The 72,089-nt window shown below is 41.3% G+C and overlaps 1 protein-coding gene and 2 pseudogenes across 1 annotated transcript; 1 reads left to right on the top strand and 2 right to left on the bottom strand.

The window, feature by feature from the left end:
- Nucleotides 1–18,271: 18,271 nt before the first annotated feature.
- Nucleotides 18,272–18,747, bottom strand: LOC147458823 (uncharacterized). Its single transcript, XM_086510254.1, has one exon. It carries the CDS (start codon nucleotides 18,745–18,747, stop codon nucleotides 18,379–18,381), a length of 369 nt encoding a protein of 122 aa, XP_086366380.1. The 3' UTR covers nucleotides 18,272–18,378.
- A 217-nt stretch (nucleotides 18,748–18,964) lies between these two features.
- LOC147458822 (leucine-rich repeat extensin-like protein 2 pseudogene) lies at nucleotides 18,965–20,664 on the top strand (annotated as a pseudogene).
- Nucleotides 20,665–71,218: 50,554 nt separating this feature from the next.
- On the bottom strand, nucleotides 71,219–71,820 carry LOC147458821 (uncharacterized; annotated as a pseudogene).
- Nucleotides 71,821–72,089: the final 269 nt, after the last annotated feature.

Here is a 72,089-nt window from a genome sequence, read left to right as displayed (position 1 = left end):
GGCCGAAAGAGAAATTTAATCTACTTCTTAGATTCCAAAAGAGACCCTTCTAGAAATTATTGGTCATTCTAGGATCTTTGTCCGACACTATAGATGTTGGAAATCCTTGATTCTTGAAAATTTGAGATCTGAAGAGGGTTGCCATTTGATGTGCCTTAGTAGTCTTTTTGACAAGCATAGAGTGTGTTTTCTTGTTAAGCCTGTCAACTGAAACAATCCAAGTTGCTTCCCTCGATCAATTTTTAACCTTTGGTATACCACGCATTTTGAAACATACTCTTGTATGTTTACTTTTCATGGTAGACCAACAAAAATTCATTTCTACTCCTTGAAGAGTAGACTATGGAATCCCTCTTTGCCTCGCATAAGGAGAAGTATGGGATTCATACATGGCTTTCATATTGTATGGGTGAGTAAAACATAGCCTATTTCCGTTTGGAAGACAACCATCCTTCAAGGTGAATGGTTCTTGTTTCTTTCCTATTGCAAAGGTTGTAATTACATACTTAAAGTCTTGGTCAGTAGCATACTCATCTATCATAAAAGATAGATCATTGTGAGCTGCTATAGACACCACATTTACCCTTAGTCGTTGTGAAAGTGCATTGACCACTTGATTGTGCTTGCCAACAATGTGAGCAATATGAAATTTAAATTACAAAAGAAAATTTTCCCACCTCATTTGTTTTTCGGAGAGCTTGGTTTGCGTCATGAAGTTCTTGAGGTTTTGTGATCCATTCGTAGGATGAATGGAGTCCCCAAGAGATAGTGTTTCCTCGTGTTTAGGACATATAGAATAGCTAATAGCTTTTTTTTGTATTTGCCCAATACTCACTTATTGAAGTTGAGTCTTTGACTCTCATATGCTATGGCATGCCCTTTTTAAATCAAAATAGCTCCAAGGCAATCACCACAAGCATCAGATTGGACCTCAAATGGCTTTGAGAGATCTAGTAGTGTGAACACACGTTGAGAGATAAAGTTCTCAAAAGCTTCTTGCACTTTTGCAGTCCATGAATACTTAACGTTATTTTTTTGTTAAGTCATGTAATGGGCACACATACCTACAAAGCTTCGTACCTCTTGTAGATTCCTTGGATTAGGCCATCATTTTATTACCTCTAACTTTGTTGCATCCATAGGGGTGCCATCTTTAGAGATAATGTGACCTAAGTATTGAATCTCTTGTAGAAAAAATCACTTTTCTTTTAGATAATGAAAAGCTTATTCTCTCTCACAACTTGAAAGGTACCTGGAGGTGTTGTTTGTACTCTACAAGAGAATTTGGATGGCCTGAAGATTTTTATCCATCATGAGTTTGAATGCGTCTGGAGAATTTGTCAAGCAAAAACTTGTAAATTATGAAATAGATTTTCTACCCGTGGCACAAGAAATCTATTTTTGATAGTGATCTTATTTAGTGCTCTATAGTCGACACACATGTGATATGTGTTGTCTTTCTTTTGCACTAAAAGCAATGGTGAACGAAATGGAGAGGAGCTAGACCTCACCATTCTCCTTTTTTTTTTTTAAACGAATTCATGCACTTGCCTCATAATCTCCTCTTGTTGAGCTTGTGAAACTCGATAAGGAGGCTTGTTAGGCGGTGAGCTTCTTGATAGGAGCTCAATTGCATGGTCATCTTCCCTCATTCTAGAGATAGCTCACTAGGGATGCCATCAATGAAAACATCTTGGAATCCTTTTAGAAAATTAGACAACTCTAATTCCTCTTGATTCCCTTTATTGCAGGGATATGGTGTTCCCCAACTCATTAGCATCTATGTACATCCTATTTTCCCTGTAGTGAAGTAGATTCTCCTTTCAAGGAACTTCATGTTGGAAGCCATGTGCTTAAACCATGGTGCCCCAACGATAACATTCTCATGTTTGAGAGGGAAGATGAAGAAATCCTCTTTGTCCAAATAGCTTTGGACATGAAGCCTTAATTTTCCAATGAAAGAAGTAACTGAGACGTCTTGCCCCTTGATAGCCCATTGGCTTTCAATGCATCTCCCATCTTGTGGGCTTGTATGCTTAGCTTAGCGGTCAACTCCGTGGATATAAAGTTGTGAGTTGAACTAGGGTCAAACAAAATAAAGGCATCATGCTCTTGCATCTTTCTCCAAGCATAGGAAAGGAGAAATCATTGGCAATGAGCATCCTCTTTTGGAGCTTCAAACATAGAGACTCTAGGAGTCTCATTGCGGGCAATTCTCTTGGGGCAAGGATGATAACCATGGCTTTGCTCCCCACACTTAAGACATTTGTGGTCCTTACTAAAAGATTCTAGCTCTTTAGGAGAGAGTTTATATTTACCTTTGTAAACTCCCTTCTCCTTGGACCAATTGTTGTTGTTATTGGAATAGCCTTGTAAGAATTTTGGGCATTGGTTTTACCCTTGGCATCATTTTTGTCTTTATTTTCCATGGGCCTGACATTCTGTCTAGCCCCTTGTTGGAAATTGATGCGCGAAGCAACCATGGTGTGGTGGATTACTTTGGTGATAGAACTAGGCCGTTGAGAGTTGACATACTCGGCCATCTCTTTGGGTAATCTTGCACAAAATTGTTTCTTTTGCACAGCAAAGTATATCTTTTGAAAGATAGTAGTCTTGAGATGTAAATCCCAAACTTGTCCACATATTTGTGGATAGACGCATGAGAGAGAAGCTTTAAACTTCACCATTTGGTAAGCACTTTGTCCTTTGCATCACTTGCAAGGAATTGCTTAATGATGGAAACTCGTAGAGTTTTCCATGTCTTTGGGGCTTTGTCGTTGCCACAAAGGCTAGCCCACCATTGATGAGCCGATTTTTGGAAGTGCATACCTACATGGTGTAGCTTGGAGGACTCCATGAAGCCCTCGTCTCCAAAGGCCACATCAAATTGTTGGATGAAGGCCAATACTTTGTCAGTAGCACCGAAGGTGCCATCATAGGTGAGAAAAGAGATACTCTTTCCTCCCTCTTTGAACTTCTTTAACTTTTGTGACCTTCGCCATGCAGGGTAACATTTGCGATGTCCTCCCCTCTTGCATTCTCTAAGAGAATAGCCATAGCTTTCATCGGTAGAGGAGGAAGATGAAGAAGAAGGAGAAGAGGGTGACCTCTTTCTTACCCTTTTCTTCCTTTCTTTCCTCTCTTCCCTTTTAGAGTGACAAGGAGAAGGACTATGGGTTAACCATTTCCTCTTGGGAGGAGTTGGTGATCATCTAGACCGCTATCTTCATGGAGCCACATCTTTTGAGGAACCTAGGGAGTCATTACTTTCTCGTTCTTTGGATTTCTCCTCTCGTATGGGAGAGAGTCTTCTTTTGGGGGTCTCACCAAGAGGCCTCCTAAGCTCTCTCTCCTCTTTGAGAGGAAAGAAAATCCCATAAGCACGAAGTTGTTGAGTAACTTCGGCTTGCAAACAGGGGTTTCCCATAGCTTGTTGCAACCTAATAACAAGATAATTAACAACCATGGGGGCATCATCATTAGCACCTTCATGTGCAAAATCAAAGTTATCAATGTTCATTCTACTCTCTTGGTTATTGTCAGCCATGTTAATTGATCTTATGTGTTTACTTAGTGTATGCTTTGGCAATTCAAGACCTTAGTTGCTACTCCTCTTAGCCTTTGAAAATAGGCACTTAAGTATATACACCCACGGCTCGAATTGGTTAATTATAGTGAGTAGTGGAGTGAGTCTAACATAGCGGAGTTGCAGAGGGATAGCTCCTTTCAGACTTCTTATGGCTCAATAATGGTAAAGCCGTAGGCAAGTCTAAAAAGACTCCATTATTAAGACCAAAGCTCCCGAGGTGTGCACCATATCCCACATAGTGGGCTCAACAAAACGGATAATAGATCCCAGTCCCACTTACCCTAATATAATTAACAAAATCAACCATTAATAGGCTACTTAAGGACCTCTCTTCTTAAGCAAGAAAAGAGAAACCTAAAACTATGATACCAATGTAATGGAAATGGCCTATGAACTTTGAGGATAGCGGAATTAGGAAATTAGGTGAAGCACTTTTGAGAGGTTACTTTGTGAGCATAGCGGGTGAACTTAATTGATGGTAGCAACATAAACATGGTACCTAGTTAACTTGGCATGAACAATACTTTTGCAAGAGAGAGAGTTTAGAGAACATGACAATAGTTGAGGACCGGATTCATATGGAGCCGGTCCCTCCTCCAATAGGCATTTGTATTATAGTTTCTCCCATCAAGAGAGACTTGGTACAATACAATCTTTGTGTTCCTTGTAACCTAGGTGATGCAATGAAGATGGAAAGCTTCATGCATCACAAGCATAACATAAACTTGAAGAGAGCATTAACTATCCCAAGCCTCAGTCCCAAGGCCTCAAACACCTTCGAAGGTGGAGAGAGCTAGCGGGGAATGAGGATAGGGAAGAGGAAGAAGAAACATTCCATAGGAGAAAGAAATAGTTCCTCACTTTTCATTACTCTTCTTGCTAGTATATGTAATAACATAGTAATGAAGATGGAGAAGATGGAAAGCTTAAGCATTGGCATAGCTCTTGGTTGGATTTGCATTCCATAGCCAAGAGTGTTGGTGTAGGCTTTCACTCTCACAAGCTTGGAGACGGAGGTGGCGTTCCTCAACTTTCACCAAGTGAGAATAGCCTTGCAAATGAGTGTGTGTGTGGAGTATATCCCCCTAGAACCCCCCTTTCTTGCTTTGGGCGAAAATTCTACTTGCTACAAGCTCATTGGACCCCTCTCCCCTTAGCCAATCACATCCAGCATGCATTCAAGCATATAGGAGTAGTCTTTTGACAAGTGTCCTCCTTAACCCTTAGAGAGAGAGAGCTTGAAAATATCTAGATATTTGTTAGATGAAAGTAGAATCTCATTGGACCCCTCTTTAGCCCAACCAATAGCATTCAAGCACACCATGTGGTTAAGCTTAGTGAGAGTCTGACATTGTCCCATGTGCTCTTTTAGAATTCCCCTAACTTTGAGATTTTTATGCATAGGAAGTTTCTCAAGCAACTTCCTCATTAAGTGAGTAGGTTCTCTTTTTGACTCAAGCATCTTACCCCCCATGCATAGGAAGCTTCTCAAGCAACTTCCTCATTAAATGTGACAAGTACCTCAAGTACCTCAGTCATCAAGCATGACAAGCACCTTAGGTGGGGTTCCCACCTCAAGCACATCCTTAGCTTGCTTAAGTTTAGGTCGGGTTCCCACATCAAGCACAACCCTAGCTTGCTTAAGTTTAGGTCGAGTTCCCACCTCAAACACAACCCTAGCTTGCTTAAGGTTCCCACCTCAAGCACAACCCTAGCTTGCTTAAGGTCAAAGGACTTTTAACACTAACCATTGGAGGTCTTTAATGAAGCTAACCCTAAGGTCTTTTAAGCTTCATTAGTTGCACATTGCTCTTTGATAGAGTACCTCCTTTTGGACCCCTATTGAGATGTAACCATCTCTCCTTTTGGTCCCGTGTTGAGACAGGTCTAGAAGCACATGTCTCTATTCTAACTCTTGTTTCCGTTTATTCTCCCACATTAAATGATCATTTTAATATGAGAAAATCATTTGGTAAAGTTAGATATTATATTTTATGACATAATACCATTGCGGGACATTTCCACCCAACTAAAGCTAATGTACCACTTTTCTACAAGCCCTTTGAACAGATCAATGTGCCTTATGATGCTCTCAATACTTTGTTGATTGATGACACACCACATAAGGGTTTACTTAATCCACCCGGCACTACTATTTTCCCACCTTCATTTGAAGGGCATCTTTAAGATTTTTACCTAGAGGACATTTTGGTCACATACCTGCAAGCAATGTACTTAAGCCCATTGAGCACATCGGAATTTGTACTTACAAATGTACTTAGTAATTCATTGTTTATACCTTAAATTGATACTGTCTACCTGTCTATGTGTTTTGAATACTGAGAGAGAGAGAGAGAGAGAGAGAGAGAGAGAGAGAGAGAGAGAGCCTTGAGCAAACACTTGATATTAAGATTAAACTAGTCAAAAAAGTTACATTTCGTTGAGGCCATTCATGGCTGATTACATGGGCACAATTTGAATACGGCCAGAAAGATCTCCACAAAAAAAATGCTTTTCCCTTCGTTGCATTACTCTTTGTCCGCCTAGCAAGAAATAAAAGTTTACGGAGTCAATGTCAGCAGTCTCCTCCACTATGTCATGTCGAAGTTGCAAAAGATTGCATTGCCGCCTTATTGTAATTACTGTCATAAGATTTAGGACTTTGTCCACCACTTCCATGTCTATGACAGCATTGTTTGCCAAACTTGCTGCCTCTTGATCCATAGGCACATAGCAACCTTCAACAATGTGAAAACGCTTGTACCAAAAGGAGATTATTAATGTCTGTGTCACAAGCATATACTTGACAATGAAAGTGTCACATGCGGAAAAGTAAATAGACCTCCTAGCGATGGAGAACATGCAGCTGAAGAAACTAAATGAAGCATGTACTCAGAAGATTTCATCAAACAGAGAGACAATCCAAAGCCTTGAGAAGAAGATCACAAGTTTACATATGAAAGACACCGTGCTTGGGAGTCGAAAAAGAAAACGAGATCTATGCAACATAGAGAATATAAAGATTGGTAGTGGTGGCCTAGAAAAACGAATACAAGCTTTAAGGTAACTCAAAGTTTGTTTCTTTTTTTGTATCATATATATGATTTACACTTTCTTATTACTGATCATGATGCACGGTGCTTTATTTGTAGGTCTCTACATCCAAATTCTAATGGAGTAGGCTCTAATGCCGGAGTAGGTTCCAATGTTGGAGTGCGGTACAATCGTCTAGTTCCAAAACAAGTAGTTGAAGAGATGAACCTCAAAACAAATTGATAAATTGATAGGGAGGATCCTTTACCTCCTTCATGAAGGAGAATCAGCTAGAGCCAATGAAAGTGCAAGTAATACTTGATGAGAGTGGCATTTCGCAGATGGGATATAGGACACTCCTCAAAGCATTAGCTTAAAAGTCTCAAAATAAATCACATGTAAAGAATGCATGTCGGCACATAAATAATGAGGTGTTTGAGAAACTTGGATCACCATTCCATATTGAAGCAACATTCATAGGCAAGGGGGGAAAAGAGGTACAATATAATGAGCATGACAACCTCTTTGTTGGTCTTGATGCATTGCAAAGGTATGCAATTCACTTCTTTGATATGAGTTGAGAGGAGTGCAATGGGGTTCTCTAGTTTGCTTTGAAACTCGTCGAGTGCGAAGTCCTGAAGGACATGAAGCTAGAGAGAGTCACCATTACCCTCATGAACAGAGTTTTGGATCCATCAATAACCAAAGACAACCCACGATACTTCAACGTGCAATCCAAAAATAACATTCTGACGCTAGGATCGTTTGAGGTATACTTGGTCCAATCTATAATAGCAAAAAGATTGCATGTATGGTTCTTGGCTTTATGTTCCCTTTTTTACATACAGGTTGATAAGGAAGATTTTGAAATCCTCCATTGAGTTTTTAGTCCAACCTAGATTCCTTTTATCATCAGCGACCAAAGAAACGAAGGTGTGCTTTTAGTGAAAGGATTTGGTGACTACAAAGTCGAATGGTACATGGAAAGTGACTTAAAGACTCTTAAGTGCATGTACAACACAACACATGGTGTATTTGTGGCAAATCCATGTTTATACTGCATGGCCGATGCACAATCTCTTGAGAGTGTGCAATGGAGTAGAGCTCCCAAAAGACATCTTCAAGATAAATCTTTTTAGCCAGTGCTTGATATGTTGGAATCAGGGTTGCAGAGAAACGCACACAGCTTGGAGAAGACGAAGGAAGCTCAAGGCACACAATAGAGAGTGTGTTACTGAGTGTTTAATGGAAAGATTGATAGCCCTAGAGTGATGGGCGTATATACAATGCTCGAGGGAAAAAATGCCCCGGCGGTCCTAGAGTGTTCACATACATCACTACCACATGTATATGGTAACAAATCCCCCCTGGAGTGATTTGGTGAATGAGAGCTGGCACATGAGTAAAGGGAAGTGCCATGCCCTAAGGACATGATCAATCCACAAAGGGGAGTAAGCCCAAAGCTTTGCGAAAAGCTTCAAGATTAGCACGAGACAATGCCTTTGTGAAAAGATCTACAAGGTTGTCCTGTGTTGGCACATAAGCCAAGCTGATCTACCCTGCTGAGAGCATATCCCTGACATAGTGGTAATGCACCTCAATGTGCTTTGTGCGAGCATGAAAAATTGGGTTCCTCGCAACTGCCAATGCGCTTTGATAACAATTGTTGGAATTAGGGTTGCAAAGAAACGCACACAGCTTGGAGAAGACGAAGGAAGCTCAAGGCACACAATAGAGAGTGTGTTACTTAGTGTGTAATGGAAAGATTGATAGCCCTAGAGTGATGGGCGTATAAACAATGCTCGAGGGGAAAACCTCCTAAAGAGGGAAAAAATGCCCCGACGGTCCTAGTGTGTTCACACACATCACTACCACATGTATATGGTAACATGATATTCCTTTCTGTAGAGTTCATGTTTGTACACTCCATGCACTCTACAAATAATTGAAAAGGTGGTTATTTGTACATATGTTTTGCATGGACCTTAAAGCCAGTGAGTGAGTAAAAAAGATTCATCAAAACATTAGAGGAAGTACTCTCAGACATTGGTTTGCATGGAGGCAATGTCAAAATCAAAGAGGACCCTAATGTTACAAGGTACCAAGGAAAGCATCGATAGGCAACGTGAAGGCCAAAATGTTTCTTGGGTTTAGCCTTAAAGAGCCTAATAGAGAGGAGAAGAGGAACCTGTTCAACAAATGAAAATAGTTAGATAGAGTGGTTAAAGACAATGTTGGTGGTGGGGCAATCCAAATTCACAAGGCAAACGTGTGGAAATCACTTGATAAAATCTTTCACTACGTTGAACAACATACGTGGGACAAAAGTAAGCTAACATCATTTCAAGCAGCCTTGCTGGATTGGAAGAAGGCATACTTGGCAGGGTAGGATAGGCGGGCAACATATCACTCATTACATGGTGAGTTAGCATGTTCCTTATAGAAACAACATATGCTCCATAAATCCTACTCTACTCACCATTTTGATTTATTCCAGTGCATCACATATTGTTCAACCATGGTCCATATTTTGCCAAGACATACGGCTCATTGTCAATATGGTCCATACAAGGCATGGAAAAGACCCACTACATGACAAGAACATGTTACTTTAAGCACACCAAACACGGGGGAGGCAAAGATATAGCCAATAGCCTATTAGAGTTACACCAATGGATTTATAAACGACTTACACATAGAGCAAGGTAGAAGGAGTTTCTTAAGAGCTCAAAAATTACACGTTCTTTATAACTCATCCACAAAGAGAAGAAGCAAAGGGCTTGGGGAAACTCAAATCCGGGGGAGCACCATGCGAGGTGACGACAGTCATGAGTCTGGAGAGGGAGAAGATGGGCCTAATCCCGTCATTTTTATTCTCTTAGCTACACCCCCTTCTTCCTCATTGTGTACCTCTTTGACGTGCACGCCCCTTAGCCAAACTCTGTCCTCTGTTAATGGCAACATCCGTGCAGGCATCAAGCATCTTTTGTCCCTTAAAAATAGCCTGCTGTATGGATTCGGGCTCTCCGGGTCTTTGACTCCTGCTACCAGGGCATGAGCTATGTAAGACGTGAAATAGGGGACACTGAGTGCTTGGCACCCATACCCAATGCCAAAACACACCTAGAACAAACTGTTTTTCTATTAGGATTATCCTTTCTATGTTTCATGGCATGCGGTACCCACCAGACAATCTTATAATAAATTTCACTACAAACAAAGGGAAATTTGCATTGTCCTTTGGAGTATTCCTTGTAGTATATTATGATCTACAAAACAATATTAAAACATTCATGGGTTATTATTGAGATGCGTACAATAGAGTCAAGTACTTGAATTGTTTCTACAACCTTTTTGTAGTTAAAATGCCTGATGTAGTGAGACAATGCCACATCCTTGCCTTGCACTCCAATGAAAAGTCCTTGCCTTGAGCCTCTTGCTCTTCTAGGAAAACTATCATCATACCCAAGCACATGTCAACAATCAAATTGATCTCAATATTGCATCATTGAGACATGGGCAAAACCATCTGCATGCCTAAAAGAAATTACCATTTGATTCTTGTCCATTTCCAGCATGAACCTTCCCCACAAGTGAATTGAGTGGCTATTCGCCAGTTGGGCTAGGGGTGCCACAAGGATACCCGTGTTTTCCAAGCCAAGTTGTCTTGTGGTTGATTGGAACTACTCCTCTATTGGCAATTCGGCTTCTCCTGACTTTGCTTTGTTAAATATATATTTGCTCAGTTGACCCCCTGAATTGAACTATGTGTCATGGACAAATGTGTCAGCAAGGAGATGTTTGTCCACTCCATCCTCCACAAATCCTATGTATGTCTCACAAAAATTCGCAATTGCAGTTAGGCAGTAATCCTCCAATATATTTATCTCATGCATAATATCTGTGAGGAGAATGTAGTAAATGTTGTCGGCCATAGCAAAACTGGGAGTGCAATTCAGAGGCAAAGAACCTTTCTCATTTGGGCTTTCTTACTTGCTTCCAAGTGCTGTATTTGCAAGAGAAGCAAGAGTTAAGCATGCACTCCTTCAATACTACCAAAATTTGACGATTGGGAAGTCTCTGACTCACCATCCATCAACAAGTACAAGTAACACTCAAACCCATGGTTGAATTCCACTAAGCAACACTTTTTAGAGTGCCAAAGACATCTATCTTTAACAAGTAGTGCATTGGAGGAACACTTTTCTAGACAGTGGTTCAACCTTCTTGCAACACGCTTCTCAGGGTCAATATTGGTTGGGTGCACAAATCACATGCATCAATTGTCAGAAAACAATCACAAATGACTGCTTCATACTTTGCAAATGCATTTGTAGTACTCAATTGAGCAATCAACAATCTACAGGATACAAAACTCTGCATTAACATTTCTGGTAGCTCTGGTGCATGGTGATGAGCACAGGTGTTGTATAGGAACGTGTCCGTCTCTAGGACTATGTTTTGCATGTCTGAAAGAAACAGTAAGACAAAGCTACTATTACATATTGAACTGTATTTGGGGCCAGAACCAAGAGAATAGGGAGCCTGGGTATTCCGTAAAGGTCTTTATTTGCTTGGTTTTGACACGCTTGTTTAGGACAACTGATGACGTGATAAGAGTTAGAACTAAGTGAGTAAGGGCCTAAAGAATCCCCCAGGGCCCATATTCTCTTCATTTTGACCAACGAGATCATCTCGGTACAATCCACGTTGTACCCACGCCCATTTGGGATCAAAACCAAGCAAACAAAGGCCTTGAAGGATTCTTTAGGCCCTTCTACGGTTTTGACCAAAGTATTGATGTCAGATCAGGTAATGTGATTAGGGTCAGAACCTGGCAAATAATGGGTCTAAAGAATCCCCAGGCCTCTGTGCGCTTGGTTCTAACCCAAGAGATTATGCCAATACCATTCACGGTATACCCACGTCCATTCAGCACAGAGGGTCAGAGCCAAGCGAAGGGGGCCCTCGAGAAATTATTCAGGCCCCTATTCACCTGGTTCTGACCCATGTGTTGAGAGACCTTGCGTGACCATGCAAGAGGCTTAGTTATTTATGTAATACTCTGTCTCGGCATAGTTGTCTTAGTTATCAATAACTAATAGTGAAGCCTTGAGTGACCATAGCCTATCTAAGCCTACTCAATCATGATGCCCAAACAAAGCATTAAATTAACAACCATAGCCTTGCACGATCAAACAAGGGGTCATTATTCCACTATGCTTTAACCTCACAACTATGCATGGATAATCTCAACCCATTGTTACAATTTGTAACTATGCAGATTTTGGCATCGCGTGACTATAAACAACATTACCATGCTCCAACCCTAACAATTATTCTGCCCTTGTGCCCTAACCCCATGACGCACGTGTGCACAAATGTGAAACACACAAGCAGAGAGAGAGAGAGAGAGAGAGAGAGAGAGAGAGAGAGAGAGAGAGAGAGAGAGAGAGAGAGAGAGAGAGAGAGAGAGAGAATCTATCTCTGCAATATCCAATGGCACCGAGGTGGATGGGGATGCGGCAGGTAACATACGAAAGATTTGGAGGTCGTTGATCGCAAGAGGTGGATGAGAGCAAGATCGCCAAAAGTCTGAGAGAGAGAGAGAGAGAGAGAGAGAGAGAGAGAGAGAGAGAGAGAGAGAGAGAGAGAGAGAGAGAGAGAGAGAGAGAGAGAGAGAGAATCTATCTCTGCAATATCCAATGGCACCGAGGTGGATGGGGATGCGGCAGGTAACAGACGAAAGATTTGGAGGTCGTTGATCGCAAGAGGTGGATGAGAGCAAGATCGCCAAAAGTCTGTGTGAGAGAGAGAGAGAGAGAGAGAGAGAGAGAGAGAGAGAGAGAGAGAGAATCTGTCTCTGCAATATCCAATGGCACCGAGGTGGATGGGGATGCGGCAGGTAACAGACGAAAGCTTTGGAGGTCGTTGATCGCAAGAGGTGGATGAGAGCAAGATCGCCAAAAGTCCAAGACAAGGGTGATGGCGATGTGGCAGTAAAACAGACTCAAAGATTTGGAGGTTGCTGAGAGCAAGATCGCGAGGATCATGAGAGGTGGCTCAGAGCAAGATCGCAAAAAAAGGCAAAGGCAAGGCCGATCTGTTTCTCCTATATGGAGATGCCGACTGCAATGGTGATCGGTGTCTGACACCATACACTAACTCCAAAAGGACACATGGGTTGTCCTTACACAAGGATAACTAGTGTAAACGCAACAAACAAACTCAAATTCTCATGCAGTACGATTGATCAACCGCCATGACACTAGAAATGATGCTCATTAAAGAGGTGCATTGTCCAAATTTTAGAGGTAGCTAACCCTGCCTTCGAGCTTCAGCCTGCCCCCGACTTGCATTTGAACTCTTATCCCTCCCCAGCTGAGCGTTCATGCAGTGTGCAAACTGGAAAAAGAACAAGGACTCCCGCCCACTTGTCGCGTCCTCTTCTGCCTCACTTGTCGACGCATATCTCTACATAGTGCAAAGGTATTATTTTTTGCAGTTCAAATTTGCAAGGCCAGTACCAAGCAAATAGGGACCGCAGAACTGTGTTTGGAGATCTTATTCACTTGGTACTGACCATATTCCTTGCAGTTGTGTTTGCCGCTTGGAGCCCCTTATGTAAAAGGGGCATTCGCTCACAAAATGTGGTTAGTTTTTTGTTATGTTGTTTGTAGATCTAATATTCTTTTGTGCAGTTCAAATTTGCAAGGTCAGTACCAAGCAAATAGGGGCAGTAGGACATTGTTTGGTGCTCTGATTCACTTGGTAGTGACCATATTACTTGTAGTTGTGTTTGCCGCACGGAGCCCCTTATGTGAAAGTAACAATTTCTCACATAATGTGGTTGGTTTTTTGTTATGTTGTTTGTAGAGATTGCTCGTGGAAAGGCCACGTCTAGAAGAGCGATAGGTGAGTCCTTGCATGCTCAAGTAAGAAGACACCGATACAAGGTGCATAGTTGCGTCCTACAAGAGCTACGTAGGATTGCAAGGCACATGCAACAGGCCATTCCGAGGCTTCCCTTTCAATGAGTAGTGGAAGAGATGTGCGAGCATTGGAGAGTGGGCATGTGATGGGCTAGCAGTGCTCTTCTCTGCATGCAAGAGATTGCAAAGGACTACCTCATTGAATTCTTTAGTGATGGCTAAATCTTGGCGGCCCATGCGCATCCTGTCACGATAATGCATAGGGATTTTGACACCCTCCGCAGGTTACGTTTCTACTACGATGGGCTGCTTCAACCAGTGCCAATCCGGGACAACTGGACAATGGATATTCTGCACATCCCCCCCCCAATCCTTGACCGCGATAGATAGAGCCTTCCAAGGGTTGAGAGCAACACACGCACACAATCATAGGTCGAGAGGGAGGAGCTTGAGCCCATCAGGGATGAGCCCGCAAAGGTAGAGACAGAGCCCACCAGGGAGGAGCCCATCATTTTAGAGCTTGAGCCAACCAGAGAGGAGCCCATAGAGGTAGACCCAGAGCCCATCAGGGAGGAGCCAACCAGAGAGGAGCTCGCAGAGGTAAAACTGGAACCCACAAGGGAGAAGCCAGTCAGAGAGGAGCTCGCAGAGGTAGACCCGGAGCCAACCAAGGAGGAGCCAGTCACAAAGAGGATCCCACACACGTAGAGCCAAAGTCCACCAAGGAGGAGCCCGCCAATTCAAAATCAGAGCCTGAGCCAGTTAGTGCAGAGTCCGCACAAGTAGAGCTAGAGACAACTCAAAAAAGAAAGAGACAACATTTTCTACGTAAGGGCCAGCCAATGTAGAGTAGCGGCAAGCTAGCAAAGAGCAAGCACGTGTGCCACAAGACTAGAATCTTGTAGAGAAAATCAATAAAGAAAACAAAGAGGAACTACAAGTGCTTGTCAACTCAGCTCCTCTTTCAAGTACAAATTCATCTTCCCAAAAGTTCAGAGGCAGATTTCGTTTTCAACCTTGATCGACAAGATTTTCTCTGCATGCGCGATTTCTCCAATGCCAACGGAACGGATGTAGTCATCCACGTTGCTATGTGGTAAGGATTAAGTTCATTACGTGATGTTTTTGGGATCAGTACCAAGCCAATAGGGACCCTTGGATATTTTCAAGGTCTCTATTTTCATCATTGACAATTTTGATGTTTTTTTTTGTGCATTGAACATTGGAGTTTGGTGTTATTTGACATTGAAGCGAAGGTCGTCTACTATGCAAACTCCGGGCAAAGCATGGGATTCCATGGGTGTGTAAAGATGTAAGGCTAATCTTTATGCTTTTTCTTGTAGTGTCTGTTTCTAATTCCCTACTGAAGCAAGTGCTTATGTATGTAGCTCCATGAGAAAATTTGTTTTCTGTGTAGAGCACATTTTGTTAGAACATGGTCTAGGTGCTGCCACTGAGCATCAACAGGTCAGCGTGCCCACCTAGGCTGATGGTGTCAGATGTGTCTGGAGGACGTGTATGAATGCTATGCTCCTTCTGAGCCAAATTCTAGATGTACCAAGCGTAAGTACACGTGTTGTTTCAATGCTTGTATCGTTGCAATGTTTTTATGAAAAGAAGTTACTTCTTTACTTACTTCTTACTATCACGCTTCTACAAGACCTTGAATTACATAACTATAGCCCCTATGATGTACACAAAATTTTTGTAATGGCCATTCAACATATTATAAGTTCGGTGCATAGTCGATCAAGAGAGGAAAGCGCTTGAGCTGAGAAGTTCAAACATGCCCACATTAAAGAAATGACGCATCAATACGAGCAGATTCAAAACAAGATTCAAAACATGCAAGAAGCAATCAATCAATATTATGCGGATGTCGTAGAAGTAGAGGATTGGGTTACACATCAGCGACAAAGAGCGAGAACAGAGTGAAGCTTCACAAGTTCAAGATGCATGGAAAGCCACGGACGAGGGCCAAGCATTTGAGCGACATGAAAGGGCACCCGAGGCCACTGTCTCTTGAGGGAGAAGGAACAACAACCGAGGGAAAGGACACGGGAGTAGTGGTAGCAACAGGGGGACACGCAAGCAATGATAGCAACTGAGGCACGGGACAGGGGCAGGGGCAGGGCAGCAATGGTGGCAATCGGGGCAGAGGCAGGGGAGAAGTGGTAGCAACATGGTAGAGGGCAATAATTATCGCCCCTTTGTATACATTTTGAATGAAAAAATACAATGTATAAAGTCTTGAAACAATACAAAGTTTACGATTTTGAGACAATGTTTGAGCGGCACAAAATGTCTTTGTATTAATCATTTTAGGGTGTACATCTTGGATGGCATGGCAGTAAAACTCATTGCATGCACGTTGTATGTGACCTAGCTTCCGATCGAAGCAATCAAGTGAAGTGTATTTGAAAGGTACTCCTTGCACAATGTTGTTTTCTCCTCGAGTCTTGGAACTTGAGAAAACAAAGTGTTAGTATCTATCTCTTTAAGGAATTAAAGACCATTGAAATTTATCCATTTAACTAGTATGTTTCTATTGTTGAGACTGAATGCATACAATTCTGGCAACAGTGGTAGGTCTTCATATGAAAGATCTACCCTGAGTTGTGCAAGAGTTGTACTTGACATTGTGTCCATCATAGTAAGTAGTCTCTCTCTAAAGTAGATATCCATTGCTAAAGGTTTGTTATCAGAGTTAGACTCCATATCTTGGTCGAGTCGAATAAGTTGTCCACTAAAAAGATGATATCTAAAATAGAAAATGACACTATGGAATTTTAAGATCTTATAATGTACTTACAAGTATGAAGTTATGGACCCTACAGTTGGGTCGATACCACTAAAAACTAGGAGGAGATGTTTGCAACCTTAAGCATGCATGTTGGATGTAATGCTTGCTCAACATCATCCTTGCCCACTAGACGCTCTTCGATACACTCCTAATTGTGACCAACACTTTGGCCCTTGTGTTGTAAACCGGGGCACTGATGCTACCCATTATGAAAACCTAAACCTTCGGTTTTTACCCCTTTGTCCAAAGGTGGCACCACAACACATGGACATACTTCAAAAGGCTCATTGGCAAAAGGGAGGACGTCCTAATGTTGGTACACCACTATGATGCAATCATGGACTAGGTTGCATGCAAATCAAGGTGTGAACCTGAGTGGCACGCTAAAACAATGCTTTCCCAATCCTCAATGCTCTTGCCATGGCTATTTGCTAGATATGTGAAGCCATCCTTGTCGATTATGGTGTGCAAGGAAGCTTGGATCCTTCCCCATCTCCTCAAGTCCGATAGAGCTCGCTTGTCCATGGCTCCGAGGATCTCTATGGTCATTGCTTTCCCATTTTGTAAGCAAGAAATTATAAGGTTGTATGCTAGCTTGCCAAACACAAAGTACCTATTAGACGTAAATGCAAAGTCATCTATGCATGGATGTTGAGCAACTTCAAACAAGAGTTCCATTTCTTGGTTGTCGCTAGAGGCACTGCCATCCTAGGACCCATCATCATTCTCACAATCGAAGACACCAATGTAAGCATTGCTTATATATCCCAAACCATTTAGCCCAAGCATCTCCGTCCCTGGGTCCATAAGGTCCAATGGTGGGTCTTGACAGGGGTGGTGATTGAGATCCAAATGGAAGGAAGTGGATGCCATAGCCCCTGTGATGCCTGGGTTTATCTGCACATGGCTAGGGATCGAGGGAGGAATGCAGAGCAAGGAAGTGTAGGGAGGGAAGTGGTTATGGCTAGGGAGGGAGGGTGGGAGGGGAGGAGAGAGGGAGGGAGAGCCAAAACTATGAACCATAGACCTGGTATTTTCCATGATTCCCTAAACTTGTCCCACAACCTCAACCATGGCGCATGCACCCCCGTAGAGCAAAGTGGAGACCCTGCTTCCGTTTTTGATTGGAACCTGCATGTATGAGTGCCACCCTTCGTGTTCAATTGCGATGCACTTGCCCATAGTCGATTACCATGCATGCCCCAATGATGGGTTTTTCAAATTCCCTTTTCCACGCGTGCATGCCCCACCGAAGGGCTCCCAACAGTCGCTTTGACGTGGCATGCCACCTTATTGCCCGACACTCGCCCCAGGGTGCACGAATGGCCCACGTTGCTTGGATTTACGTTTGTCACCCGATGAACCCTCGTACCCCCTTGCCAACCAACCTGCCATATGGACCGTCTCGATGCCCTTTCCATCCACCACCCACTTCCTTGCCATCGATGCCACACTTAGTCACATCGGTAGTCCTGTTGTCCCGAGGAGTGGCTTTGGTGGGAAGCGGCTCTTAGTAAGGGCGTTGAGTGTAGAGAAGGGTGCATGCAGGGTCTTAAAGACCCTGTACTATTTTCGGTCTACAAAACCCAAGGGGTAGCTTGCCTTGTCAGGCTCCAAACTTGAATTTTGCAATTTCAAAATCCACATATTTTAATTTGGCGAGGTGTTTTATTTTATTTCAATTTGAACTCGCGGCGTTGAGATAAAATAAGATTGCAAATGCAAACTGTCAAGAAAGTGGACGGATGAATTAAAGGAGGCTCTGCTCATTCTCCGCGTTCGACGTACTATTGCCGGGGTTTCTCTCTCTAGGTTCTCTCTCTCTCTACGTCACTCTCCGAGCGTGAGTTCGCGCACTTCGCTCTTTCTCTCTCATGAGTCGTCTGTCGAGTCCCAAATTCCCAATCCTCACCACGTAGGGACTACATGCTGTAGTCCCTCTCTCTCTCGCTCTCTCTATACGCAGTGTGCATTCATCTCTACATTGTACAAGCTCACGTAGAGTAGTTGTGCTTCTCTCTCTACGACTCCTCTCTCCTCTTTCTCTCTGGGGTGCCTGCGTTACTACAAACCTCGCTGCTTGGCAAATTGGCAGTTGTAGGCTGCTCTCTTTTCTCTCTCTGCCGCACCTCTGTTTTCCTTCCGCTTTTTGACAAAAAGAAAGATAGCAGCGGAGGCTCGCAAGCAGGTGTAGAAGAAGCAGGGCAGGCGGCCCTGCGAACTCTTTGCCAGCCCTTGGCAGGGCTTCGCCCGCGCTCAGCTCTCAGAAGCAGCCGTTGAGCCGTCCTTTTACTAGGAATCCATGCACACGCTCTGGAGGCGACCGACACGTCAGTCTTCAACCTGCATTGTCCTCCAGGTGCAAGAGTAGCTCTTTGGCTTATGTACATGCGTGCGTGCGTGCGTGTGTGTGTGTTCCTTGAGAAGGACTGGCTTTTGAGCTTCCTTTGAGCGCCAAGAATGGAGCCAAGTAGAAACCGGGGAGGAGGAAGGCCAAGATTGTAACAAGCAGAGCTCTTTTCAGATTCCTTATCAAGAAAAGAAAGGCTCGCAGCCCCCCTATACTACCATAAAAGCAGAGGAAGCTTAGTATCCTTGCCCTCCTTTGTTTGATGAAGGAATGATGAGGTGCAAGAACAGGCTAGTGGTGGCTTGGCTCTTTGTTTTCACCATACTATTGTCTGGGGTCACCAATACCCTTTCTATTGATGAAGACGGCACCCTGGACGATTCCTCTTCGGCGGGAGCTCTACCCCGTCGCTCTTTGCAGCAATTCTCTTTCCCTAAGATCCCCTTCCTGGGCCTCCTAAACCCCAGCTTGCGTGCTGCCTATGCCGCTCTGCAAGCTTGGAAGGCTGCTATTACATCAGATCCAAATGGCATAACTGCAACATGGGTAGGCTATGATGTCTGCAATTACAAGGGGGTCTTCTGTGCCCCCCCTCCAGATTTTTCTTGTGAGAAGGTTGTGGCCGGTATTGATCTTAACCATGCCAACATTGCCGGAACTCTTCCAGAGAAAATTGGTCTCCTAACATACCTTGCTCTCTTCCACATAAACACAAACCGCTTCTCTGGTACCCTGCCAAAGTCAATTGTTGCCTGGCATCTTCTTTATGAGCTGGATGTCAGCAATAATCTCTTTTCTGGAACATTCCCCACGGCAACGCTCTTCTTACCCAACCTTGCATATCTGGATGTCAGGTTCAATAACTTCAATGGGGGACTACCAAAGGACCTCTTCATCAAGCCTTTCGATGCAATATTTGTAAATGATAACAAATTTTCAGGCAGTATACCCCAAACCCTGGGGCATTCACCAGCATCGGTGATTGTATTTGCTCGCAACGGGTTTACAGGTACAATTCCGTCCAGCATAGGCCAGATGGGGCTTACTCTCAATGAGATTATATTTCTGGAAAATAAGCTGGAGGGGTGCATTCCTCCGCAGGTTGGTGAGCTTATTAAGCTAACAGTGTTTGATGTGGGTGTGAACATGCTAAGTGGGGAATTGCCCACTTCGATCGGCAACATGCTGAGCCTAGAGCAGCTCAATGTAGCGTACAATCTCTTATCTGGTACTATTCCGTCGCAGATATGTGCATTACCACATCTTGAGAATTTTACCGCATCCTTCAATTTCTTTACCGGTGAAGGGGAGAACTGTCCAGCACTGCCAGCAAGGGGGGTCGTCTTCGATGACAGGGTTGATTGTATTCCAGGGAGACCAGATCAGCGATCGGCTTCAGAATGTAGTGCCTTTTTCGAGAAAGAGCAGTTGTGCCCAGCACCAAAGCTGCCGTCACCGCCCGTGGACCCTTCATACACATATATATCTCCTCCGCCACCATATGTCTATCCATCGCCACCGCCTCCGTCGCACCCCCCTCCGCCTCCCCCTGTCAAGAAGTCGTCCTCTCCATCTACGAATCACGGGTATCCTCCATATTATGATAACCCTCCCCACTCTCCATCTTATCCCTAGGCTCTTATTTTGTCACTCTATCGTTGTCTAAAGTATTCCATTTATGTTGTATGCACTTTGGATATCCTTGCTCCCCTAACACGATCTACCCTTCCGTTTTTTTTACTACATTTGAAGGGCTCACAGCCTCTCGCCACAGGCGTAGCAAATCTCACAGTTTGTGAAGGTGGTGGAGGTTGAAATAAACCCTGTGAAAAGGTGATTTTGTCTATCCCCATTGCATGTAGAACTCATGTTTGTAACATTATTGGAGCAATTGTTGGGTGAAGAATACGCACACCTGTTGTGATGCTGGTTCTAATGAGATGTTTACATGCCGGCAGCTCGTCACTTGTTTTGGGTGAATGATTTCATGATTAGCATTATAGCATCTCTGCAAGAGAGATGCCCACCAATGTATTGGCTACACTCTTATTTCATGTGTTGTTTTTATCATTGTCAATTGGTTGAGAATTTCTGCTTGATTCTTATTAGGATTGCCAAGATGTCAATGGGAATGTGTGCTCAAGTGAATGTTATTCTGTTGGGAATGTTGCAAGTAAGAAATGCTCCATTTGGGTACATTCAATTTTCTGTTGCAAGGACAGATTGTGTATATCATCTAGAAAAGATAACTGTGGAGAAGATTGGCTGGCTGTCAAGCATGACGTTGGTATATGGGTGGAGTTATTGCCCTGAAGCTGCGAATTTGTTGTGAGTGCGAAGCTCTTCAATGTTTGGTGATGCGCGGGTGGGGGTGGTTGAGTTGAAGATAGTGCGTGTGGGGGAGTGCATAAACAAGGACCCGACTTTGATGCGGCCGCCCATCGTTCCCAATGGCTCCCCATAACTGCGTGCCATGTTTGCCGAGACTAGTAGACTCTGGAGTCTAGAGCCTAGTCTCTAGACCAGACAAGGGGGGGCTCATCGCGGGCGGGAGGAGGGAGGGAGTAAATACGGATCAGAAAGGGGGGTGGCGCCCGCGCCCATGCAGGTCATGTGCGCTCTTTAAATCTGCCCGCCCCTTTACTTTCAAAACCAAGTCGATGCGCGATTGTGGTACGTCCTCCTCTCATTCAATATCCATCCCCAATTTCCCCGGGACCCCGCCTTGAAAAGTTTGTCAATTTTCAATTATGCTACTTTGAGAAAAAGAGAAAAAGGAAAATAAGTAATAAAAGGTGTCTATTTGTATCAAGGCTTTCATTGGAGATGCAGGAACCGCTGTCCACCTCTTTAGTTGTCAAGAGGAGAAGGCTCTCGGCAGCTAACAGAGTCCTAACTAGTCACCCAAGCAGCAGAGCCATGAGCGCTTATTGGCCCTCGCCTACCTTCCGTCTCCGTGCTAATGTAAATTCCCAGAGAGCAATGGCCTTGATGTATTCATTTTTTTCTCCTCTCTCTCTCTAGGTGGCAGAGAGAAAGAGAGAGAGCGCATCTACCTGGCGACTGAGGTGGCTGAGAGAGCGCAGCTACCTGAGCGACTGAGCCTCAGTTCGAGGTGGAGAGAGAGAGAGAGAGAGAGAGAGAGAGAGAAAGCAGCAGCTAGAGGCAAAAGCCCTCCACAATTTTTGTCAGGGCCACCGTGAACTCCACCTCAAAGGCCTCTCTAGCTTCAGCTGCGTTGGAAGTGGGCTTGTGAACTTGTAGTAGTAGGGAGGATTCGACCCCGCTACCAGAATTCTGGCATTAAGAAGCAAATTCACAGTGGAGTGATACATCCGCAGCCATGCAAAGGGCATCTCCTCCATTGCCCACTCAGCTGCATCGTCGGTGGTGATAATCCGACTGCAGTCGCCCCCTGCCGGTCGATCGACGTCCGATTTCAGAAACACCCCAAACTGCACCCCTCCACAGACCACCACCTCTGCATCAGCAAACTCGTTGGCCGCATCTGATGCTAGCATTGCCAATGATCCCGCGGATCGATAGTTTTGCGGATTGCCTTCCAAGTGAGGATATCTCATCACGATGCTTTCAGACATGGAGAGAGAGAGAGAGAGAGAGAGAGAGAGAGAGAGAGAGAGCAATTACCATGCGCAGCCCTCACTCTTGCAAGGGAGCACGGGCGGCTTCAAATGGGATCAACGGTTTAGGTGATTCGGACCGCTACATGCACATTTGAAATTCGGGACATTTGGTAAATTCGGGGCGGTCCGCACCCTCGTCTGGAAACTACGACTTCCTCATTGCGAGCCATGAGCACTAACCACTACGCCCACATGCGTTCGTTGAAATATAGGTGATTCAAATGTGTCATTGTAAATGTGGGCCGAGTAGTAAATTCGGGGAAAATGTCGAATTTGACGGTCCATGAGTGGTGCCCCTCGCATTTTCCTCCTCCACCTGTCAGGACAATGGTTGAACGATGCAAGGCCCAACCTAGGGGGTTAGGGACCTAGGCCAAGGGCTTGGATTGGACCAGTGTGGATAGGGGATCCGCTTAAGGCAAGAGCTAGGAGCTAGCCCTATATAAAGGGCGGTAGGGAGGAGGATCCTACGTCTTAAGTCTCCTAGGTCTTACATTGGTATCAGAGCTCAGGGGGAGGGAGAAGCTATGGAGGAGGAAGCCTTGCACGGATGATTGCATGATTTCTCTCATCGAGATCTCTCTCTCTCTCTCTCTCTCTCTAGTGATGGGACTGCGTTCCTACAGAGCCGATGTTGGAAAAGACGGTTGTGGGAAGGCGGGCCTAGCGGGGTAGAAGAACGAAGTCGACTTGCATGCGATCGCTTGGGGGTAGGCTCGTTGAGTTCGCGATGCCAAGCTGAGCAAAATTCGTCACAGCAACCGGGGTTGGAAATCACCACAGCGCTTGTACTTGAAAAGCTTCTCCCTACGCAATCGCTTGCAACGGCCGCCATGTTTTTTTTCTTGAGTTTGAACCTAAGGTTTGGGCACCCTTCCTTGCTAAGAACCGACTCCCACAAAGGGTGTCTCCCAAAGGGGTCCTCCCCTCGCAGCGCCGCTTTGATGGCAGCATGCACGACATGCAAGAATGAGAACAGAGGTTTGATGAGCGTCTCTCACGTTGAGGACAAGGTCAAGGACAGTTGGCCAAGGGCCGTTTCAAGCTCACCGTTGCGAATCTATATTAGCTTACGCATGCTCAGGCTACAAGCCTTTTGTTTTTCCGCTTGATCGCACAGGTATATTGTTGATTCGACGTGAGGAGTGTGGTCAATTATCAGTATCACGTTAACATGTACAAGCCTACAATCGACATGTATCGATGAACGCTCTGTCTAAGTAGACATGACTCGATGATTGTATCCGACACAATTGGTTGTCCAGGGGATAAAGCATTCAAGGATTCAAGCGGTGTTGGTATCTGAAAATCCTTCGGCATATTGCGAGGCATATTGGAAACTCTGACACAATTCCAAGTACTCATGTTTCAATTTTCCCTTTACTTTTGAATTGGTTATGTCATCATCTGCATTTTGTTGGGTTTGTGAATACCAATTTATGCCATGATGGTCGCCCAAGGGGTAGGTTGGACTTTATCAAGCAAGGCTTGATTGTCAGTCCAACATGGCTAGTATTAACTTTAGTCACTTCCATTTCTTGGCATGGAAGATTAGCTAATATGCCTGATCATTCATGTACAAAATTGCATGCATACGCCTTCTGCATATGGGACATATTTATCATTGGAAAAATTGTCTTATGTATGCCATGTTGCATCCATTATTGGCATAAGACCCATGCTTCCCTTGCCAACTTGAATCAAGCATGGCTCGAGTATGACATGGTTATGATGTTTCTAACAGCAAGGTAAGAGTTTAGCAAACTTTGATTGCCTAGAGACCACTGATTGTGTTGATGCCCAGCATCAAGCATGGCTTGAGTATGACATGGTTATGATGTTTGTAAGTGGTTAATGTTCGTTGCAGCATTTTTCCTTACGTAAGTACAACTTGATTCTGTAACAGCAAGGCTGTGTATTGCTTAGGAAGCGTATTCTTCAGATAGAGGAAGTATCACCTCTATTGCATAGCTCTCGCATGCATCAGAGGACAATGCATCTCTATTGCATATCTCTACATGCACCACAGAAAGTGCATCTTCTGCACTCCAAGCACAAGCATGGCTTGTGACAGTTATCTGAAACATTAAATTTTGTTGCCTACATTGTTGGTAAAAGCCCAAAGATAAGCTTGAAAACTCGAATCAAGCACGGCTTGACTCCCAACCACTTGGCTCCGAAGCACGGTTTCTCAGCGATTCAATTTGATGATCAAGCATAGCAAATTTGTAATTTTTTAAGTATCTCAAGGAGACATGCACGGCCTCTTTTTGGACTTGTTGAAGGCAACAAGTTGCTCGGCATGGCCGACTCCTCCTTACTGTTTCTTGTTGTTGACAGAGGATGCATCCCACACACAGTATTGGTCAATTTCAATTGAAATTGCTCGACACGGTCGATTCTTTTTGTTTTGATATCTGCAGTCACATCCGTTGGCTCTCACGACTCTCACATTAAGCTGTTTCCCGTTTGGCATATGCTATGAGCATACACAATGGGGAAGGAATAGGCAAGGTGTTTGCAGGTGGATTCAATTTTGTAGGTTATGGCCTTATGTACCAGACGGGTGTATAAGACATACGAGGGCGTCTGTGCAGATATGGCTATGGGACGTTTTGGAATGAGTTTTGCTCTTAGCTTTCATGACAACTAGTTACAATAACAACAACGACCAGCAAGGCTTCGGGGAACTAGCAAAATAGGGAATATCAACTCATCGAATCCCTACTAGTCTAAACTGTGCAAGGCACTTATGGTTTTGGTTCTCACGGTTGAGGACATCACTCTCCGCAAGGGCTTACCAGATGGGAGACAAGGCATGCTACTTAGGTGGATTCAATTCTACCGCCTCGTGAATTACGCTTCCGCTATCACGCTTGCAACTCTGTCACGGTCAGACTAAAAAAGGGATTGTTTACAACAACACTAAACAGAACCTAAACTTTCGACTTATTTCACAGGCGAAATGCCATATTAAGTCATTTTTGTAAAGTCACGACCCCATACATGGTAAGTAGGGCACGCTGTGGCTTGTTTTTTCTCTTCCTCTCTCCATGACATCATTATACAGGCCGATTGTTGCATGCTTATAGGATAAGCTGCTAGTCAGGCATAAGATATCTAAGAGCACACATTCTGGGCACATACACACTAGAAATTTACGGAAAGTTCCTCAACTCAACATGCTCTTCTTATCGTTCTCTATCTCTCTCTAAGAAAAAAAAATAAATGAAACTCTTCTAAGAAGCTTTTGATACATGTTTTGCTCATGAGTCAGCTTGAGCCAAGGTGCTCTAAGTAGCACGTGGCTAAGATTCTACTCAAATTAGTCTTCATCGGTTCGTCGATTGAACACTATTTTGCATAAGGGCTATGAGCCAAACAGGCTAAGAGCCGTTGTCAGGCCAAGGGTAAGATCCAACTATTGGCATTCTTTGGGTGATTGTTTTCAAGATCTACCCAAGGAAGTATACATCGACGTTAATGGACAAGCAAGAATCTTGTCATTACGGATGTTTAGGGTGTCATTTTTGCACTACATGTTTTCAGTGCGACACTCAAGTTGAGTTTTTGATAATCTTCAACTCAAAGCAGTTGATCTCTACAAGAAAGTATAGATGCAGCAATCAGTTGCGACAACATGGCTATCCATAAGAGCTCGGCAGTTCACTTGTGTGGGTCTCCTGCTCTCTCTATAGTACTACAGAGTGTCTATGAACATACTGTTTTGGGATAAGATCCGGCGGGTGATTGCTACATCACCCCATAGGCATTAAGGATCACAGTTTGATTTGCATTCAGGATCACAATTGATCTCTTCTAGTTATACTTTCAAAGAAAGAACACACTTTTCGCGTTGATTCCAATCATTCTGTACACGGTTGACTATGTTGGTTACTGTTATCTGCTAGTTAAGCAGTTTCTACAATGAGTCTTACCAAGGGGTTTGACTACGTAGATTCTAATCCAAGGGCTTGGATTGCAAAGGCAACACCCAGGGTTCCTAGTGCAACGTTGTTTGTTTTTTCAGGTAGGAGACCTGCTCCTCTCCATTTGAATACGGGTAAGTGAACATTACGTTCAAATCTCCAGGTACGCATCTATTGATTTGGTGTTATTCCATTTTTAGTATGCTTTGCTTGGTTTTTCAAGACGTATAAGTACGCTTGAATGTTGCAGAGCCATGCCAAGAGCATGTCGGCACAAAGTATTTTGGGTCAAGTGTCCAATCTAATCTTTTTGCCTTATGCTGTTACGAACCTACTTGTAGAGTTCAATTTGGCACATGTTGTCACATGGGATACAACATGGTTTAGGAACTCAAGGAGTTCGGTTTAGCCAGTGTGGAGCAATGAATAAGGGCCCCTCTCACTCTTGTCGCAGAGTGTTTAGAATTACCTCCACACACAAGTACATCTTGTACTTACAGGATGTTCTTTTTTCAGCCATCCTTAGTTGAGACATATTCCACATGTGGCGAATATGAGTCTTTGGGACTGACACTGGCGTCCCTATTTCAAATATGTGTCACGACAAAGTCCCTAAGTGTTGGTCAAATCTGTTTTCTCGACCATTTTCAACACGACGTATCAGTAGCAATTTCAGTGGCCAAAAATTGTCGGATACTTACAATGACTTGTTCAGCTACAAGTATTGCTAAACAACATTACAGATGGTTGTTTATACATATAGTAAGGCTATAAGTTGTTAATGAAAAAGTTTCATTGTCTGCACCCAGAAGTGATCAATGTTTCATCTTCTATTGTGATTCGGACGTTTTAGCAAGGCTTGCAAAATATTGGAACTAAAAGTATTTAGTTTCTTTTCAGAACTATTTACATTCCTTTTTAATGCGTGCTAAGCGCATCACAATTGCCATAAGTATTGGCAAGGATCATTATGGATATACAAGTTCGGGTTTGTTTTTGCTAAATGCATGCACACTAAGTGTTATGGGCCCTAGTGTTTAGCAAAGGTTGATTTGGAATGACATGTATATTGCTCAAGTTGTTGCTTATGAAGCATTTTGCACTCTAAGTGCAATATCTCTAGGAGATTACTTTTGGGTCTACTAATCACCAATAGAGGTCATGGCTCGGTTTGGGTCTTTGTGGATTTTTTTTCAGTTAACCACGATGGTTATTTCGGACATTGTTGATTCCTCACCAATGTTATACACTACTGTGATTCTCCGTTTACCAGTCATCTGGGACGACTGTCTGTAACCGTGAGGAAAACACACCTCAGTACTGTCAGTTATCCAAGGGGATAGGCAGATTACAAAGAGTAATCTTGTGCTGAAGGATAAGCAAAGTGCGTACGTTAGCAACAAGCGCCAAGCGATCCAATTAGTAAGCATTTATTGCTCTTCTTGGAGTTTACTTAGTATCAGTTAATGCATGTTGCGACTCGGTAGTCTCTTCATGTATAAGTCAGGTTCTCAACCTTGACACTCGTTAAGGTGGGGTTGTTTACTGATGCAATTTGAGAACAAGTCAAGGACTTACACTTGGTTGATGATTTGGGTCAACAAGTTACTTCACAGAAAGTGAAAAGCGGTACTCTTTCAGGTATATCTTTGTCGTGATAACTCGTTTAGTATGCTCATGTGCGTTCTAAATGGAGTCTACACACTAGATGGTTACAAATGGACAACAATGTGGAAAATCAAGATGTTACTCTTAGTTTCATTGAACCTCCTACGGAACCGTGTTTCGGTCAACCAAACAGCTGGATCCATGAAGGATGCCACTTGAGAGAACATTAGTGTTCTTAAGAAGAACCTTCCCACTTTTGTTTTCGAGGACGAAACTCTTCTTTAAGGGGGGTGTAATGTCAGGACAAGGGGCCTACGAGGCAAGGCCCAACCTAGGGGGCCAGGGACCTAGGCCAAGGGCCTGGACTGGACCAGTGTGGACTGGGGATCCGCTTAGTGCAAGATCTAGGAGCTAGGCCTATATAAAGGGCGGTAGGGAGGAGGATCCTACGTCTTAGTCTCCTAGGTTTTACACCATCATTGGTCCCATTTGAGCATGCCCGTGTGATATAGTGATGAGGCTGAGCAGTCGAGCCTCAGTGAGAGAGAGAGAGAGCAGATCGAGGCGGGAGCCGGGACCTCAGCTCGAGGCTTTTGTGCTCCGACATGGGGGACGCTAAAGGGAAGTAGGCTCGACTACATGGAGATATGCTCAGACGAGAAGCTAAGATAAGATAAGATACATAAGATAAGATAAGATGATGTAGACATTTTGAACATAGAGTTTGACATAAGCTATTCATCATTTAGATTCAAAATGATGAAATATCATGAGAGCTCTATCCTAGCAAAAAAATGCAACTTGTGGGTGTGTGGCATCACCTTGGAAGGGCCTCTAGTTTTAGATTGTCTTCTTTTTAAGAGGTGTAGTTATACGTTGTAAGGACACACACTTTGAAATTTGAAGGACGTGCATCTCATTGCATTCCCTAGTGTTGGACATGTGTCCCTCAAGAAGCTCCAAGGAAATTGAGCTACCTTCCTATTTCCACTTAGTTTTTGGCCTTGCCAACGGAAGAACTATGTGGGGGCTTGCAAATATTTTCTACGAAGTCCCAAATGACAATGAGTTTTTGATGTGACTCCAAATAATGTTAAAATTGATATGATTATTTCTTCGAAGTTCTAAAATGTATTAAACAAGTAATGCAATCATGAGGCTGGCCTCTAATAAGATACATGAAAAGCAAAAAAAAGTGAGTACTTGTAGAAAAGAAAACAGTTCACTTACACTAGAAATGAACATCACGATGCAAACACTCTATGTGAATTCCTTGATAACAAGGAAAAAACACTTGGTTGAGCCAATTCACACTCATTGGAGAATGAGCTTGACATCTTTTGGTAGGTTGGGAGTGTAATTGAGGTGTCCATGATGTGTCTTTACCCAAAGAGAAAATAATGTACTGCAATGTATGGATATCAACTAATTTATCAACTAATTTATGGATACTACAATGTATGGATATCAACTAATTTATGCATTTTCCAAGCTTATTTCCCTTCTTTTCATCTAGTACAATGAACCTACCTTCGTTATGGTTTGGTTGCTTAAATCACTTGATTGAAAGTTGTGCATAACTTTGAGACACCAAGAACAACTAGAGGTGAGTGCAACAATATGCTCATAATTTGCAACAAACTACTATGTGGTGAAAGCACTTTTGTATGCCAAATGAGAGGGACTACTCCTTGGATGAATGTAATTCAAGATGTTTTGATGCTCTATAATCCAAGCTGGTATCTTCTACTCTAGTTCAAGATCTCCCGCTAGACAAGAAATCCATATAGCTTCTTTGCACGCTTCACTCAAAAGTGACATACTTAGCCTCTGTAGTGGAAATTGATGTACAGTCTTCAAGAACGAATCTCCAAGAAACAAGAGAACCAACAAAAGTGTAGATCCAACCTGTCACTGATGTACAATTGTCAACACAGCCTCCATGATTATTGCCAGCATAATGGATATCTCCACGACCATAGTATAAATGTCTTTCCGTTGTGCCACTCAAGTATCTGAGAATGGATTTGATAGTACCTAATGCTTCTTTCTAGGATTGGATATATATTTATTGACAATTCCCACTACATATGCAATGTTAGGTCTCATAGCCACCATGGGATACATGAGACTGCCACATGCTGAAGCATAAGGGACCTTAGCCATTGAGGATTTTTCCTCGATAGATTTGGGACAATCATTCTTGTTGAGTTCAAATAGGCAGAAAATGGAGTACTCAATGAATTCCCCTTTTGCACATTAAAACACTCAAGCTCTTTTTGCACATACTCTTTCTGAGACATGTATAACAATCTTTCCTCAGATCTCGAGTAATGTGTATACCCATAAGATGACTGGCATTACCCAAATCTTTCATGTCAAATTGTCTATGTAGCTTCTGCTTAGGGTCATCAATGTCTGCTTTAGAATGACTAGCAATGAGCATGTCATCCACATAAACAATAAGCACAATAAGCTGTCCATTTTGCGGTCTTTTCACATAAAGACATAAATGCTCAGTGTACTATGCGTAAATCACATAAAAGTATCAAACTTTATGATACCACTGTCTTAATGCTTGCTTTAGACCATAAAGATTCTTTTTCAGGCTATTGCATATAAATCTCCTCATCAAGGTCATCGTGTAAGGAAGATGTTATTACATCTATTTGGACTAGCTCCAAGTCCTCTGTAGCAACTAATCCAAGCAACAATCTCAGTGTCACCATTTTGACCACCAAAGAAAACATTTCATCAAAAACTAATGCTCTTACTTGAATTCCTTAGCTGCTAATTGAGTTTTGCATTTCCCAGCATTGGATGAAAACTTGTATGTGTAGACCCATTTACAAGGAAATTCTTTCTTACCTTTTGGCAATGGAACCAAATCCCAAGTTTTGTGCTTTTCGATGCTAAACAACTCACTTTTTTCATTGCAAGTTCCCATTGAGTCTTATCTTTGGTTAGCATGGCCTCTTTGTTTGCGGGGTGTTGCTTTTGTTATTGAAGGAATATCCTTTGGAGTGTCCTTTGTAGTGCTGGATCTATAGGGAGTGCAAGCAGATTATCACATGTTATTGGGACGACCAATTTGGCAGGCTATTGTTAAGCACAATTGGGAAAACTATACTTTAGTCATACAAAGAGAATCTTGAATGATTCAGATCCTGTATCAACAAGTCAATCATGTCTATGAGGAGACCCGACTCACTGATTCCAAACTAGTGAATATTGTGGAAGATCTGAAGGATTAGGAAGAAGAAAAATTTCTTAAAGCAAGTCAAGATTTGATGTCCATATGTACGATGGATGTGGAAGCGGTTCAGAAGTGCTATGCAGATGATATCGGAACCAAGCCATGGTGGGCAAAAAAAAGTTGAGAGTACCAATAAGGACATTGAGAAGCTATGCAAAGAGGGAAAATGTGACCCAGAGGCTGATGATATTGAAGGAGTTGTTACAACAAGAATGTGAATTAAAGAAGCAGATAAACGAAGTCTCTTGGGTCAAAGAAGATGCAATCCAAGAAGGGAACTTTTGGGACAAAAGATAGACCTAAACTTGTCAAAATATGTGCAGATCTAGAAGAGTCTTTTTGGTCAGACCTTACAAAGTTAATGAAAAAAGTCATGGATGTATTCGCATGGAATTAGTTGGACATGGAGTGTTTGGATCCTATATGAGGAAGGATGCGGTACCTACCAAGCAAGCCAGGTATTATATGAATCCAAAGTATACCAAACAAGTAAAAGAAGAGCTGAATAGATTGTTGAGGTGGGATTCATTGTTCCAATTGAAAATCCAAGGTTGATTTTGCCAATGGTTGTGGTCCCTAAAATAATAAGAAGCTGCAAATCTGTGTCAATTACCAAAAGTTGAGTGCGACTATAGAGTTGGATCCCTTCTTGCTTCCATTTTTGGACTCCACATTGGATGAAGTCACAGGGAAACATATGTACTCTTTTGTAGATTGATACAGTGGTTATGATTATGATGTGAATGGCTGTTGCAAATAGGGTCTTTGAAGCCCATTGTTGCACATTGCTCTTTTGTAGATGCCCCCCCCCTTTGGATCCCTACTGTGACCTATCTGCCAGCTTAACCAATATTCTAGCTTTTTCTCCCCTTGTACTTCCCCATATTAAATGATCAGTTTAACATGAGAAAATAATTTAGGAGAATTAGATCTTAGTTATTATGACATTACCTCTCTCTTGAAATCATAGTCGTCCTCGACTATGGGATAGAGAAGATAAAGCCTAGTCATTAGTCCTTTTCCTAGCGGGTAGAGGATCCCTATTTTACCCTATGACATTGTTCCAGAATGGATGACTAATCCATTTGGCGCTTGAAAGCCTAATCTGCCGCAAGCATGTCTGCGCATTAGTCCTATCAATGTTCCATAGTAGAGTGATAAGCTCTACTTGGTTTTTGAAAGACGTCATCTCCGCAAACTTGATCCTAAGCATGGATGCTACTTAACATTTGTGCACAATAAAGAAAAAGAAAGTCTTATAAGACAAAAACTTTGTTCATTTTAAACATTTGTACATTTGCTTACTCTAGGGAAGCATTGTAAGCATTGACAAGGTTTAGGTTATCCTTTAATTGTATGCCTTGTATCCATCTAGCATTTTCAAAAGGATAGTTCTTAAACTTAATAAGATACCGTCGAATAATCTTACCGCCTCTCAATACCTTGTCTTTATGTCGGAGAATGGACTCGGGGTGCAACACCTCTTCTTGGTCCTCGATCTCTGGTGGGTCTTCAATAGTTGGTTCTTGAGGTGGCTCTCCTTTGTAAGGCTTTAATAGGCTCACATGAAAAGCATTGTGTATGAGCCAATGACTGGGCAACTTGAGTTGATAGGCCATCTCATTGATTAGTCTAAGAATCTGGAAGGGACCATAATACCTTTTTGCTAACTTAGCATAGTACTTTTGGTGTCCCATAGGATTCTTGCCCGTCGTGTGCCTTAATCGAGCCTTGGGGAATTTAAGCAAGACCCAATAATTTTTTCAAATGGATTGGCTCTTCTGTGCTTATCAGCAGCAGCAGCCTTTTACCTTTCCTGTGAGATAGAGATATCATCCTTAATCTTTTAGAAAGATTCTTGTAGGTCTCGGCTATACTCATCTGTAGCGAAGATCTTCCCATGTACCTTAAGTAGAAGGGGACTTTTGGATCTTCCCTCAATTACCTCGAAAGGTGATTTTCCCGTGGAAGTATGTACATTGTTATTGTAGGCATACTCCACTAAGGGTAAGTACTTCTCCCATTGGGACCTTTGATCTACTTCCATTACATAGGCTTTTGGTTGATCAAGGATTGTTAGGTTAGCTGTTTCACTTTGGCCATCCGTTTGCGGGTGATAGACCAAAGAGAAGTTTAGCCTTGTCCCTAAAATCTCAAAGAGACCCTTCCAAAAATTATTGGTCATTCTAGGATCTCTATCCAACATTATGGACATCAGTAAGCCATGGTACTTGAAGATTTGTGATATGAAGAGGGTCCAAGGCAATCACCACAAGCGTCACATTGGACCTCAAATGGATTTGAGAGATCCGGTAGTGTAAGCACAGGTTGAGAGATAAGCGTTTCTTTAAGATTTTTGAAAGCATTGTTCTCCTTGGCAAACCATGTATACCTAATGTTTTTTTTTGTTAGGTCATGTAATGGTCTCACGATTTGTGAGAACTTTTCTATGAAGCATCTATAGTATGCACACATACCTATAAAGCATCTTAGTTCATGTAGATTCCTTGGATTAGGCCATACTTTTATTACCTCTAGCTTTGATGGATCCATTTGGATGCCATCTTGAGAGATAATGTGACCTAAATACTAAATCTCTTGTAAGAAAAACTCACTTTTCTTTCGATTAATATTAAGTTTATTCTCTCATAAGATTTGAAATATTACCTGGAGGTGTTGCTTGTGTTCGTCTAGTGAATTAGAGTAGATGATTATATCATCAAAGAACACTCTAGTAAAGGTTCGGTGATACCTGAATAGCTTCTCCATCAAGCGGTTAAATGTGGCTGGTGCATTCATCAAGCCAAAAGGCATGACAATGTATTCGTAAAGACCAAGTGTAGTTTCAAATGCGGTCTTTACAATGTCTTGATCAACTATCCTTATTTGATGGTAGCCACTTTTTAGGTCAATCCTATTGAAGTATGTCGATCCTTGCAGCTTATCAAATAGGTCTTCTACCCGTGGAACGGGAAACCTATTTTTGATAGTGATCCTATTTAGTGCTCTATAATCGACATACATACGATATGTGCCGTCTTTCCTTTGCACTAATAGCACGAGTGAACAAAATGGAGATGAGCTAGGTCTAACCATGCCCTTCTCAACTAACTCATGCACTTGCCGCATAATCTCCTCTTGTTGAGCTTGAGAAACTCTATAAGGAGGTTTATTAGGTGGTGAACTTCTTGGAAGAAGTTCAATGCATGGTCATCATTGCCTCCTTTAGGAGGTAGTTCACAAGGGATGTCATCAATAAAAACATCTTGAAATCCCTTGAGAAAATTGGATAACTCTAATTCCTTGTGATTATTTATATATTATGTTGCTAAAGCATTAGGTTCATTTTGAGAATCCTTCACAAAAATCATGTACATGGAAATAGAGCTCTTTATTGACTTATTGAAAGCTTGCATAGGGTATGGTCTTACCCAACTCCTTAGCATCTATGTACATATCTTTTTCCCTGAACCTAAAGTAGATCTTCCTTTCATGGAATTTAACATTGGCAGCCATGCAATCAAGACATGGTGCCCCTAGGATTACATCCTCGTGCTTGAGAGGAGAGATAAAGAAGTCCTCTTTGTCCACATAGCTTTGAACATGGAGCCTCAATTTCGCAATTAAGGGAGTGACTGAAGCTTCTTGCCCCTTGAAAGCACCATCAGCGGGTAGGACATCTCCCATCTCATAGGCTTGGATGCCTAGCTTAGTGGCCAACTCTGTGGATATGAAATTGTGAGTAGAACCAGGGTCAAAGAGAATAAAAGCATCATGTTCTCTTACCTTTCTCCAAACATGGCATAGAGGAGATCCTTTGTGGTGAGCATCCTCTTCTTGGATTTCGACCAACGTAGCTCTAGGAGGCTTGTTTTGTGTATTCTTGTGAAGGCAAGCACGATAAGCATGCCCTTGCTCCCTGCACTTGAAACAACGGTTATCTTTACGATAACGCTCAAGTTCTTCAGGAGAGAGTTTATCTTTGCCTTTATAAACTCCCTTCTCCTTAGCTTTGTTGTTGTTGGCGTTACCTTTAGGAGACTTTTGGACATTGTCCTTCCCCTTAGGCTCATTGTTATGGTCCTTGTTCTCTGTGGGCTTAAGATTTCTCTTAGCCCCTTGTTGGAAATTGATTCGTGAAGCCACCATGGTATAGTGTATGATCACAGTTATAGTGCGTGGCCTTTGGGAGCTGACATACTCCGCCATATCTTCAGTTAGACCTGCACAAAATTGTTGTTTTTTCTCTCCAAAATCCATCTTTTTGAAGACAGTGGCTTTGAGATGTAAGTCCCAAAACTTGTCTACATATTTGTGGATAGATTCGTAGGGAGAGAGATTTAAGCTTTGCCATTCGGTGAGTACTTTGTCTTTGGCATCGGTAGCAAAAAACTGCTTCATTATGGAAGCTCTTAAAGCTCTCCATGTTCGTGGAGCTTCACCGTTTGCCCGTAGCCTAGACCATCATTGCCTGGTGGACTTTTGAAAATGCATAGCTACATGACGTAGCTTACAGGACTCCATGAAGCCCTCATCTCCAAACGCCGCATCGATTGTTGAATGAAGGCCAAGACTTTGTCCGTAGCACCAAAGGTGCCATCGTAGGTAAGGAAAGAGATGTTCTTTCCTCCCTCTTTGAACTTTTTGAGCTTGGGCGACCTCTTCCATGCGGCATATGATTTCCTATGGCCTCTTATTTTTGGTGGTTCGAAAGTTGCACCATCACTTTCTTCAGAGGAGGAAGGATTTGAGGAGGATGGAGAAGAGGGTGACCTCTTTCTCGCCGTTTTCTTCCCTTGGTCCTTCTTGTCAGCACCAACACTTTCTTCATAAGAGGAAGAGGATGAAGAAGATGGAGGAGAGGATGAACTCTTTCTCAACTTTTTATTCCCTTATTTTCTGTCATCCCTCTTTGAATTATGGTGTGGAGAAATGTGCAATGGTCTTCTCCCTTTAGAAGGTGATGTGATGGAGAGTGTTTTACCCACCGCCTTCGTGGAGCCATCTCCACCAAGGTGGCAGGAGACTCACTTCTTTCTTGTTCCTTCGGTGGGGGATCTACCATTGGAACTTGAGTCCTCCTTTGGGAAGGAGATGCGTCGTCAAGTAGTAGATTTTTGAGCCCTTCGTACGGATCCTCTTCTTCTTCCCTTATCGGAGAGAGGCCTCTTTTGAAAGTCTCACAAGGAGGCTTCCTAGGTACTCTCTTCTCTTCTTGGTGGGGAGTTTGGAGAATCCCATGAGCACGTAGATGCCGTTGCACTTCACTTTGGAGAGATGGATTGCCAGTGGCTTGTTGAAGCCTAGAAACAAGGTGGTTAACAAGCATAGGGGCATCATTAGTAGCCTGCTCATTAGCAAAATCAAAGATATCAACATTAATTTCACTCTCTTTACTATTTTCAACCATTCTAACAACTTTTAGGTGTAAATTTTTAAGTGTACTTTGGCACTTCAAGCCCTAGTTGCTACTCCTCCTAACCCCTTCAGAAAAGCACTCAAGCTCCTGTACCCGTGGCTCAAATATCATTAATTTCAAGGAGTAGAAGAGAGGGTCTTTCAACACCAAAACATCACCGGCTCCTGTCAAGCTTCTAATAGCTCAATAGTGGTTAGCCCCATAGGACTCCACTATTAAGACCATAGCTCTCGATGGTGGTGCCCCGTTAACTGCATGAAGTAGGCTCATTGCAAGGCTGAAAAATCCCTATTCTACTTACTTAATTGCAATTAATAGTACCAACCATTTATAATTAGCTTGAGGACCTCCCTTCTTGAGCAAGAAAAGACAAACCTTGTGCTCTAATACCAATGTAACATTTAATGGTCCAGTAACTTGTGTGTAGCGGAAAATAACATAGACATAGTGAGAATTTCATTAGAATAGTTCCTAATGAGCATAGCAAGAGTGCTTAGATGGAGAGAGTAACAAAAGAACAACACCTAGTTAGATAGGCATGAACAATACTTCAAAAAGAGAGAGAAATTAAGCTATTGACAATAGTTGAGGACCGGATTTACATGGAGCGTGCCCCCCTTTCAAAAGGCTTTGTATTATAGATTTCCCCCATCAAGAGAGACATTTTACAATACAATACTTTGTGCTCCTTTAATAACTTGCTGGTGCAATGAAGATGGAAGCTTTAAGCACCAAGCTAACACTTGTTAAACACAACATCAATTCCCTCACGATCTCAGATCCAAGACCTCACACACCTTTGAAGATGGTGAGAGCTAGCGGGGTATGAGAGTAGATTGAGAGGAAGAAGGAGTATTATTACAAGAAAGAAGTATATCTCCTCACATAATCACTCATAAAATCTTAGCATAGCTTAGTAGTTAGCATGCTACAAGAGATGAGCATGCATTGGAGCTTGGCTCTTGATTGGATTTGCATCACAAAGCCAAGAGTTGTTGGTGTAGGCCTCCCTTCTCACAAACTTGGAGTAGATGATGAGCTTTCCATTAAATCTTGAGAAGGAGAGAGAGTCTTCTTTGCTTCACACATGAGATTTTGTGAGTGTGTAAGTGATAATGCCTTGCAAAAATCAGTCCCCTCTCTCTCTCTTGGTCAACCCCTCATGATATTTACTCATGCTGACATCCCATTGGACCCTGCAAAGCTTAGCCTTATGACATGTGTTTCCCTTTCCCCTTTTGTGAGAGCTTTAGGTAATTAAATAATGCAATTAAACTCTCATTGGACCCCTTAGTCTTTTGGCCAATAGGAATTAGGCAAGCCATTGGGCTGCTGAATGCTCATTGGACCCCTTGGGAGACTGACCAATAGTCTTCTAGAGAGCTTAATTTCTATTGGTTATTTTATCAAGTGTTTTAAAATGAATTAAACTAAATGTACTCTAGCCTAATTCTCATTGGTTCACCTCTATGGCCATCCAATAAGATTTGAATGCACCTTGGGGGCAACTCGGCGCGGGAGCTGACATGCGTCCCCTATTCCCTTTGTGTAAAGGGAGCTTGTTAGAGTGTGTGTGAGTTTCTCTCTCATCCCCTACTAAAAGGGCTCACCCCCTCCAAGATAGGGATGTGGGAATACTTTTGATTCTTCCCACAAGCATCCAATGTGCCCTAGGTTTTGACCATTGGACCTAACCTTTGAATTTTGCAACCTTAGCATTTTGGAAGTCTTAATGGGCTGAACCTTAGGGTCTTTAAGGCCCATTGTTGCACATTTCTCTTTTGCAGATGGGCCCCCCTTTGGATCCCTATTTTCCCTCCAATAGATCCCTACTGGATCGGTCTGCCAGCTTAACCAATATTCTAGCTTTTTCTCCCCTTGTACCTCCCATATTAAATTACCAATTTAACATGAGAAAATCATTTAGGAGAATTAGATATTAGTTATTATGACACTAAAGTCCCTAAATTTAATTAAATTGTCCAATGGCCAAAAGTGGGAAATTGGATGGTGATGGGAAGACTAAAAAGTCTTCCCACATCCGTAGGAAGGAGGGGGCAAGTCCTAAAGGTAGGGGAAGAGAGAGAAACACACACACACTCCCAAGATCCCCCTGTACACAAAAGGAATAATGGACACATGGTAGGCTCCTAGCTCAAACGCCCCTAATCTCCCCTCAAATCCTATTGGATGGCCATAGAGGTGGACCAATGAGAATTAGGCTAGAATAAAATTAGTCTAATCAATCAAAAAATGCTTGACAAAAGAATCAAATAAAAATTAAGCTCCCCAAAAGACTATTGGATAGTCTACCAAGGGGTCCAATGAGCATCCAGTAGCCCAATGGCTTGCTTGATTTCTATTGGCAAGAAGATTAAAAGGTCCAATGAGACTTTCAATAAATTATTTTAATTACCTAAAGCTCTCACAAAAGGGGAAAGGGGGACACATGTCACAAGGCTATCAATTATGCTTCTAAATTGTTATTGGATAAGCTTTGTAGGAGCCAATGGGAAGCTAGCAAGAGTAATTGGGAGGGGAGAGAGAGAGAGAGAGAGGGAGAGGTTGGAATTTTAGTTTATCTAATTTTTTCTATGCACACAAACAACTCATGTGTTGAGCAAGAACTCCATCTCCTTCTCCAAGCATTGGGAAGTAGAGGCCTACACCAACAACTCTTTGCTATGGAATGCAAATCCAACCAAGAGCCAAGCTTCACTGGCATGCACATCTCCTCTACTATGCTAATTACTAAGCTAACTATGCTAATAGAGTGATTATGTGAGGAGAATACTTCTTTCTTGTAAGATACATCTTCTTCCTCTCAATCTTTCCTCATTCCTTGTTGGTAGCTCTCACCATCTTTGAAGGTGTGTGAGGTCTTGGGACTGAGGCTAGGCTCACTAGGTGTATTTTTCAAGCATAATTTGGTGCATGAAGCATCCATCTTCATTGCACCAACGAGTTTTATCAAGGAACACAAAGATTGTATTGTACAAAAGTCCCCTTAGGTGGGAGAAGCTATAATACAAAGCCTTTTTGGAGGGGGGACCAGCTCCATGTAAATCCGGTCCTCAACTTTTGTCAATTGTTCTATTTCTCTCTCTTTTCAAGCATTGTCTATGCCAAACTAGCTAGGTGTAATTGCTATGTTGCTTTCTCCAACTAAGTACTCTCTTTATGCTCATTAGGAACTTGTTCTTAATGAAATGCTAACTATGTTATCATTTTCCACTACACACAAGTTACTAGTGCATTAAATGTTACATAACATGTTTCAATGATATACATAAGATTATTTTTAGGTGTAGGATTTAAAAAAACGCATACTCTGATATCAAATGTGAGTTCCCTAACCCATCGACAGAAAAGTCATGATGGGATCTTTGATAGGTCTCTAGGCCTAAAAGAAAAATAGAGCCCCTAACAAGAGAAATCCAGAGAAGAGGATCTTGCCATTGACAATGGCTTAAGTCTATAGCCCTAAATTAAAGAACTAGTTGCATCTCAAGAGCTAAAACAAAACAAAAATTCCCAAAGATCTAAATTTTTTTTGGCCCTACAATCTTTGCATTGGGGCCAAGTATCCTCTTCCAATGCTTTAAATTTCTCAATAAGTTGAAGCCTCACAGAGAGGCATTTTGTAAGGTCTCTTTGAAACCAGTTCACTACCTAGAAAGGTTTCAATTTCATGATCTATATCTCTTGGGGGAGGTAGGTTTATGAGATCTTCTAGAAATATATTTGAGGACTCCTTAAGCCCATTTGGAAGTGTACTAGCTTTGAAATCCTCGATCTTATTAAGTTTTACCACATAGATTGTTATGTCTTATGTAAACCCTTTAGGCGTCGACTAGCTTAGACTAAATGAGCCTTTGGTTTTCCATTAGTCCCTTGCACTAGTAGTTCTTCTCTAAGGTCATTTTTGAAATGAAAAAACTATGCACAATGAATGCATGCTTGATTATGGAATAACTAGTCCATTCCTAAGATGCCAACATAGGCCATTTTTGAAAGAGAAAATAACCTATGCACAATGAATGTGTGGTTGATTCTGGAATAACCAATCCAATCATAAGATGCCAACATAGAATCCCACTGGCAAAGTGTGGAAATAGGATGAGGTAGGGGCTCCTCCAAGTTCAATTTCTACCTTTTTGGCTAAGTATTGAGAGATAAATCCTTTTACTAATTTTTTGGTTGGGTACTAACTGAACTTTAGCTTTCTTACACATTTTGGAGAGAGAAAAGAATGTGTACTACTACCATAATCTATAAGTAACTAAAATTTTCACCTTGTTGGTCTGTAGTGGTTTGGATGAGTCCATATTGTTGTCGAGCTCCACGGTTTTCAATGTTGGCAAACAGTGCTCTTTCATCTTTTTCATTCATTAAGGTTGGTTCTCACCACATGATTGCATAAGCTCTTGCTCCTTTTTCTTTTTCTCTACCATATCCTCCATTTGTAACCCTTATGTGATTGATCCCTTGATTTATTGGAGGTTGAGAGATGGGCCTTGTGACAAGTCTGGGGGTTTTCTGTTTTGGACATCTATTTCTATAATGTCCCATTTAATTGCATCCAAAGCATCTGAGATAGGGGAAAGTCTACTCCAAGGTTGCTGTGGCTATTATACCATGTCGTTGATTTAGTTCATTAAAAGTTTCCCTACCCCTGCCTCTAGAGTTGTTGAAGCTGCTATAGTTCCTTGTAGGGGTTTCCCTTTGCTGCAAGAGGTTTTGCCCTTGGAAACTGGCAATCTGTTGTTCTTTGCTACAAGAGGTTTTGCCCTTGGAAACTGGCAATTTGTTGTTCTTTGCTACAAGAGGTTTTGCCCTTGGAAACTGGCAATCTGTTGTTTCCACTATCATTTGGGGTTGATAGTGTTGTAAAGACATGTACTTTGTTTAGTACTCATCTAAAGCAAGTCCTAATTAAGTTAGGCCAAAAAAATCATTCATCTTTTTAGCTTGATTTTGTAGGGGGGAGATAGCGCTTTTAAATTACCCGCTTTGTCTTCTCCCAAGATGGATTACTGGTTGGGTTGTCTCTAAACTGCTATTTTCCTCTAGAGTTTGGCATTCCCAATGAGATGAAACATGCCCAATATAGCTTGATTTTCTTAGAAAGTTCACGTTGCTAGATATTAATCATCCATATCATCAAGCCAAGCTTCACTATCACGCTCTAAGTTGGATCCTTCTCCTTTGAAGGTTGTGAGTTGGATTTTATTTAATAAAAGTTTCTTTTCTTATATAACTATGTATAGGCTACTTGTGTGGACATTACCCTCCTATGAATAAATAGTGAAGTTTAGTGCTACCGTAATGAGCTAGCTTGTTTATGATCTTACAACTTATCTCATACTTCAAAATTAAGAACTTAAATGAATACAATGGTTCAATCGGTCTCCATAACAACTTTATTTGAAATGAACATGACATAAAATACCCACAGAAACCATAGGGTGTACAATAGTTGATACAATCCATGAACCTACTATATATGAGGTCAACAACAATCCTATACTATAATCCTGTGGATTACGCATGGGTTAAACACAGAATAAAAAAATACAACATCTTTTGCCCCCCTAAAGCTTGGGGATATAGGTCTCGTCCTATCAGGTATATAACCTTAGATACCTTATCAAAAACCCATTGGTTTTGAGATACGTGCACACCATCCATAGTAATGTTTGCATCTGGCCTCTTTGTTCTAATGAAAAATCAGACTTCAATAACCCTAAGTGCTTTAGTCCTCTTGAGTCTCTTCACGTTTTGTGCAAAGCATCATAACTTTCTGTCATAAAAACTAATATCTAATTCTCCCAAATGATTTTCTCATGTTAAACTAATCATTTAATATGGGGAGGTACCAGGGGAGTAAAAGCTAGAATATTGGTAAGGCTGCCAGACCGCCAGTCTCAGCAGGGATCCAAAGGAGGGAAAATAGGGAACTGAAGGGGGACAGTCTGCAAAAGAGAAATCTGCATTAGTGGAGCTTAAATGACCTAAGGTTTAGCTCCATTAAAACTTCCATAGGCTAAAGTTTCAAAAATAATTAAAAAGTCCAATGGCCAAAAGTGAGGAAAATTGGATGGTTATGGGAAGACTACAATGTCTTCCCACATCCATAGGAAGGAGGGGGCGAGTCCTAATGATAGGGGAAGAGAGAGAAAGACACACATACACTCCCAAGCTCCCCCCTTACACAAAGGGAATAATGGACATATGGCAGGCTCCTAGCCCACAGATGCCCCCAATTTTCCCTCAAATCCTATTGGATGGCCATAGAGGTGGACCCATGAGAATTAGGCTAGAGTAAAATTAGTCTAATCAATTAAAAAATGCTTGCAAAAAGAACCAATAGAAATTAATCTCCATAGAAGACTATTGGATAGTCTACAAAGGGGTCCAATGAGCATCTAGCAGCCCAATGGCTTGCTTGATTCCTATTGGCCAAAAGACTAAAAGGTCCAATGAGAGTTTAAATAAATTATTTTAATTACCTAAAGCTCTCACAAAAGGGGAAAGGGGGACACATGTCACAAGGCTATCAACCATGCTTCTTCATTGTTATTGGATAAGCTTTGCCAGGAGCCAATGGGATGCTAGCAAGAGCATTTGGGAAGAGGGGTCGACCAAGAAGAGAGAGAGGCTGGCATTTTACACTAACCAATTTTTCTACACACATACACAACTCATGTGTTGAGCAAAAAATCCATCTCCTTCTCCAGGCATTGAGAAGTAGAGACCTACACCAACAACTATTGACTATGGAATTCAAATTCAAACAAGAGCCAAGCTTCAATGGCATGCTCATCTCCTCTACCATGCTAAATACTAAGCTATGCTATGCTATTAGAGTGATTATGTGAGGAGAATACTTCTTTCTCATAAGATACATCTTCTTCCTCTCAATCTTTCCTCATTCCCTGCTAGCTCTCACCATCTTTGAAGGTGTGTGAGGTCTTGGGAATGAGGCTAGGTCCACTAGGTGTGTTTTTCAAGCATAATTTGGGGCATGAAGCTTCCATCTTCATTGCACCAACGAGTTTTTTCAAGGAACATAAAGATAGTACTGTACAAAGGTCTCCTTTGATGGGAGAAGCTATAATACAAAGGTCTCCTTTGATGGGAGAAGCTATAATACAAAGCCTTTTTGGAGGGGGGATCAACTCCATGTAAATCTGGTCCTCAACTGTTGTCGATTGTTTTATTTCTCTCTCTTTTCAAGTATTGTCCATGCCAAACTAGCTAGGTGTAATTGCTATGTTGCCTTTTCCAACTAAGTACTCTCTCTATGCTCATTAGGAACTTGTTCTTAATGAAATGCTCACTATGTTATCATTTTCTACTACACACAAGTTCCTAGTGCATTAAATGTTACATTGGTATTAGAGCTATTGGTTTCTCTTTTCTTGCTCAAGAAGAGAGGTCCTCAAGCTTGCTACAAATGGCTGGTGTTATTAATTGCAAAAGAGTAAGTAGAATAGGAATTTTTCATCCTTGAAGCACACCTGTTTTATGCAGTTAACGGGGATACCGTCGAGAGCTATGATCTTAATAATGGAGTCCTATGGGGCTTGCCTATGGCTTAACCATTATTGAGCTATTAGAAGCTTGACAAGAACCGGTGCTATCTCGGCTCTGCAAAACCCTCTCTTCTATTCCTTGTAATTAATTATATTTGAGCCACGGGTATAGATGCCTGAGTGCTTATCTTTGAAGGTAAAGAGGAGTAGAAACTAGGGCTTGAAGTGCCAAAGTACAAGTAAAAATTTATACCTAAAATTTGCTAGTATGGCTGACAAGGGTAAAGAGATTGAAATGAATGTTGAAATGATGTCCCTATGCTTGTAACTTATCTTGTTTCTAGGATTCAACAAGCCGTGGGCAATCCATCCCTCCAAGGTGAAGTGCTACAGCAATTGCGTACCCATGTTATTCTCCTAACTCCCCACCAAGAAGAGAGAGAGTACCTAGGAAAGCTCCTGGCGAGACTTCCAAAAGAGGACTCTCTTCGATAAGGGAAGAAGAGGAGGATCCGTATGAAGGGCTCAAAAACTTACTACTTGATGAGGCATCTCCCTCTCAAAAGAGAACCCAAGTTTCAATGGTAGAGCCCCCACCGAAATAATGAGAAACAAGCGAGTTTTCTGCCACCTCGACAGAGTTGGCTCCACGAAGACGGTGGGAAAAATGCTCTCCAACACCTCCTAAATGGAGAAGACCATCGCATACTCGTATTCACCATAATTCAAATAGGGAAGAGAGGAAACAAGAGAAGAAAAAGACAAGAAAGAGTTCACCTTCTTCTTCATCTTCCTCATCCTCTTCATCTTCTGAAGAAAGTAATGGTGCAGAAAAGGAGGAACAAGGGAAGAAAAAGGCGAGAAAGAGGTCACCCTCTGATCCAGCCTCCTCTTCCTCTTTTGAAGAAAGTGATGGTGTAGCTCTTGAACCGCCCAAGAGAAGAGGCCATAGGAAATCCTATGCCACCTGGAAAAGGTTGTCCAAGCTCAAAAAGTTCAAAGAGGGAGGAAAGAACATCACTTTCCTTACCTACGATAGCACCTTTGGTGCTACGGACAAAGTCTTGGACTTTATCCAACAATTTGAAGCGGCGTTTGGAAATGAGGGCTTCACGGATTCCTCTAAGCTACGTCATGTAGCTATGCATTTTCAAAAGTCCGCCAGGCAATGGTGGTCTAGCCTGCAAGCAAACGGTGAAGCTCCACAAACATGGGAAATCTTTAAGAGCTTCCATCATGAAACAGTTTTTGGCTAGCGATGCCAAAGACAAAGTACTCACCAAATGGCGAAGCTTGAAGCTCTCTCCCTAAAATATATTCACAAATATGTAGACAAGTTTTGGGATTTACATTTCAAAGCCACTATCTACAAAAAAATGAATTTTGGAGAGTAAAAGCAACAAATTTGTGCGGATTTATCTAAGGATATGGTAGAGTATGTTAACTCCCAAAGGCCTCGCACCATATCTGCGGTCATACACCATACCATAGTGGCTTCAAGAATCAACTTCCAACAAGGGGCTAAGAGAAATCTTAAGCCCATGATGGAAAACAAAGACCGTAACGAGCCTAAGGGAAGGACAATGTCCAAAAGCCTTCCAAAGGCAACTCCAACAACAACAAAGCCAAGGAGAAGGGAGTTTATAAGGGCAAAAATAAACTCTCTCCTGAAGAGCTAGAGCGTTATCAAAAAGATAACCATTGTTTCAAGTGCGGGGAGCAAGGGCATGCCTATCGTGCTTGTCCCCACAAGAATACACATAATGAGCCTCCTAGAGCTTCCATAGTTGAAATTCAAGAAGAGGATGCTCATCACAAAGAATCTCCTCTATGTCATGCTTGGAGAAAGGTAATAGAACATGATGATTTCATTCTGTGACCTTGGTTCTACTCACAATTTCATATCCATAGAGTTGGCCACCAAGCTAGGCATCCAAGACTATGGGGTGGGAGATGTCCTACCTGCCGATGGTGCTTTTAAGGGACAAGAAGCCTCAGTCACTCCCTTAATTGGGAAATTGAGGCTCCATGTCCAAAGCTATTGGACATGGAGGATTTCTTCATCTCTCCTCTCAAACATGACGATGTAATCCTAGGGGCACCATGGTTTGATCGCATGGCTGCCAATGTTAAATTCCCTAAAGACAAATCAACTTTAGGTACATGGAAAAAGATATGTACATAGATGCTAAGGAGTCGGGTGGCACCATACCCATTGTACATAAGAAAGATTTCAGTAAGTCAATAAAGACCTCTATTTCCATGTACATGATTATTGTTAAAGATTCTCAAAATAACCTAATGTTTTAGCAAAAGAAGATATAGGCAATCAAAAGGAGTTAGAGTTATCCAATTTCCTAAAGGGATTCCAAGATGTTTTTATTGACACATCCTTTGTGAGCTACCTCCCAAACGAGGGGATGACAACCATGCAATTGAGCTTCTTTCAAGAAGCTCACTGCCCAAGTAACCTCCTTATCGAGTTTCTCAAGCTCAACAAGAGGAGATTATGCGGCAAGTGCATGAGTTGGTTGAGAAAGGCACGGTTAGGCCTAGCTCATCTCCATTTTGCTCGCCAGTTTTATCAGTGAAAAAGAAAGATGGCACATATCGTATGTGTGTCGACTATAGAGCACTAAATAGGATCACTATCAAAAATAGGTTACCCGTTCCAAGGGTAGAATACCTATTTGATAAGCTACAGGGATCGACCTACTTCAATAGAATTGACCTACTAAGTGGCTATCATCAAATAAGGATAGTTGATTAACACATTGTAAAGACCGCATTTTGCACTACGTTTGGTCCTTATACAAGTACATTGTCATGCCTTTTGGCTTGACCAATGTACCAGCCATATTCAATCATCTGATAGAGTAGCTATTTAGGCCTCACTGAAGCTTTACTGGTGATAATATAATCATCTACTCTAATTCATTAAACGAACACAAGCAACACCTCCAGGTAATATTTCAAGTTTTATGAGAGAATAAGCTTTATATAAATCGAAAGAAAAGTGATTTTTTCTTACAAGAGATTTAGTATTTAGGTCACATTATCTCTCAAGATGGCACCCAACTGGATCCATCAAAGTTAGAGGTGATAAAAGGATGGCCTAATCCAAGGAATCTGCATGAACTAAGAAGCTTCATAGGTATTTGTGCATACTATAGATGCTTCATAGAAAAGTTCCACAAATCATGGGACCATTACATGACCTAACAAAGAAAAATGTTAGGTATATATGTTCCATCAAGGAGAATAATACTTTGCAAAAGCTTAAAGAGAAGCTTATCTCTCAACATGTGCTTACACTACAGGATCTCTCAAAGCCATTTGAGGTCCAATGCGACGCCTGTGGTGATTGCCTTGGAGTTTTTTTGCTCCAAAAAGAGCACGCCATAGCCTATGAAAGTCGAAAGCTTAACCCTGTTGAGCACTGTTTATTGGGGACTCCTTTCATTCTGCGAGCGGATCACCAAAGCCTTAAGTACTTCATGATCCAGACCAAGCTCTCCGACAAACAAATGAGGTGGGCAAATTTCCTTTCGTAATTCCATTTTCATATTGCTCACATTGCTGGAAAACATAATCAGGTAGCTCATGCACTCTCAAGACGACCGAGGGTGAATGCGAAATCCATAGCAACTCCCAATGATCTATCTTCTATGATAGATGAGTATGCTATCGATCCCGATTTTAAAGATGTGATTTCAGCCCTTGCACTAGAAGGAAGAACTATTTACCCTACAAGATGGTTATCTTCTCCATGGCAACATGCTATGTGTTACTAACTCACTACGTAAGAAAGTAATGTTACTAACTCACTACGTAGTGTTACTAACTCACTACGTGAGAAAGTAATGTATGAATCTCATGCTCCTCCTTATGCAGGTTATAGAGGGATTCAATCTACCCTAAAATGGATAGAAACATACTTCTATTGGCCTGCCATGAAAACAAACATGGAAGAGTATGTTTCAAAATGTGTGGTATGCCAAAAGACAAAGTTTGATAGAGGGAAGCAACCTGGATTGCTTCAACCTTTCCCAATCCCTAATTCACCATGATAGAGCATATCCATGGATTTTATCTTTGGATTGCCCAAATCTATCCATGGGAATACAGGAATATGGATGATAGTGGATAGGTTTAGCAAACAAGCAAAATTCATACCTGTCAAAAAGACTATCAAGGCCCATCAAATGGCAACCCTCTTTATATCACAAATCTTCAAGTACCACGGCTTGCCAATGTCCATAGTGTCGGATAGAGATCCTAGAATGACCATTAATTTTTGGAAGGTTCTCTTAGAGAATTTAGGTACAAGGCTAAAATTCTCTTCAGCCTATCACCCCCAAATGGATGGCCAAAGTGAAATGGCTAACCTAACAATTCTTGATCTACTAAAAGCTTATGTCACAAAAGTAGATCAAAAGTCCCAATGGGAGAAGTACTTACCTTTAGTGGAGTATGCTTACAATAACACTGTACATACTTCCACAAGAAAAGCACCTTTTGAGGTGATGGAGGGAAGATAAAAAAAAGTCCCCTGCTACTCAAGATACATGGAAAGATCTTCGATGTGCAGATGAATATAGCCAAGACCTGCAAGAAGCTTTCCAAAAGATATATCCATCTCTCAACAAAGGCAAAAGGCTACTGTTGATAAGCACAGAAGAGCCCTAGCCTTTAAACAAAATGTTTGGGTCTTGCTTAAATTTCCCAAGGCTCGATTAAGGCACACGATGGGCAAGAATCCTATGCTTTCCACGTGAGCCTACTAAAGCCTTACAAGGGAGAGCCACCTCAAGAAGTAACCATTGAAGACCCATCGGAGATCGAGGACCAAGAAGAGGTGTTGCAGCCCGAGTCCATTCTCCAACATGAAGACAAGGCATTGAGAGGCTGTAAGACTATCCGAAGATATCTTATCAAGTTTAAAAATTATCCTTTTGAAGATGCTAGATGGATGCAAGGCATACAATATAAAGGATAACCTAAACCTTGTCAATGCTTACAATGAATCCCTAGAGTAAGCAAACGTAAACATGCATAAATGAACAAAGTTTTTGTCTTATAAGACTCTCTTTTTTCTTTATTGTGAAAAAATGTTAATAAGTATCCATACTTAGGATCATGTTTCTGGAGACGATGTCTCCCGAACACCAAGTAGAGATCGTCACTCTACTATGGAAGATTGATACAGACTAATGTGCAGGCATGCTTGTGGTAGCTAAGGCTCTCAAGCACCAAATGGACTAATCATCCATTTTGAAACGGTCTCGTAGGGTAAAATAGGGATCCTCTACCCGCTAGCGAACGGACTAATGACTAGGCTTTATCTTCTCTACCTCATAGTCGAGGAAGACTATGATTTCAAGAGAGAGGTAATGTCATAAAAACTAATATCTAATTCTCCCAAATGATTTTCTCATGTTATACTGATCGTTTAATATGGGGAGGTACCAGGGGAGTAAAAGCTAGAATATTGGTAAGGCTGCCAGACCGCCGGTCTCACCAGGGATCCAAAGGAGGAAAAATAGGGATACAAAGGGGGACAATCTGCAAAAGAGCAATGTGCATCAATGGAGCTTAAAAGACCTAAGGTTCAGCTCCACAAAAACTTCCATAGGTAAAGTTCCAAAAATTAAATTAAAAGTCCAATGGCCAAAAGTGAGGAAAATTGGATGGTTATGCGAAGACTAAAATGTCTTCCCACATCCCTAGGAAGGAGGGGGCAAGCCCTAATGGTAAGGTAAGAGAGAGAAACACACACATACACTCCCAAACTCTCCCTTTACACAAAGGAAATAATGGACACATGGCAAGCTCCTAGCCCAGATGCCCCCAATCTCCCCTCAAATCTTAATGGATGGCCATAGAGGTGGACCAATGAGAATTAGGCTAGAGTAAAATTAGTCTAATCAATTTAAAAATGCTTGATAAAAGAACCAATAGAAATTAAGCTCCCTAGAAGACTATCAGTCCAATGGCTTGCTTGATTCCTATTGGCCAGAAGACTAAAAGGTCCAATGAGAGTTTAAATAAATTATTTTAATCACCTAAATCTCTCACAAAAGGGGAAAGGGGGAGACTTGTCACAAGGCTATCAACTATGCTTCTTGATTGTTATTGAATAAGCTCTACTAGGAGCCAATGGGAAGCCAGCAAGAGCATTTGGGAAAAGGGGTCGACCAAGAAGAGAGAGAGGTTGGCATTTTACACTAACCGGTTTTGCTACACACACACACACACACACACACACAACTCATGTGTTGAGCAAGAACTCCATCTCCTTCTCCAAGCATTGAGAAGTAGAGGCCTACACCAACAACTCTGCATTGGGGCCAAGGTATCCTCTTCCAACGCTTTAAATTTCTCAATAAGTTGAAGCCTCATGGAGAGACATTTTGTAAGGTCTCTTTGAAACCAGTTCACTACCTAGAAAGGTTTCAATTTCATGATCTATATCTCTTGGGGGAGGTAGGTTTATGAGATCTTCTAGAAATATATTTGAGAACTCCTGTTCATAGGCCATTTTCATTACATTGGTATTAGAGCATTTGGTTTCTCTTTTCTTGCTTAAGAAGAGAGGTCCTTAAGTAGCCTATTAATGGTTGATTTTGTTGATTATATTAGGGTAAGTGGGACTGGGATCTGTTATCAATTTTTTTGAGCCCACTACGTGGGATACGATGCACAACTTGGGAGCTTTGGTCTTAATAATGGGGTCTTTTTAGACTTGCCTACGACTTTACCATTATTGAGCCATAAGAAGTCTGAAAGGAGCTATCGCTCGACAACTTTGCTATGTTAGACCCACCCCACTACTCTTTATAATTAACCAATTCAAGTCGTGGGTGTAGATACTTAAGTGCTTATTTTCAAAGACTAAGAGGAGTAGCGACTAAGGTTTTGAATTGCCAAAAAATACACTAGCACATAATTATGATTAGCATGGCTGACAATAACCAAGAGAGTAGAATGAACATTGACAACTTTGCTTTTGCACATGAAGGTGCTAATGATGATGCCCCCATGTTTATCAATTATCTTGTTACTAGATTGCATCAAGCTATGGGCAACTCTACTTTGCAAGCCAAAGTTACTCAATGACTTCGTGCTTATGGGATTTCCCTTCCTCTCCAAGAGGAGAGAGAGCTTAGGAGGCCTCTTGATGAGACCCACAAAAGAAGACTCTCTCCCATACAAGAGGAGGAATCCTAAGAACAAGAAAGTGATGAATCCCTAAGTTCCTCTAAAGATGCGAGCTCCATGAAGACGGCGGTCTAGACATCAATGCAGACACTCGAGGTGTGTCTGTCCATGCTAAGGTTGGTCTACTGGCCATCGTGCACTTAAATACTATGCAATCCTTAGCTTGATGACCATACCTCTCACAGGCATTGCAATTCCCATTGAATTTTACTCTAAAAGTAGGGCAGTCATTGGTACTATGCAGACCATAGCATATTGAGCACCATTGTTTCTCCCTTCTTGGATACATATGATTGTTTTGCTGAGCGCGATTGTCTCTAAGACTCTCTTGAATGGCCTTGGTGAGATCTGCTAAACTCATCTCAGATATCTTTGGCTCCTTAGCAATAGGCTTTAGGGTCATTGGGTGATACCCGGATGCTTGCGAGCTAGTAGATTTAGGCTCAACAGACACTCTTTATCCTTGAATCATTAAATTATCCTCCAATTGGATCACATTGGTGGTGACTATTTCCCAAGTGGTGATACCTCTAATGACTAGGCCATTGTAGATATCCTCATGTCGGAATCCACTAATGAACCTATCAAGCAATTGATTATTATTGAAGTACTCATACTTTGCAAATGTATAATGTAATTGTTGGTAGGACAAGATGTTTTTTCCTCCCTCCTTGAGGATTCAAAAAAGAAGGTGGATCATCCAATCAAGATCTAGTGGAATCTTTTCATTGATGTGAGAAAGTTAGGATGCTTTTCACAAAACTTGAAGAGACTCAAGAGGGCTAAAGCACTCAGGGTTATTGAAGTCTAGTTTTTCATTGAAACAAAGAGGCCAAATGCAAACATTACTATGGATGGTCTCCAGGTATCTCAAAATCACTGGGTATTTGATAAGGTATCCAAGGTTATATACCTGGGTAGGACTAGACCTATATCTCCAAGCTTTAGGGGCCCAAAAGATGTTGTATTTTTTTATTATATGTTTGACCCACATGTAATCCACAGGATTATAGTGTAGGATTGTTGTTGGCCTTATATATAGTAGGATCTTCATGGATTGTATCAACTCTTGTACACCCTAAGGTTTCTCTGGGTATTTTATGTCATGTACATTTTGAATAAATTTTTTATGAAGGCTGATTGAAAAATTGTATTCATTTAAGTTCTAAATTTTGAAGTATGAGATTAGTTGTGAAATCATAAACAAATCACATAGCACTAAACTTCACTATTTATTCATAGGAGGGTAATGTCCACACAAGTAGCCTATAAAAGTTATGTAAGAAAAGAAACTTTTATTAAATCAAAATTAACACACAACCTTCAAGGGAGAAGGATCCAACTTAGAGCATGATACCGAAGCTTGGCTTGATGGTAAGGATGATTACTTTCTGGCAACACAAACTTTTGAAGAAAATCAAGCTATATTGGGCATGCTTCATCTCATTGGGGATGCCAAACTCTGGTGGAAATAGCATTTTAGAGACAACCCAACCAGTAATCCATCTTGGGAGAAGACAAAGCAGGTAATTTAAAAGCGTTATCTCCCCCCTACAAATCAAGCTAAACAGATGAATGATTTTTTTGGCCTAATTCAGTTAGGACTTGCTTTAGATGAGTACTACACAAAGTACATGTGTTTTACGATGCTATCAACCCCAAATGATAGTGGAGACAACAAATTGCCCGTTTCCAATGGCAAAACCTCTTGCAGCAAAGGGAACCCCCCTACAAGAAACTATAGCAACTTCAACAACTTTAGAGGTAGGGCTAGGGGAACTTTAAATGAAGGAAATCAACGACATGGTATAATAGCCGCAACAAACTTGGAGTAGACTTTCCGCTATATTAGATGCTTTGGATGCAATTAAATAGGACATTATGGAAACAAATGTTCAAAAGAGAAAAACCCCAGACTTTTCACAAGAGCCATCTCTCAACCCCAAATAAATCAAGGGATCAATCAAAGGGGGGAAATAGCATTTTAGAGACAGTCCAACCAGTAATCCATCTTGGGAGAAGACAAAGCGGGTAACTTAAAAGCACTATCTCCCCCCTACAAATCAGGCTAAAAAGATGAATGAGTTTTTTGGACTAATTCAATTAGGACTTGCTTTAAATGAGTACTACAAGTACACGCTTTTAGATGCTATCAATCCCACACGATAGTGGAAACAACAGATTGCCCTTTCCAAGGGCAAAACCTCTTGCAGCAAAGGGAAACCCCCTACAAGAAACTATAGAAATTTCAACAACTTTAGAGGTAGGGTTAGGGGAATTTTTGGTGAAGGAAATCAACGACATGGTATAATAGCCGCAACAACCCTAGAGTAGACTTTCCCCTATCTTAGATGCTTTGGATGCAATTAAATGGGACATTATAGAAATAGATGTCCAAAAGAGAAAAACCCCAGACTTGTCACAAGAGCCATCTCTCAACCTCAAATAAATCAAGGGATCAATCAAAGAGGGGTTAAAAAAAGGAGGATGTGGTAGAGAAAAAGAAAAAGGAGCAAGAGCTTATGCAATCATGTGAGAACCAACCTTAATGAAGGAAGAAGATGAAAGAGCTACAGTTTTTGCCACCATTGAAACCCTGGAGCTCGACAACAATATCCAGTCATCCAAACCACTACAAACCAACCAATACTCAGCCAAAAAGGTAGAAATTGAACTCGGAGGAGCACCTACCTCATTCTATTTCCGCACTTTGCTAGTGGGGATCTATGTTGACTTCATATGAATGGATTGGTTATTCCAAAATCAACCACACATTCATTGTGCATAGATTATTGTCTCTTTCAAAAATGACCTATGTTGGCATCTTTGGAGTGGACTAGTTATTCCATAATCAAGCATGCATTCATTGTGCATAGGATTTTTTTCATTTCAAAAATGACCTCAGAGAAGAAGTACTAGTGCAAGGGACTAATGGAAAACCAAAGGTTCATTTAGTCTAAGCTAGTCGATTCCAAAAGGGTTTACATAAGAGATAACAATCTATGTGGTAAAACTTAATAAGATCGAGGATTTCAAAGCTAGTATACTTCTTGATTGTCTTAATGTGTTCTCAAATATATTTCTAAAAGATCTCATAAACCTACCCCCCCCAAGAGATATAGATCATGAAATTGAAACCTTGCTAGGCAGTGAATTGGTTTCAAAGAGACCTTACAAAATGTCTCTCCTTGAGGCTTCAACTTATTGAGAAATTTAAAGCGTTGGAAGAGAATACCTTGGCCCCAATGCATAGATTGTAGGGTTAAAATATTTTTAGATGTTTGGAAATTTTTGTTTTGTTTTTGCTCGCGAGACGCAACTAGTTCTTTATTTTAGGGCTATAGAGTCAATCCATTATGAATGGCAAGAGCCTATTGTCTTGATTTCTCTTGTTAGGGGCTCTGTTTTTCTTTTAGGCCTAGAGACCTATGAAAGATCCAATCACAACTTTTGCGTGGGTGGGCTAGGGATCTCACATTTGATATCAAAGTATGTGTTTTTTAAAATCCTACACCTAAAAAGAATCTTACGTATATCATTGAAACATGTTATTTTGTGAGTAGATGGGTGGTATATATTGAAGAAAAAAGGAAAAGAAAGAAAGAATTTACCCATCAATGCAAGAAGAAGTCCAAAAAGTTACTGGAGGTTTATGATTTTCAACATTATGTTCAAGGCTACATATAGATCTTGACAATATCAGCTTTGCAAACGTATAATGCAATTGCTAGTAGGACAAGATGTTTTGTCCTCCCTCCTTGAGGATTCAAAAAGGATGGTGGATCATCCAATCAAGATCTAGTGGAATCTTTCTCATTGATGTGAGAAACTTAGGATGCTTTGATTGTACATAGGTTTTTTTTCATTTCAAAAATGACCTTAGAGAAGAAGTATTAGTGCAAGGGACTAATGGAAAACCAAAGGCTAATCTAACCTAGTCAATTCCTAAAGGGTTTACATAATAGATAACAATCTATGTGGTAAAACTTAATAAGATCAAGGATTTCAAAGCTAGCATACTTCCAGATGGACTTAAGGAGTCCTCAAATATATTTCTAGAAGATCTCATAAACCTACCTCCCCCAAGAGATATAGATCATGAAATGGAAACCTTTCTTGGTAGTGAACTGGTTTCAAAGAGATCTTGCAAAATGTCTCTCAGCGAGGCTTCAACTTTTTGAGAAATTTAAAGCGTTGGAAGAGGATACCTTGGCCCCAATGCACAGATTGTAGGGCCAAAATATTTTGAGATCTTTGGGAATTTTTGTTTTGTTTTTGCTCGCGAGACGCAACTAGTTCTTTATTTTAGGGCTATAGACTCAAGCCATCGTCAATTGCAAGAGCCGGTTCTCTAGATTTCTCTTGTTAGGGTCTCTGTTTTTTTTAAGGCCTAGAGACCTATGAAAGATCCCATCACGACTTTTGTGTCGGTGGGCTAGGGACCTCACATTTGAGATCAGTGTATGTGTTTTTTAAAATCCTACACCTAAAAAGAATCTTACATATATCATTGAAACATGTTATTTTGTGAGTAGATTGGTGGTATATATTGAAAAAAGAAAAGCAAAAGAAAGAGAGAATTTACCCATCAATGCAAGAAGACATCCAAAAAGTCAACGGAGGTTTATGATTTTCAACATTATGTCCAAGGCTACATATAGATCTTGACAATATCAACTTTGCAAACGCATGATGCAATTGCTAGTAGGACAATATGTTTTGTCCTCCCTCCTTGATGGTGGATCATTCAATCAAGATCTAGCTAGTGGAATCTTTCTCATTGATGTGAGAAAGTTAAGATGCTTTGCACAGAATTTGAAGAGACTCAAGAGGGCTAAAGCACTCAGGGTTATTGAAGTCTAATTTTTCATTAAAACAAAGAGGCCAGATGCAAACATTACTATGGAAGGTGTTGTGAGGTCCCCAACCCCGAAGATTGGGGCGACTTGATAGATAGCCTTCCTTTATTCTCAATTTTCATTGACGACAGCCTACTCCGTTTCCATAAAGTAGAGATACAAGCAACAGAAGAGAGGAAGTCCTCTATCCATCATGTTCGTTTTTGTAAGGGTCATATACCACAAGCTAGATCGATATATCAAGGATTTTGATGGAAGCTATTTCTTAACATAAAGATGAAATCCCATTGACATATTTAGAATCCATAAACAACACCTTTTTCCCCACGTTTAAGAGGCACAACCGCCATCCATAAACCATAAATATGCTATGAGATTTAGTCTAAACTAACTAAAATTTTTGTGAAAAATACATGACTAATCGGGTCCACTTGTTCGTAGACGTAGATTTGTTACAATACTAGTCTCCCACTTTCCACACCATACTCACTCGCTCTACTTGTTTTTTAATTATTACCACATTGTTTTACATATGTAAATAGTGTTCCTTTATTAATTTTGACCACAGATTCTTTGATATAGCCCTTCAAACATCACCAAAACATTTCTTTCTCAAGCATGGTCTACTGAAGACAATCCTATAATTCAACAAAAAAATAAATCTTTCGATTATTCTTAAGAGTTTATCGCTACCCGCGGTCTTTCTCTGTCTAACCAACAAATTCTTTGCAAAGGATTTACTTATTTGCTAACCGTAAAATGGACAAATTTTCCCAGTCGCTAACCGCAAGGCATCTTGCTAGCTGCAAGAGACAAAAAGAGAGCTGATAACCTCAACTTATTCTCCACTAACCGCAGAATCACCTCGCTAACTGCAAGTTCCGTCTGGAAACAAGATATTCTTTCAGCAATTGTTTTCTTTAAGTTATTTCTCAAACATGATTATCTAACTTCTACTATCAAATAGAGATAGTTTATTAAACAGTAACCATTTATCAAACAATTCTTTCAATGCTCTATGAAATCATATGCTTGTTTCTCATTATATAATCACGTTTCTTGGACAGTTTAAGGGAATTCCTAAGCTTGATTTATTGGTCATCATGTATAACGATGCAAAATTATAATTTCATCTTATCGGATTAGCAACACATTCGGCTACCTCTCGTGGGTGAGGTTGGACGGCTTCGACTTCTTCGTTGCCGATACCTCTGCTTGAGCTACGTTTGGAGTAGTTGCTTTGCACCTTCCTTGGAGGTGGAGCGGCATCAACGTCCTTTGACCTTGGAGTCACTCGCTTCAGGACCATTGTATTGCGAAAGAGAAGGGGATAAGGGAGAAAGGAAACTCAAGAATTTGAGGGGCAGCACACCAGCGATAGAGAAGAAGATGGAGATGGAGATGGGTTGAGTGTGAGAGCTTGAGGGAGAGAGGTTGTGGAAGAGAAGATAAGTCTGACGTTAAGGCAAGAGAGCTTTCGCTTCTGAGAACTTTTGTGTGTGTCTTGAATGTAGTGGAAGAGGGCTATTATATAGGTCTCAAGGCAAAAATCAAAAGCTAAGAATAGAAAAAAACAAAGCGATAAGTTCGCACGTGTTCGTAGCTGTTTTCTTTAAAAAAAATCTTTTATTTTTTGACAGACCTGCATCGAGATGCACGATTTTGAGTCTTTAATTTTAGAATAAGCTTGGCTTCCAAGAAAAGAATCTCTAAACTTGACTCGCTCCTCTTTCTTTTCTAAAAATACTCTTTCTTTCTCAAAAGTACTCCTCTTACTCCTTCTCTTCTAAAAATTTCTTTCTTGAGGGTCAACTCTTATCTTAAGAAATAGACTTGAGGCTCAAGTTTCCCATATCAACCTATTATTTCCAAGTGAATAAGGGTCATAAGTAATAGCTCTAGAGTCAGGTTTTTGATTCGATCATTCCCTTGGAACGCTCTATGATTACAAAATGCAAACTAAAACATTTTTGCAAAGTAAATGAAATAGTTTTAATTGAAAAATGTTGGGTACATTACAGGTGTGCGGGTATCTCAAAATCAATGGGTATTTGATAAGGTACCCAAGGTTATATATCCGGGTAGGACTAGACCTATATCACCAAGCTTCAACGGCCAAAATATGTTGTATTTTTTCATTATATGTTTGACCCACGCGTAATCGATAGGATTATAGTATAGGATTGTTGTTGGCCTTATATATAGTAGCATCTTCATGGATTGTATCAACTCTTGTACACCCTATGGTTTCTCTAGGTATTTTATATCATGTACATTCATTCTGAATAAAGTTGTTATGGAGGCTGATTGAACCATTGTATTCATTAAGTTCTAAATTTTGAAGTATGAGATAAATTGTAAAATCATAAACAAGCCATATCATCACGTAGCACTAAACTTCACTATTTTATTCATAGGAGGGTAATGTCCACATGACATAGTTATGTAAGAAAAGAAACTTTTATTAAATCAAATCCAACTCACAACCTTCAAGGGAGAAGCATCCAACTTAGAGAGTGATACCAAAGCTTGGCTTGATGGTATGAATGATTACTTTCTGGCAACATGAACTTTCTAAGAAAATCAAGCTATATTGGGCATGTTTATCTCATTGGGGATGCCAAACTCTGGTGGAAAATAGCATTTTAGAGACAACCCAACCAGTAATCCATCTTGGGAGAAGACAAAGCGGGTAATTTAAAAGCGCTATCTCCCCCCTACAAATCAAGCTAAAAAGATGAATGAGTTTTTTTGGCATAACTCAATAAGGACTTGCTTTAGCTGAGTACTACACAAAGTACATGTCTTTATGATGCTATCAACCCCAAATGATAGTGGAGACAACAGATTGCCCATTTCCAAGGGCAAAACCTCTTGCAGCAAAGGGAACCCCCCTACAAGAAACTATAGAAACTTCACCAACTTTAGAGATAGGCTAGGGGAACTTTTAATGAAGGAAATCAATGACATGTTATAATAGCTGCAATAACCTTGGAGTAGACTTCTCCCTATCTCAGATGCTTTGGATGCAATTAAAATGGACATTATAGAAATAGATGTCCAAAAGAGAAAACCCCAGACTTGTCACAAGAGCCATCTCTCAACCTCAAATAAATCAAGGGATCAATCAAAGAGGGTTACAAATGGAGGATGTGGTAGAGAAAAAGAAAAAGGAGCAAGAGCTTATACAATCATGTGAGAATCGACTTTAATGAATGAAAAGGATGAAAGAGCTACACATTTTGCCACCATTGAAAACCCTTGAGCTCAACAACAATATGCCGTCATCCAAAGCACTACAAAACAACAAGGTGAAAAGTTTGAGCTACTTATTGATTATGGTAGTACTCATTCTTTTCTCTCTTCAAAAGTTCCACCCATTAAGACTTCCAAAATGCTAAGGTTCCAAAATTCAAAGGTTAGGCCCAATGGTCAAAACCTAGGGCATGTTGGATGCTTGTGGGAAGAATCAAAAGTCTTCCCACATCCCTATCTTGGAGGGGGACGATCCCTTTTAGTAGGGGATGAGAGAGAAACTCACACACACTCTAGCAAGCTCCTCTTACACAAAAGGAATAGGGGACACATGTCAGCTCCCTAGACGAGTTGCCCCCAAGGTGCATTCAAATCCTATTGAATGGCCATAGAGGTGGACCAATGAGAATTAGGCTAGAGTACATTTAGTTTAATTCATTTTAAAACACTTGATAAAAGAACCAATAGAAATTAAGCTCTCTAAAAGACTATTGGACAATCTCCCAAGGGGTCCAATGAGCATGCAGCAGCCCAATGGTTTGCATGATTCCTATTGGCCAGAAGACTAAGGGGTCCAATGAGAGTTTAATTGCATTATTTAATTACCTCAAGCTCTCACAAAAGGGGAAAGGGGGACACATGTCACAAGGCTATGACTTTGCTTCTTAATTATCATTGGCTAAGCTTTGCAGGGTTCAATGGGATGTGAGCATGAGTAAAATCAAGAGGGGTCGAGCAAGAGAGAGAGGGGCTGATTTCTGCAAGGCATTATCACTTACACACTCACAGACTCTCATTTGTGAAGCAAAGAAGACTCTCTCTCTTTCTCAAGATTTAATGAAAAGCTCATCATCTACTTCAAGCTTGTGAGACGGGAGGCCTACACCTACAACTCTTGGTTTTTGAAGCTTCCATCTTCATTGCACCAACAAGTTATTGACGGAACACAAAGTATTGTATTGTAAAATGTCTCCCTTGATGGGGGAAACCTATAATACAAATCCTTTTGGAGAGGGTCCCGGCTCCATGTAAATTCGGTCCTCAACTGTTGTCAAAAGCTTAATTTCTCTCTCTTTTTGAAGTATTGTTCATGCCTATCTAACTAGGTGATATGCTTTTCTTGCTCCCTCCATCCAAGCACTCTTGCTATGCTCATTAGGAATCTATTCTAATGAAATGCTCACTATGTCTATGTTATTTTCCGCTACACACAAGTTACTAGACCATTAAATGTTACATTAGTCTATGAAAGTCTTAATGGAGTTGAACCTCAGGTCTTTTAAACTCCATTGATGCACATTGCTCTTTTGCAGACTGTCTCTATTTGGATCCCTATTTTCCCTCCTTTGAATCACTACTGAGACCGATCTGACAGCCTTACCAATATTCTAGGTTTTACTACCCTGGTACCTCCTTATATTAAATGATCAATTGAACATGAGAAAATCATTTGGGAGAATTAGATATTAGTTTTTATGACATGCTATTTGATGATTAGATTCGTGGTATATATTGAAAAAAGAAAAGGAAAAGAAAGAGAGAATTTCCTCATCAATGCAAGATGACATCCAAAAAGCCACCAGAGGCTTATGATTTTCAACATTATGTTCAAGGCTACATGTAGAGCTTGACAATATCAACTTTGCAAACGTATGACGCAATTGTTGGTAGGACAAGATGTTTTGTCCTCCCTCCTTGAGGCATCTAATGGAATCTTTCTCATTCATATGAGAAAGTTAGGATGCTTTGCACAAAACTTGAAGAGACTCAACAGGGCTAAAGCACTAAGGGTTATCGAAGTCTAATTTTCCATTAGAACAATTAGCGAGATGCAAATATTACTATGGATGGTGTGCAGGTATCTCAAAATCAGTGGGTATTTGAAAATATATCCAAGGTTATATACCCGGGTAGGACTAGACCTATATCCCCAACCTTTAGGGGCCCAAAAGATGTTGTATTTTTTTATTATATGTTTGACCCACACGTGATCCACAGGATTATAGTATAGGATTGTTGTTGGCCTTATATATAGTAGGATCTTCATGGATTGTATCAACTCTTCTACACCCTATGATTTCTCTATGTATTTTATGTCATGTACATTCATTCTGAATAAAGTTGTCATGGAGGTTGATTGAACCATTGTATTCATTTAAGTTCTAAATTTTGAAGTATGAAATAAATTGTAAAATCATAAACAAGCCATATCATCACGTAGCACTAAACTTCACTATTTATTCATAGGAGGGTAATGTCCACACGACATAGTTATGTAAGAAAAGAAACTTTTATTAAATCAAACCCAACTCACAACCTTCAAGGAAGAAGAATCCAACTTATAGAGTGATACCAAAGCTTGGCTTAATGGTATGGATGATTACTTTCTGGCAATACGAACTTTCTAAGAAAATCAAGCTATATTGGGCATGTTCATGTTAACTGGGTTAACGTCAGTTAACAAAAGATGCTAAAGACCGAAGTCGTACGGATGCACATCGAAGATCAACATGAAGAAGCAGTAAAGATTGGAGTTACACATTTTTCACATTTTCCCAAAATGGTCACGTGTTATAAATTCTCGATTTATTTCAAGCCATTGTAATATTGTTAATGTGTTACGGGCTCAATGGGAGTGCCGAGCTGTAAGGAATAGGCCAATTACTGTACCTAGGTTGCAAATTCACTAAGTGGTGGAGCCCTAAAGGCCTTGGACGCCCGGACATTGCATATTTTTACCCTAGGTATATAAGGCAGTGTGTAAAAGAAATTAGGGTTCTCAAGTCATTTGTTGAGAGCATTCTTTGGTGAGAGCTCTTGAGGTGTGTGGCTATGGAGTCCTTGAGCTTTTCCTTGCTCATGAGACTCTATTAACACTAATCAATGATTCATTCTCTTTCACTATGCCTCTCTCATGCTTCTTATGATTGCCTATGATGCTTAAATTAACTAGATCTTAACTAATTAGTGGTTAATCTCTCTCTAATCTTGTGTGATTGCCCTCTTTTTCTTGTGTGTAAATGTAGGTTTTATTGGAGTGTGGTGCTCGATAGATCTATGTGTGTGTGCTTGCGATTAGTGTGTTGCATGATAGGATTAGTGTTGTGTGCGTTTTGTAATCGTAGTGTGTGTGTTTGGGTTGATTAGAGGTGAAGAGAAGTGGATATGGAGATTGCCCTTCATTGCGGCTTAGCTCCTCCATAGGCCGAGAAGCTCACCTCGTAGAGTTAACCATCTGTGTTGCCACGATTAGCTCACTAACTGTGTGAGTGTTTCCATACCCTAGCCGGGTAGCTCATCCCTCCGGATTGATAATTTTGTTGGTCATTGGAGCTATTGCAACGATGGGACCCCCAACATTTGGCGCCGTTGCCGGGGACGATGGCCTACACTAGTGTAATTGTGGCATAAACGAATGCGTTCCCTCACTAATTTCACTACTAATTTCACTTGTGTGTTTATGTTTTTGTGGATTTTGAATGTGTGTGCATAAAGCATTGTGTTCATAATTCCCTAATGTGTTACCATATCTTGCCAATTGTGTGTTTACACACTCTAATTTCTCACTAACCCCTTGCTAATTTGACTAATTTTTGTTAATTTACTAATTTGCTATGAAAGATTGGAGCATTCGACCATTCAATTGATCATCAACAGAAAGGTAATCAAGGTGGTATTCTCAACCTCCCTAGAATCTAGAGATGTATAGAATTGTGTAGAGATCCCACCATGATGATGCAATGGAATGCTATGCTATGTTGATGCAATGTAATGTAATGCAATGTGGATTGAAAATTTTACAATTTTTTGTTTTGATGCCATCATAATGCCGAAATTTTTAAGAATTGGTGGCGCATGAATTTGACAAGTTTCAATTGCTAATCGATGAATGTGTGTTGCTAATTGGATGCCTAATTGAGTTAATTGCATGTTTGGATGGTCAATTTCAAGTGTGTGTGCACTAAAATCAAGTGTGTGTGCATTGTAATTGAGTGTGTGTATGCCTAATTCTAGGTGTGTGCACTATTTTGCCCATGTTTACTATTACTATTTTTTGAGGTCAGTACCAAGCGAATAAGGGAATGCAAACTCTTTTCGATGCACCTGTTCGCTTAGTACTGACCTCAGAAAATATAAGTGATGTCGGCTATTACACTTTTCTGAGGTCACTACCATGCGAATAAGGGAAGGCAAACACTTTTTGATGCACCTGTTCGCTTGGTACTGACCTCAGAAAATATAAGTGATGTCTGCTATTACTAAGAGGTCAGTACCAAGCGAATAAGGGAAGGCAAACTCTTTCCAATGCACCTGTTTGCTTGGTACTGACCTCAGAAATATAAGTGATGTCTGATATTACACTTTTCTGAGGTCAGTACCAAGCGAATAAGGGAAGGAAAACTCTTTCCGATGCACCTGTTCGCTTGGTACTGACCTCAGAAAATATAAGTGATGTCTGCTATTACTATTTTTTGAGGTCACTACCAAGTGAATAAGGGAAGCAAACTCTTTTCGATGCACCTGTTCGCTTGGTACTGACCTCAGAAAATATAAGTGATGTCTGCTATTACGCTTTACTGAGGTCAGTACCAAGCGAATAAGGGAAGGCAAACTCTATCCGATGCACTTGTTTGCTTGGTACTGACATTTTCCGAAATCCTAAGTCCCTTGTGCTGACAAATGAAATGTCATTTTGTGTTATGCTATTTGTAGAGATGCCTCGTGCAAAGGCCACGCCTAGGAGGGCAACAGGTGAATCTTTGAATGCTCAAGCAAGAAGACGCCGATATGAGGCGCACAGAAGTGTACTGCAAGAGATGTGCAGGATAGAACGACACGTTCAACCTACTATTCCACGTCTCCCTTTCCAGCGAGTAGTGTGAGACATTTGCGAGCAGTGGAGAGTCGGCATGCGATGGGCCAGTAGTGCACTACTCTGCCTTCAAGAAATTGCAGAAGACTACCTCGTTGAATTCTTCAGCGATGGATATATCCTAGCTGCCCATGCACACCGCGTTACTATCATGCCGCGGGATTTTGATACTCTTCGGAGGCTGCATTTCCGCTACAATGGGTTGCTTCAGCCAGTGCCTATCAGGGATAGTAGAACCATGGATATTTTCAACATCCCCCCTCTCCATCCTCGTGCACGACAGACAGAGTCGTCTAGGGCTGAAACAAACAGCAGAAGGAACCGATCACGGGTCGAGAGAAACGACACAGATGGGCAAGCTGAGATAGCCGCAGAGGGGCATGAGCAAGCCAGAGTGGACCCCGAGGCAGTCATGAAAGAAACAGAGACAGTTATGGAGGAGCCAGCTAGACACCAAAATGAGCAAATCATGGAGGATCCGCAGCCAGTAAGGGCTGATGAGGGGCAAGAGCAGGCCAGGGTGGACCCTGAGGCATTTATGGAGGAACCAATATTGAAGGAAAATGATCCGGAGCCTATGCTTGTTAGGGAGGACCCTACGGCTATTAGGGAGGAGCCTGAGGCAGCTAGGGAGCCAGCTCAAGAAAGGCAAGGGCAAGGCTCTGCATCACAAGGGCCATCCAACGTATCAGATGAGTCAATTATTTTAGAGCAAATCAACAAATAGAACGAAGAGGAGCTGCAAGTTCTGCTCAGCGCAGCACCTCTGCATGCACAGATACTGCTGCCTGGAAGGTCAGAGGAGGCCTGCATTTTCAACCTCGATCAACAAGACTTCCTGTGCATGCGCAATTTCACCAACTCCAACGCAACGAATGATTTCATCAACATCGCTTTGTGGTAATTCTCATGCTCTTTAAAAGTCGCGGTTGGTTCATTAAATGGGTCTCTACCGAGACATGGTCAATACCAAGCGAGACAGTGGCTTATGGAATTGGATAGTGGTACTACTCGCTCGGTATTGACCCATGTCTTCGCGGTAGTCTCGTCAAGTTTTTCTTTATAAGTCACGCTTAATTCATTAAATGGATCACTATCGTTAAGACATGGGTCAATACCAAGCGAGTCAATGGCTTATGGAATTTGATAGCTGCCCCACTCACTCGGTATTGACCCATGGGTTTGTGGCAGTGACAGCCCGCTGAAATACCTTAAGTCTAATCTCTGCCATTGATTCATGTTAGGCACGTTGTCTCGCTTCTGCCCCCTGAGGTTCAAAACAAAGTATACATAATAGATCCGCTGATATCGCCTTTGCTGCAGAACAACTCAGTTTCCTTTTTGAGTCTCATGAACTTGTTTAGCAGAGTCAACTTTGATCTAGCGCGCTTTCTGGTCACTGCATACAATCAATCGTGATTTTTTTCTTGCCTTGTAAAAACCATGTTGCATTTAGAATCTTTCTCCTCATCTTTGATGGTGTCTTTGTAGTGATCGTTGGAGTCTGATGTTATTCGACATGGAAGCTAAGATTGTTTACTACGCAAACTCAGGGCAAAGTAGGGCGTTCCACGATCGTGTAAAAACGTAAGGTCCATCTGGGTACATTTTGAAGTAGTGTCTCTTTGTAATGTGTTGCTGACTCAAGTGGTTATGTATGTAGTGCCGCGAAAAAACTTGTATGCTGTGTAGAGCATGTTTTGTTAGAACGTTATCTAGGAAATACCATCCAGCACGAACGAGTAACCGTGCCCACGCAGATTGATGACTATAGTTGTGGCTGGCGAACTTGTTTGAATACCCTGTTGCTCCTCAGTCAAATTATGGATGTACCGAACGTAAGTAATCGTGCTGTTTCATTGTTTGCTGCAACGTCTGTATGAAGCAACAAACGTTTGTATCACGCTTCTACAGGAACTTCAATTACATAACTACACCCCCAACGATGTGCGACATTTTTTGTAATGGCCATCCAGCATATTATAATCTCAGTAAACAGACGCATAAGACAGGAAGGGGTGAGAGTTGAGGAGTTCGAATAGGCTCGCATTTACGAAATGATGCAGCACTACAATCAGACTCAAGAAGACGTTTGAAATATGCAAGAAGCAATAAATCAATATTATGTGGACGCCGCAGAAGTAGAGGAATGGGCTACAAGTCGATGCCAAGAGCAAGAACACGGGGAAGCTTCACATATACAAGATGCATGGGAAGCCATGGAAGAGGCCCATGATTTCGAGCGACGCGAAAGGATGCACGAGACCAGCGTCCCTAGAGGCAGAAGTAGTAGCAACCGGAGCAGAGGACAGGGGAGCAATCAAAGTAGAGGGCAAGGGACGAGTCGCAGCAACCGGGGGAGAGGACAGGGGACGAGTGGCACAAACCGGGGGAGAGGACAGTAGCAGGGAAAGGGAGCAATTTACTTGTAGAAATCTTGACAGAAACAACACAATATGTAAAGTTTTGAGACAATGAAAATATACATTTTTGAAACATTGTTTGACCGCCACAAAATGTCTCTGCATTAGTCATTTTGAAGAGTACATCATGGTTTTCATGGCATCAAAGCTCTTTGCGTGCACAAGGTATGTGACCTAGCTTCCGGTGGAAGCAATTAAGTGAAGTGTATTTGTGAGTGACTCCTTGCACAATGTTGTTTTCTCCTTGCGTCTTGGAATCTAAAAAGAAGAAAAAGTTAGATTATGTCTTAATGTATTAAAGACAATCAAAATTCATCGATTTAGTAAGCACCTTTTTATTGTTGAGACTGAATGCATACAATTCCGGCAAAAGTGGAAGTTCTTCACATGTAAGATCTACCCTGAGCTATGCAAGAGTTGTGCTTGACATTGTCTGTATCACAGTAAGTAGGCTGTTTCAAAAGTAGAGCTCCATTGATAAAGGTTTGTTCTCGAGGCTATTCTCTGTATCTTGGTCGAGTGGAATAAGCTGCCCACTAAGAAGATGATATCTAATATAGTAAAACGACACTAAGAAATTTTGCGAGCTTATAATGAACTTGCAAATTATGGACTTCTTTTGCAAAATACAAATTTTTCTCTGTGATTGTTTCCTATCCCAATTATCATCTAAAAAGTCCAAACAACTCTCAGACTTGCAAATAAACATTCTTGCGGTAGTTCTTATTTGCTCATCGAAGAAAAAATTTACAAACACTTCAAGAGGCATAAATAGTGCGAGCCAAACTATTTTTGTGGCAATTGAAAATTTCACAAATAATTAGGAAAAATAAAAAGGAACTCGCTGGAAGTGCCAAAAAAAGATAGAAAAAGCCAGGAAGTGCCAGAAAAACCCAAAAAAGCAAAAAAATCACACGTCGAGCAAACAACACCAAAACGAGCAAATCAAATGCCGAAAAGCAAAGCCGGAGAAGTGCACCGCAAAGTGAGCACAAATCGAGAACAGCGGCCAGGAAAAAATCAAGCAAATAGTCGAAAAAAGCGAGAAATCAACCAACTCAGCCAATTAAGCGGAGTCAAATTTTCAAATTTCTGCATGCTAGAAATTGGCTTGTGCGAGTAATTGCGCTGCAAATTAACTTCCAATTGGACAAACATACATAGATTACGATGGATTGCAAATTAATCTGTTAAAGGCCCAATTTTTCATCATTTCAAAATATTGCAATTAATTTTGAAACTGTCAAGCTAGAGTTAATCAACTCTTGCGAGTCTGAAGAGCAATCAACTGCAAAAGTGCTTTGGCTAAAGCAATTTAATCAAAATCGAGCAAAAGAAATTCTGCTAAGCAACGTCAAAATCTGTCAATTGACAGTTTTTGTAGATTGAGCCAACATGGACTCAAATCGAACCGAGAATTCAAGTACAACAGAGCATGCTAGTAGCAGTGGCAACATATGCACAACTGCAGCAGAGCAAATTTTACAACTGTATGGCTACAATAGAGACAAAGTCTTGTACACAGATTCAGAAGGTGATAGATATCTAATGAGCAGTAAAAGCAGCACAGAAGCCAAGATCTTATTGATCAGAGTAAAGCCAGATTCAAAGAACTCCTAGATGTTCACTGACTTCAGTGGAGCCAGGTATTGCAAGCTCAAAGATAAAGTGCAGATAGAAGTTCAAAAAATCAACCCAAGTGTTTATTTAGAAATCTGCACTAGCCAACAAAGCATCCATTTGGTGCATATGCAATCAGGGTCAATGTACATGGATTACAGTGGTCAAATCTATAGTCAAGAGCCAGTAATGCAAGATCCAACAGATCAGCCAATAGAAGCAAGTCTAAGTGGAGAACCGAACCAAAGACAATACAAAGGTCAAGACGGAGCATTCTATAGCTTGATGCTCAGTGTTTTGAAAGAAAATGCCAACAACATGGCAAGCATAGAAGCAGAAAATTTTCAGCTAGAGCTTGACATGACAAAACCAGTTGAAATACCACCAGTCATGGCGTATTGCTCAAATTGTGGACGAAAAGGTAGACATATTTCTGAAGATTGTCCAAGAAATCCAGCCAACAGGGATACATCAACTGCCAAGCAAGGTACATAGCAAATTGGAAATGCGAATCTCGATGTAAGTGCATCTAACTTGTCACTTTTAATGCAATCAGATGATTCTGTATTACCATTAGAAGCACCAGTAAAAACACTGCAAAGTCAAAATGAGCATAAATATGCATAGGCACCTGAAAAGCTTAAAATTGAATCTTTGAACAACAAATTCTTGCATGAATTTAGTAAAGGTGTCGAGATATCACCAAGGTTGAAAAGACTGTTAGGTTTGCAAATGATTTTGCATCCACTGACACAAGTGTGCAATCATTCACGAGTCTAAGGGACCCATCAAATAGAATGATGTTAGCATTGTATGGCACACATAATTCATATGCACACTATGTATACCAAAAAGGGAAATTGTACAAAAAGAATCAACCTATGTTTGAACGGCCCACATACCAGCTCATAGAAGTGTGTCCAATGATAGATCGAAAGGATGGTTCATTTCAGAGGAAAAAATCTATTATAGTCCATCCTCTCTAGAGCTGAAGGATATTACCCGAGTGAACCCAAAAATCTATTTAGAGCCAAACTTTCCTCCATTGGAAATCAAGCTTCGACATTGTGACCAAATGAACATATACTTTGACCAAAATAGTCGTAGATATAGACGAAAGTCTAGCATCTATGATGCCTTGGGTCCTGAAACCATAGAAGCTCAAATCATAGGAGACCCATGGGATAGAAAATATCAGGGCAAAGATAATGCCATCTACAGTTTAACTTGGGGAATAATTTGTCATGTTTCTCCAAGATACATAGGAAACTATGTAGAAGGTTTACAAATGCCAAATGTGACAGTGCTACCCAAAGTGTACCTTCACAGTCCCAAAAGGTGAGACTAAATCAGATCCAAACAATTTTGAACTCTTATAATGAAGCAGGCTATAGTAATCACCCTAGGAAGGGGGGATCGGTAAATCCATCAAGCTCAGCTTATGTACCAGGAAATGCTACAGCAAGTAGAAGCCCTAGAGCTTCTAGCCAACAGACCCCTTCAAAGCAAAAACCATTGAAAGATCACATGGTTGTTAGAAGTTTCCAATTGACCGAGATTCTATTAGAGTCTACAGACAAATGCTTATATGAAGATCATGAGGGACAAAAGTTTCAAATGATCTCCACAAGTCAGAGTCAAAATCCGACAAGTCCAATAGTGTTCAAACAGCTACATGTGATCAAGCTCACATATGCATATCAAGATGCAAATGGTAATGAATATCAGCAAGATCAAAACCTTGTACAAACCCATACGGATGGCCAGACTGAAGTCAAAGACTATCTGAAGATGATGTAAAGCCTCAAGCTGCCAGAACAGGTGGCACAAAATTCAAAGTCAATGGAGCTAAAGTCCAAAAAGCTACCCAAAGGTCACCACCAAAATCTCCTCCGAAGAGACAGATTCTGCCAGAAAGTACAATGGATCTCTTAAGATCAAGGGTTACCCATATGTAGGAGGACAATGCTCAACAATTGCAAACAAAAAGTGCAGTATCATAGCCAATGGAGCCAACATTGATTGAAGTAGGTGGTCAAAGCAAAGAAAATGCTAAAAAATCTCAATCCAAGGACACTGCCACAACAGAATCAATCAATACAAAAAGAAATCCCGAGAATATCAAGTGCAACATCACGAGTGAAAACGATGAAAAGCTGTCAAGTGAAGTAAAGGTAGATTTTCAATTAGACAAAAACCTCATGTCATTTCGCACTTGGAAAAGATGTGGCCAACTACAGCTGGAAGATGCTCCTGAATTTGTGAGCATGTCTCAAAACAAACGAGCAGAATGTTGGGGAATCATTTCCACCACCATTGAAGTAAGTTCACAGATCATCATAGCTCAATTTCATGTGATCACAGCAAAGGATATGCTAGATGAATCATAATGGGAATGCCAATGGCCCATAAGATGTCAGAGATACAAAATGTAAACATGACGGAGTCATCACAGACAACAAAGAATGAAGCCCAACAATGGTCACCCGCGGACGACAGCACAGAGTCCTCAAGCATAGTTCAAATGGAGACTGATATCAAAGCAGATCTTATTGAAGATGATTCATCTCCATCAATGAGAACTTTAGAAGAGCTTACAGCAAATCAAGCAATAGCAAGTGCATATCAAAGAGAGCAAAGAGCAATCACGATAATTGTTGAGCAGCGAATGCCACCAAAACCACAAGGAACGAAGATCAAAATTGCAGACAAAGGTAAAGCTAAAGTGGAACTTCCACCGATTAGCAAAGAAGACGTGACAACATATGCCTCTACATCAAAGAACCTTCATGCATCAGCTTCTTCAAGCAAGTCGGGCTTTCAAAATTTCAAGTCAATTGCTGACACAACTGAAATAGAGAGATCTTCATCTGCTATAGAGCCCGCCTGGGTCAAATGGAAAGCCATAAGCTCTCCCAATTGTAATGAAGCTTCCACCAGGATTAAAAATATAGTTTTGATCATCGTCATTCGTCTGTAACACATAGGCAAGTATTCCCTGCTTTGCACCTGTAACTTTGTCAGCCAACCAGTCTCGTAGGCCTTCATAGCAACATCCTTCAAAAAGTTGTATACATGGACCATCTCCACACCCAAAACAAACACGCACACCCTGCATAGCTCCTACATCCTTTGTCCCCCAGCCATCGTCTAGAGAGATCTCCATAGCATCATCATCTTTGAAAAACACAACTTGTAGCAAGCGGCATAGTGATGCTTGCATAGCAACCTTTATCAACAGATCCATCAACAACATGGCACCAACCTGCGGCATCCGATCATCCAAAACACTGGCAAAACCTCATCTGTAGGCTCTCTAAGCGGTAATGGAGTAGACACACAGCCTCGCATATCCTGTATCCTCGCCATAGCTTTAGCAACCAAAATCTATGCTTCGTCATCAACATCGACCATCGGCTCATCGAATCCCCATTCATCTTCATCAAGACATTCCTCTTCAATCAGCATGGTCTGACCATCACAAGGCACGAGAGAGGGTTGCCCAACCCCCTGGTCTTTGCAAACTGGCTCTTCACCTGCTACCTGTTGTTCTTTGACCAAATTATCAACATACATAACATCATATGTCTCATACCTTGAGAAGGAAGACTCCGTTTCCCATGTGTTGTCCTTATCCAAGGCATTGCTATAGCTCGAACACAGCTCACCTTTCTCCACAAAATTCACCGACTTTGGCACTTCAGCTATCTTCTCCACTGCTTGTTTTTTGGAAGCCA

Source organism: Adiantum capillus-veneris, chromosome 4, assembly GCF_014529385.1.
Source record: "Adiantum capillus-veneris isolate H3 chromosome 4, ASM1452938v2, whole genome shotgun sequence".
NCBI classification, from domain to species: domain Eukaryota; kingdom Viridiplantae; phylum Streptophyta; class Polypodiopsida; order Polypodiales; family Pteridaceae; genus Adiantum; species Adiantum capillus-veneris.
The sequence above is the reverse complement of the archived record's forward strand: the minus strand, read 5'-3'. Positions and strand labels throughout refer to the sequence as shown.

Coding starts and splice junctions, on each gene's coding strand:
- LOC147458823 (XM_086510254.1), bottom strand. CDS start 18,747: ATGTACATAAGCCAAAGAGCTACTCTTGCACCTGGAGGACAATGCAGG.